This window comes from Macaca mulatta, chromosome 12, assembly GCF_049350105.2.
Source record: "Macaca mulatta isolate MMU2019108-1 chromosome 12, T2T-MMU8v2.0, whole genome shotgun sequence".
NCBI lineage: Eukaryota > Metazoa > Chordata > Mammalia > Primates > Cercopithecidae > Macaca > Macaca mulatta.
This window is the reverse complement of record NC_133417.1, coordinates 140,494,178-140,566,266: the sequence shown is the minus strand read 5'-3', so window position 1 is coordinate 140,566,266 and position 72,089 is coordinate 140,494,178. Positions and strand designations below refer to the sequence as shown.

At 42.5% G+C, this 72,089-nt stretch overlaps 1 long non-coding RNA gene across 1 annotated transcript; it reads left to right on the top strand.

Moving 5' to 3' along the window:
- The first annotated feature begins 12,636 nt into the window (after nt 1-12,636).
- Nucleotides 12,637-60,437, top strand: LOC114671448 (uncharacterized). The gene is made up of 4 exons (XR_013401920.1): nt 12,637-12,919; nt 18,622-19,597; nt 57,548-57,665; nt 60,258-60,437. It is a non-coding gene; the product is annotated as an uncharacterized LOC114671448 (long non-coding RNA).
- Nucleotides 60,438-72,089: the final 11,652 nt, after the last annotated feature.

Here is a 72,089-nt window from a genome sequence, read left to right as displayed (position 1 = left end):
CAAAGGCTAGGACCATGTACGCCTCACCTCTGAGAGCGGCTGAGCTCTCCCTATGTGGGTGTCTACTGGAAGTCTAATCCACAGCTAAGAGAAGAGTGGGCCTTTTACCCCAGCTTTGCCCTGGAGTACAGTTTTATCTTCCTTTGGCTCAGGATCCGAGTGAGTGTGGCCCTGAGCAAAAGAATTGGAGACCTGCAAAGCTGGACAGTGCCTGTGCTCTGAACAGTCCATAATGGGGTTTAATGAACTCTGGGCAAGAAGCCAAGCTTGTTTGCAGGAGAAGCTGAGTCCTTCTCTGACTCTGACCTCAGATGCCTTGCCGAGTAGCTCCTCCATATCCCCTGGGTAGGCCACAGCTTGTGATGATACTGCAACGAGGAAGCGGCAGACAACTGCACAGAGCCAGAAGGAGGGGCCGCTGCAGGCACTGCTTGCTGGTGGGCAGGTGCCAGCAGCGCACAAATGACACTGAGCGATGCTTTGGACACAAGCATTTGGAAGGGGAGGGAATAAGCATGCATGCTCATTTTTGTGTGGGATTTGTGTGATTTAGGCTCTTTTAGAAGGACTGTTCCAGTGACAATGACAACGAACTGAGTTGTGGACTTGCATTGTCCTGTGTTACACCAGGGACACTAACCAAATTCTGCTCACTTGGGGGTTCTGGGTCACTTTAAGTCTCCGGGTCTCCTCCACTGTGATTGTGGAGGGCGTGGTCTGAGTCTCCCTGGGGTCAGGGTTCGGCTGTGGTCAACAATGGGAGTTTTGTGTCCACTGGAGTCCTAGTCCTGCAGGAGGGTTTTGACGCCAGGGCAGGCTGTGTGTAGGAAAGACGGCACTCGATCGGTGCTTCAGCAGAGATGAAGTCTGAGGGAGGGCAGCCACAAAATGCTGACCGGACCCAGGGGCCTCCCCAGGGCTCAGAGTCCGCCCCTCAGTGCAAGGCACAGGTGTGCAGATTCCCTGGCTCTGTGGGGCTCCCTGACTGTAGAATCAGACCCCTGGGCTGTGGGTGGGGGCTGGGGTGAGGGCCTTGCTGGGACCAGTGTGGCTGCAGACAAAGCTATGCTTCCCCATTCTTCTGGACGTTATCCAGCACTAGCAGGCAGGAATCTGTCAGAAAGGGGACGGGACAGGCATCTGGGGCACAGGGTCCTCTGGCCCTCCCTTGGGTAAGTCCCCTAGGCTGAGGGCCAGGGCTGCCTGTAGTCTCCTCTCCTGCCTCAAAGCTACATCCGTTTCCCGTACCTTTTTGGGATCCAAGATTTCCATGACCTTCGTCTTGGGTTGACTCGGTGACGTTTGCACTGTTTTCCTGATAGTTCATAATTTTCATAATATGGTACTGCCTATTTCACCTGACTTCTAATTATTTTTGAATTAGGAAGCTTGAGCTCTTGTTCTTCCCTATTTTAAAGGGAAGGATTCTACTTTAAATTTCTTATCATTTCTTTTATATTTTATCTTGTCATTTTTTTAGTGTCAATTTTTGTGCCTTTTAAGTTTTAAAAATTATCTTTTAGTTTGTTACATTACTCTTTAGAATATTTTCTACTTGATTTTCATCATATCATGATTTATTATTCTTATATTTGCTGGTAAAATACTTAAATTTCATTTTGCTACCTTGTCCTTTACCACTGAACTATAAAACTTCTTTTCTTTTTCTTGAGACAAGGTCTTACTCTGTTGCCCAGGCTGGAGTGCAGTGGTGTGATCTCAGCTTACTGCAACCTCTGTTTCCTAGGCTCAAGTGATCCTTCTGCCTCAGCCTCGTGAGTAGCTGGGAACATAGGCATGCACCACCACAACTGGCTTATTTTTGTATTTTTTTGTAGAGATGGGATCTCACTATGTTGCCCAAACTGGTCTCGAACTCCTGGGTTCAAGCAATTCTCTCATCTTGGCCTTCCAAAGTGCTAGGATTATAGACATGAGCCTCCGTGACTGGCCTTTTTTTTTTTTTTCCTTTTTTATACCTTTATTTATTTATTTATATCAATTCTTATGTTGTTTCTCTGTAGTATCCCTTTACATTTTTTCAAAGTGGCAAATGTTGTAGATAATCCCCTAAAGTTGCACTTTTCTGAACTGAGCAGTTTCATCTCTGCAATAACTCTTTGTCTATAGGTTTGCAGGTACATGTTGAAGGAAAACAGAAAACAGAAACAAATACAACCTCCTTCCCTAAAACAGGATGTTGTATTTGTTTCTATTGAGGCATAACAGCTTACTGCACACTTAGCAGCTTCCAACGGCACTCATTTCTTAATGCACAGTGCTGTAGGTCAGAAGTCAGGGTGGGGCATGACTGGGTTCTCTGCTCAGGGTCTGGCGAGGCTGAAATCAAGGCATCAGTGGCCTGTGTTCCCCTCTGTAGGCTCTGGAGAAGAATCTGCTTCTAGGACCATGGAGGCTGTTGGCTGTTCTTGTGTTTGTAGGACTGAGCCTCCTGTTGCCTGGTGGTCTGCCTTCTGCTGCTAGAGGCTGCCCCCATTCCTTCTCACGTGGCTCCCTGTCTTCAAGCCAGCAACAAACCCCTCTCATGCTTTGAACCTCTTTCCCTGCAAAAAGCCAAGTGCCTTCATTTTCATTTTACTTATTCATTTATTTTAGATATGGAGTCTTACTTTGTTGCCCAGGCTGGAACGCAGTGGCACAATCGTGGCTCACTCCACCCTCAACCTTCTGGGCTGAAGCAGTTCTATTGCCTCAGCCTACCAAGTAGCTGGGACTACTGATGCATGCCACTGTGCCTAGCTAAGTTTTTAGTTTTTTGTAGAGATGGGGTCTTGCTATGTTGCCCAGGTTGGTCTCAAACTCCTGGCCTCAAGCAATCAGCCTTCCCGAATGCTGAGATTACAGGTTTGAGCCACCGTGCCTAGCACCCCTCCACTTTTAATAACAACTTTATTGATCTATAATTCACATACCATATGATTCATCCATTTAAAGCAGGGGTGTCCAATCTTTTGGCTTTTCTCGGCCACATAACAAGAATTGTCTTTGGTCATATATAAAATACACTGATAGTTGATGAGCTAAAAAAAACTCACAAAAAACTCACAATGTTTTAAGAAAGTTTAAAAATGTTGGGCTGCATTCAAAGCCAGCCTGGGCTGCATGTGGCCTGTGGGCTGTGGGTTGGACAAGCTTGATTTAAAGTGTAGCATTTAATTATTTTTAGTATATTCACACAATTGTGTAACCATCACTACAATCTAATTCTGGAACATTTTTGTCACCTGCAAAAGAAACCCCATACCCCTTTATCAGTTCATTTCTCCCCAGTCTCCAACCCTAGGCAGCCACCGATCTACTTTCTCTCTCTATAGATTTGCTTATTATGGACATTTCAATAAATGGAATTATTTAAGATGTGGTCTTTTGTGACTTGCTTCTTTCATTTACCATAATGTTTTCAAGGTTCATCTACCTGGTAGTGTGTCAGCACTTCATTCCTTTTCTTTTTCAAGACGGAGTCTTGCTCTATCACCCAGGCTGGGGTGCAGTGGTGCAATCTCGGCTCACTGCAACCTCTGCCTCCCGGGTTCAAGCAATTTTCCTGCCTCAGCCTCCTGAGTAGCTGGGATTACAGGCATGCATCACCAGTCCTGGCTATTTTTTTTTATTTTTTATTTTTTAATTTTTAGTAGAGATAGGGTTTCACCATGTTGGCTGGGCTGGTCTTGAACTCTTGACCTCATGATCTGCCCACCTCAGTCTCTCAAATTGCTGGGATTACAGACATGAGCCATGGTTCCCGGTCAGCACTTTATTGCCAAATAATATTCCACTGAATGGATATACCACATTTTCTTAATCCGATCATAGGTTGGTGGACATTTGGATTGTTTTCACCTCTTGACTATTATGAGTAATGCTGCTCTGAACATCCATATACTAGTTTTTGTGTGGACATATGTTTGCCCTTCTCTTAGGTATGTTCTCAGGAGGAATTTCTGAGTCAAATAGTAACTCTACGTTTAACTTTGTAAGAAATGTCCAAGCTGTTTTCCACAGCAGTGGCACTACTTTATATTTCCTCCAACAATATATGAGGGCTCCAATGTCTCCACATCTTCACCAAGGGTTGTTACTGTCTTTTTGATTATAACTGTCCAGTGGGTATAAGGTAGTATCTCATATTTGGTATACATTTTCTCAGTGACTAATGATATTGAACACTTTTGCGTATGTTCTTGGTCATTTACACCTCTTTTTAGAAGAATTTTCTATTCAAATCTTTGGCCTATTTTAAAATTGGGTTATTTTCCTTTTTATTGTGGAGTTGTAAAAGTTCTTTATGTATTTTGAATGAAACTCTAATCAGATACTGATTTGCAAATAGTTTCTCCCATTCCATTGTCTTCTCTCTTTCTTGATAGTGTCTTTTAAAAGACACAAGTTTTTCATGTTTGTGAAGTTCAATTTATCTAGCTTTTTGACCAGGCATGGTGGCTAATGCCTGTAATCCCAGCAGTTTGGGAGGCTGAGGTGGGTGGATCGTTCAAAGCCAAGAGTTTGAGACCAGTCTGGCCAATACAGCAAAACCCCATCTCTACTAAAAATATAAAAATTAGCCAGGCATGTTTACACGCACTTATAGTCTTAGCTACCTGGGAAGCTAAGGCATGTGAATCTCTTGAACTGGGGAGGTGGAAGTTGCAGTGAGTGGAGATCGTGCCACTGCATTCCAGCCTGGGTGACAGAATGTGTCTCCATCTCAAAAAAAAAAAAAAAAAAAAAATTACGTAGCTTTTCTTTGGTTGCTTGTGCTTTTGGTGTCTGATCTAGGAATGTTTGCCTAACTGAAGGTCATGAAGATTTACTCCTATTTATTTTATAAATAATTTTAGCTCTTACGTTTAAGTCTATGATTCATGTTGAGTTAATTTTTGTGTATGATGTAAGATAGAGGTCCAACTTCATTCTTTTTCATGTAGATACCCAGTTATCCCTGCACCATTTGTTGAAAAGACAAGTCTTTCCCCATTGAATATCTTGGCATCCTTGTCTAAAATCAATGGACTATAGATGTAAAGGGTTATCTCCAGATACTCAATTCTATTTCACTGATCAGTATGTCTGTCTTCACACTAATAACACACTATTTTGATAACTATCCCTTTGTGATAAGTTTTGAAAATGGGAAGTATGAGTCTTCCAACTTTGTTCTCATTTTTAAAGATAATTTTGGCTACTCTGGATCCTTGCATTTCCACGTGCATTTTAGGATCAGTTTTATTATTTCTGTGAAAAAGGAAGCTGAGATCTTGATAAGATTTGCATTGAATTTATAGATTGTTTTGGAGAGTATTTCCACTTAAACAATAATAAGTTTTCCAATCCATAAACATGGATTGGAAATGGAATTATTTTTCCATTTATTTAGGTCTTCTTTAATTTTTTTGCAATATTTTATAGTTTTTGGTGTTCAAGTCTTTCTCTTGTTTCGCTAAATTTTTTCCTGAACATGTTATTATTTTTATGCTGTTGTAAATGGAATTTTCTTCCAAAATTTCATATTGAGATTGTTCATTGTTTAGTGTAGAGAAATATAATTGATCTTTTCATATTGATCTTGTATCCTGAAACCTTGTTGAATTCATTTATTAATTCCATTCATTTTTGGGGGGTAAATTCCTTAGAATTTTCTGTATACAAGATCATGCCATCTACAAATAGAGATTTTTATGTCTTTCCCAATCTGGATGACTTTTGTTTCCTTCTCTTGCCTAATTGCCCTGGCTACAACCTCCAATACAATGTTGAATAGAAGTGGCAAGAGCAGACGTCTTTGTCTTGTTCCTGATTTTATGGGAATTTTTTCAGTCTTTGACTATAAGTATGATTACTAGTGTGTTTTTGTTTTTTTGTTTTTTTGGTTTTTTTGGTGACATAGTTTTGCTCAGTCGCCCAGGCTGGAGTGCGCTGGCGCAATCTCGGCTCACTGTAAGCTCCGCCTCCCGGGTTCACGCCATTCTCCTGCCTCAGCCTCCCAAGTAGCTGGGACTACAGGCGCCCGTCACCACGCCCAGCTAATTTTTTGTATTTTTAGTAGAGATGGGGTTTCACCCTGTTAGCCAGGATGGTCTCGATCTCCTGACCTCGTGATCTGCCCGCCTCGGCCTCCCAAAGTGCTGGTATTACAGGCATGAGCCGCTGCGCCTGGCCCGATTAGTAGTGTGTTTTAATAAATGCTCTTACATTGTTGTTTTCAGGAGACCTTAGTTTTTGGAGATATCCATTGAAATATTTACAAATTAGATAATGTGCTGTCTTAAATTTACTTTAAAATAATCCAACAAAAGGAAATGGGGGACATAGATAAAAAGGAGTTAGTTATATGTTGATAACTATTAAAGCTGGGAGATGAGAACCTGAGAGTGCATTCTACTCTAATGAACTCTAATTTTGTGTATGCTTGAAAACTTCTATAATAAAACTTAAAAAAATCCCATCAGACACACATTCTCCACTCAGTCCCCAGGCCCCTACAGATAATTGACTAAAGGCTTTAGAATTGAATGGAGCCTCAGTTGGATATGATTACTCATTAAGTGGTGTAACCAATGCCCTGCCCTAAGCTCCCATGGAGGAGGAAATCTGGCTGGAGTATACAGTCACCGTGTCTCAGCGCAGGCCTGGTCCCTTTATGACATCAGGGTGCACAAATGATCAGGCCCTGGATGAGCAAAGTTTCAGTGAAAAAGTAGACAGTCTTAGTCCATCTTCCCTGGATGCAGGCTTTGGGTGGAGAAGAGTTGGGGTGGTCCCAGTATGTCTGGGAGGTAATCCTAGAAAACAGTAGTAAAGAGTGGGGAAGTGAAACGGGGAAGAGAGGAAGGAAATCCAATACAGAATGCATTATCAAACCAGTGACAGTGTGGGACACTGGGCCTTCGATGAGCTGGGGAACTCTCTGCAACGGTGTGGGGTATGCATGCCTCAGAGGTATCCTAGCATAGGGGCTGGGACGTTTACACAGTAAATCCTGCCAGTCTTTGGTGGAGGTTGCTCCCTGGGGGCTTAGATTTTCTAGCAGAAGGCCCTCAGGCAAAGAGATGGAGCTGCTGGGTTGGAAGTCAGGTGGGCATTCATTGCCATGTAAGGCCCATGGTCATATGGGGCTGGAGTGTATCTCTACAGTGAGAGTATGCACCACACAGGATATCTGTCTTTAATGTATTTTCACCATAATCCTATCCTGCAATTAACCTTGGGTGTCGTTTAAACATTCACCCAGAAATTCACTTCTTTCCCAGGAAATGGAATAGAGAGTGACCTGATTAGCTGTTTACTTCAATTGCAGCTTTTCTTTCAAGGCCATTGATATGGTTTGGCTGTGTCCCCACCCAAATCCCATCTTGAATTGCGCTCCCATAATTCCCACGTGTTGTGGGAGGGACCCAGTGGGAGATAATTTGAATCATGGGGGCGGTTTCCCAGACACTGTTCTCATGGTAGTGAATAAGTCTCATGAGATCTGATGGTTTTATCAGGGGCTTCTGCTTTTGCATCTTCCTCATTTTTCCTCTTGCTGCCACCATGTAAGAAGTGCCTTTTGACTCCTGCCATGATTCTGAGGCCTCCCAAACCATGTGGAACTGTCAGTTCAATTCAACCTCTTTTTCTTCCCAGTCTTGGGTATGTTTTTATCAGCAGTGTGTAAACGGACTAATACAGTCATCCTGTAGAATCTCAGAGAAGCAATATTGAAAACTAAAGAAAATGAAGATGCAGTCTTTCAAGCTGTCACAGACATCTGTTATGCCCTCTTACTCTATGAAAGGCAGCAGAAGTGACTCATGTTTCTAGGTGCCAAATGGAAGAATATTTCTGATATAACCTCTGGCTTCAATCATCCTTCCTTCTGGGAAATCTCATCTCCTTCAGTACCATCTTTTTGGGCTTTCCAGTAGCCCGTGAAAGCAATTAGGAAGTCTGTGTCAGGTTCTCCTGCTAGCCAAGATGTGACCCAGCTGCAGTGGTAGGCCGGTAAATGTTTAACAATAGTTCAACAGTGGACCAAAAACCCAAAGGCCCAATTTTAGCATTTGCTGATTTTGGTAGTATAAGTGATTCCACTGTGGCTGATTTCAAGCTACCAGTGGTTTGCCAACTGGCTTGCAAAATTTCTGAAAATGTACTAATTGGCCCTCAGGAGCTGTTATAAGCTGGACCCAACACGCCACACCTCTCCTGGACCCCTGTGGTTTAGAGCCCAGTCTCTGCAAATCCTGCCCATGGCATCCACCGCAGGAACCACCCCAGCCCTGAAGGGACCGCAGGAAGTCAGTGCTGGTCCAGACCCCTGAGGTGAGGAGATCAGCAGCTCACTGAAGCCCTGCACAGACTATTCATAGACCCTCGCTGGTTCTGAAAACCAATCTGGCGTGACAGATGAGGGTTGGAAAGAGGCTTGTTATGGACCAGCAGAGAATGCAAAGTCCCAGCTCTGCAGACAGCCCCTCAGGCTAAAAGGCAGGTTACAGATCATTCAGAATTCACAGTTGGAGTTTAGACTCCCACTGCTCCTTGTCCTGATCAGCACACTCTGTGGGAGGTCACTGAACCTCACCTAACTTCACCTGAGTTTGGTTGTCCTACAGTCACTCTTCATGAATCACTTTTCATTTTCTTTAATAGAGGCCAAATTAACTTCTGGGTACTGAACTAAGCCCAGTGTCTGGTGGGATGGGTAATGGAGCTAAAGAGAAGTGCCCCTTGGCCAGTGAGAGTAGCCCCTTGTGCCCAAGAAAACAAGAAGTTCAAACTCTAGAAAACCTCACGTTCAGCTGAGTTAAATTAGTCGATGATATTTAAATTAGCTAGCTATTTTTCTAAATTGGTGTTTCAGTGGAATTCCAGGAAAATGTAGATGGAAGGGAAAAAACAGAGTTAGGAGAGAGAAATTTAGGATAATTTGAGAATTTATTTTTGGAGAGTCACTAGAAACATTTTATAATTACAGAGCAATGCTCTTTATTTCAGCCTAAGTTTTCCAGGTAACCAACATATTTGCACCACAAGACAGTATCTATTGCCCAGGCTGGAGTGCAGTGGCATGATCTTGGCTCACTGCAACCTCCGCCTCTGAGTTCAAGCGATTCTCCTGCCTCAGCCTCTTGAGTAGCTGGCATTATAGGCACCCACCACCACACCTGGCTAATTTTAGTATTTTTAGTAGAGATGGGGGTTTCACCGTATTCACCCGGCCAGTCTCTAACTCCTGATCTCAAGTGATCCGCCTGCCTCAGCCTCCCAAAGGGCTGTGATTACAGGAATGAGCCACCGCACCTGGCCTAGATCAGAGTATTATGTGCTTCTTTTGAATGCTAAAAGGACTTATTAATATCAGATGTAAAATCTTGGAAAGCTTCATTGTTCCTGGCTGAGGAAAGAGCACCTTGGCTAATCAAGCCACTTTCCCCCATTATGTTTCACTACTGAAGTGGGAGCTTGTCATTTTATTAGCAGGCCTCCTCACCAGGAAGGAACAAGTCGCTCTGTTCATTTTTCATCTGTGATATGGCATTTCAGTGCTTACAGACTGGAACAAAACAATATGCAATAAAAGAGGGAAAGAAATTCTCTCCACTTAGCCTACAAAATTCCCAGAGATGACAGTTGTGCTGTTGATCTCAAATGACACATTATCAGATAAAGATGTGGTGTGTCAATACAGCCTGAAAGGATCATACTTAAATCGATCTACTCGAACATTAACTTTCAATGCATAAAAGATCTTTTAAAAACACGGTCCTTCTTGCATGCGTGTTCTGCCTGCTCAATTTTTGCATTATTGCTAACAAATGAAACCGGTCATCAATGATGAAAGACAATTAAAATCTTCTCATAAACATTAGCTGATGCATCCTCAAGTACATGTATATTGGGAGACTATTGAGAGAGGCAGGAAGACTGTGGAGAGAGACAAAGAGAGTGAGGGAGAGATTGCGTCACTGAAGGTTTGGGAAAGAAAAATGCTGGAAGGGGGTGCTCTTTGGGGACAAGGACTTGGCAGTGGCGCGTGGTGGAATGTGGGTAGCAGTGGGTGCGGGGAAGCCTGGTCTTGTGGAACTGATTTCTTTGAAACTGGATTCTGCTCCCCAAAATGTTCCCTTTTATTTTCAGGTGTCTGGAGCAGGCTGGCAGCTGTGATCTGGGGAGAAGGTGGCATCGAGAGACAGCTTTTGAAGAGGGAGTGTTGAGACGTCAGAGCAGCCAGGGAGGGTGGGCAGTCAGGTTTTCCGCCTCTCCTTCCCCCAGGTCTAGACCCGCCTTCCCCCAGATGTGGTCCGGGGCCACTCTCAAGCCTGTAACTGGTCTCCCTGTGGCTGCTTTTGCCTGTTCCCGTCAGTTCTCACCCAGCCCCCGAGGCAGCCGAGCACCTAAATCTGCCCATGTGCTGCCCTCAGAGCATTCCCTAGATGCAGTCCTGCCTGATGTCCCCTCCCATCTGCCACCTTCAGCTCATAGCCTGGCCCCATAGTCTCTTGTGGTCTTGTGCCTTTTCTGGCCCTTAAACATGCTATTTCTTCCCATCCTCCAGACTTTTTTCATGACGTTTCCTCTGGAATGTTCCTCCTGTGGCTGTCTCTCTCCTTCACATTCAATTTAAACGTTGTTCCTTTACAGAGGCTTCCAGAGAAATGGGTGCTGCCTATAATCCCCCATCTTAGGCCTCATTTTCTTTTTTTTTTTTTTTTTTTTTTTTTGAGACGGAGTCTCGCTCTGTCACCCAGGCTGGAGTGCAGTGGCCGGATCTCAGCTCACTGCAAGCTCCTCCTCTCGGGTTCACGCCATTCTCCTGCCTCAGCCTCCCGAGTAGCTGGGACTACAGGCGCCCGCCACTTCGCCCGGCTAGTTTTTTGTATTTTTTAGTAGAGACGGGGTTTCACCGTATTAGCCAGGATGGTCTCGATCTCCTGACCTCATGATCCGCCCATCTCGGCCTCCCAAAGTGCTGGGATTACAGGCTTGAGCCACCGCGCCCGGCCAAGCCTCATTTTCTTCAAAACTCTGCATCCTTTGTCTGACCCATGGTGTGAGCCTGTTCACCTGCTTAGTTTTTATCTCACATTAGAACTGAAGTTTGGCTGGGGCTGGGCAGTGGCTGTCCTGTCCAATCCATGTCTATGGCACCTCACAAGGATCATTTTGAGACTCTGACAAAAGCTAAGAACTTCCTAGAGAAATGCACACACATTTCTAGATGTAACAGCAGCAGTGCCATGGTTCCCCCGGGCAGCGACCATGTGAAGAACCACCACCACCCTAGAAGGTCTTTTCCAGCAAGACTGAAGACGGGCTGGATACAGAAATCGTTTTGCTCAGAGAAAATGTAAACTGCCTTAAGGTCGAAAGAACTTCTTTTTTCTCCTCCTCCTCCTCCTCCTCCTTCTTTCTTTCTTTTTCTTTTTTTTGATGGAATCTCGCTCTGTTGCCCAGGCTGGAATGCAGTGGCACGATCTCAGCTCACTTCTCCTGCCACAGCCTCCTGAGTAGCTGGGACTACAGGTCCCCGCCACCACGCCTGGCTAATTTTTTGTATTTTTAGTAGAGACGGGGTTTCACTGTGTTAGCCAGGATGGTCTCGATCTCCTGACTTTGTGATCCACCTGCCTCGGCCTCCCAAAGTACTGGGATTACAAGCGTGAGCCACTGCACCCAACCAAGAACTTCATTTTCTAGAGCAGAAGCCAGAGTGGCAGAAAACACATTTTTCCATTTTTAGGGGAGGGCCCTTTGGCTGCTCATGGAGATGGTCAGAGGTACAGGATGGACTTTGGCCAGTGTGCACTGGGGTGGTAACTGGGACAATAAGAACTGTGTGGTCTGCTCAGCATGGAAAGGTGCTAGGAGGGACTTTGGCCGGTGTGCACTGGGGTGGTAACTAGGACAATAAGAACTGTGTGGCCTGCTCAGTGTGGAAAGGTACAAGGAAGCCTCCATGGGCCTCAGCATCTCAGGGTGTCCTTTCATGTTGTTTCCTTCACTGACTTTGTGAATTCCTTCATTTTGATGATCTTTGCTAAAATTCTGCTTCCAGGGGAGAGCTGGGAGCTGGGGGAATAGGAATGGGCCTTGGTGGAGGAGGAGGGAGGAAGAGGAGGGAGGAGGAAGAGGGAGGAGGAGGGAGGAGGGCAGGGAAAGAAGAGGAGGTAGGAGGAGAAGAAGGGGAGGAGGAAGAAGAAGGAAGGGGAGGGGGAGGAGGGAGGAGAAGGGGGCGGAGGGATGAGGAGGGAAGAGGGGTGAGGGAGAGGGGGAAGGAAGGAGGAGGGAAAAGGAGGAGGAGAGAGGAGGAGGAGAGAGGAAGGGGAAGGAGGGAGGAGGAGGAAGTAGTAGGAGGGAACAGTATGAAGAGGGAGAAGGAGGGGAAGGAGGCAGGAGGATGAGGAGGGGAGAAGGAGGGAGGAGGGGAGAGAAAGAGGGAGGAGAAGGGAGAGGAGGGAGAAGGAGGGAGGAGGAAGAAGAGGAGGAGGGAGGAGAGGGAGGGAGGAGGAGGAAGAAGGAGGAGGATGAAGAGAAAAGAGGAGGAGGGAGGAGTGTGAGGAGGGAGGAGAGGAGGTGGGAGGAGGGATAAAGAGGAGGGAGAAGGGGGAGGAGGGATAAAGAGGAGGGAGAAGGAGGGAGGGGGAGAAGGGGGAAGGAGGAGGAGAGAGGAGGGAGAAGGAGGGAGGAGGACAGAAGAGGAGGAGGGAAGAGAAGGAGGGAGGATGAGGAGGAAGGAGGAAGAAGGAGGAGGAGGAGGTCTTCACACCCAGCACCTTTCTACCCGTGTTTGGGAACTTCACTCACTGTCCTCTGTGTCTTTTCTGGCTCCCCAGGACAGCTGCTGTGAGAGGACCCTATGACCCCACTGCCGATGCTGTGGGCTGGATCATCAGTCACCTGGATCACTGGACCCAAGGTGGGCAAGAGTGCTTTGTGGGGCTTTGGAACTTGGAATTGAGAAAGTCAGCCTCCTTTAGGTGTCTGAAGTTTTAACACAAAACTGCGGTTTCCGCCACGTGGGCTAAAGAAGGGAAGGGAGCTGGGTGGGGTGGTGGGAGGGGAGAGAGGCTCCTGAGAGCACCCTGCCTCCAGCTTTCTTGAGATTCATTGATGCCTGAAGCCTAGATGGATTCTTACTGTTGAGTTATTGAGACACTTCATGATTCTTTAAATACGTCCCCCTTTTTGCTTATACTTGAGTTGGGTTTTTGTTATTTGTAACCCAAAGAATTTGCACTGTTGCAACTTCAACGGATTCAGAGTCAGGTCTGCCCAGGGCATGACCCCAGCCCCATCGAGAGGAGCACTGCCCATCAGGGCTCCTGAAAGCAGAGGCACCGTGGGGTGGATCTGTGAGGTCTCTGAACCACCGAGGGCGGGACAAGAAAACTGGAAGCACCAAAGGCCAGGAGTGGGTCAGCCGTCTTGCCTAAAAAGGAGGTCAGGAGAACACATCTCGGGGGACTTCAACCTGGGACACAGCCTTGAGACACTAGTGTTTCTGCTTTGGCACCAGAGTGTCTGATCAGCTACGGTCCCTCTGTGAGTCAAGGAGTCCCTGTGTGAGCTGCATTAAAGGAATTACATTGCTTTACAGGACGAATGGTGTAGAATGATCAGCTAAGACCTACCTCTGATGAGTGTCCTTTGGATTCGTGGAGTTAGTTAAGGACTCAAGAATAGAACCAGGGGTAGTGACTACCAGAAAGCCTTAGCTACGAAATCAAAGTGAATAGAGTGCTAGGTGGGCATAATGTAGAGGGGAAAAAGTCAAGCTCACACCAGGAAAAAGGAATTACAATTTCAAAACATGGGAATACTTGTGGTCTCAGAGAGGAACGCGAAGCATGCCTGGCAGCAGGCCGAGCCCCACAGCCTTTCCCGGCATTGTGCCCTCTTCCCTACAAATCTCACTTGAACGACACCCAGGAGAGGTGTGAGAAGGGTAGGCTGCTCTTTTTTTTTGTTCTTTTTTGGAGATGGAGTCTCCCCCTGTTGCCCAGCCTGGAGTACAGTGGCGGGATCTTGGCTCACTGCAAGCTCCGCCTCCCGGGTTCACACCATTCTCCTGCCTCAGCCTCCCCAGTAGCTGGGACTACAGGCGCCCGCCACCACGCCCGGCTAATTTTTTGTATTTTTAGTAGGGACGGGGTTTCACCGTGTTAGCCAGGATGGTCTCGATCTCCTGACCTTGTGATCCGCCTGCCTCGGCCTCCCAAAGTGCTGGGATTACAGGCGTGAGTCACTGCGCCCGAACGGCAGGCTGCTCTTTAGGGGCAGCTGGTAGCTTGATGCATCCACATTTGATTTCCTCCTCCAAAGAGGCACCTTCATCTTGGATGACTACATTTAAGAGTTGGCAGAGACCTAAGAGGTTACCTGGGGTCCTTTAGCAAGGATTCTAGAGTGGGCTTTCCTTGTTCCACAAGTTCCTGACATTGGACATGAAATGTCTGTGGAGCTCTAATTAGGCAAAAGGAGTCAGACTGCCGGGACCAAGGGAAAGCAAAAAGAGAAAGCAGGTAGGCTGTAAATCTGCCCTTCTTCATGGTCCAGGACACGTGGCCCTATGGCACAAATAACTCAGTTGTTTTCTGCTCCTAACTTATCACCAGACCCTTGGGTGATAGAAAAATGCAAGTTATAAGGCTAGGAGATCAAGACCAGTCTGACCAATATGGCAAAACCCCATCTCTACTAAAAATACAAAAAATTAGCTGGGCGTGTTGGTACATGCCTGTAATCCCAGCTACTTGGGAGGCTGAGGCAGGAGAATCACTTGAACCTGGGAGGTGAAGGTTGCAGTGAGTGGAGATCGCATCACTGCACTCCAGCCTGGATGACAGAGTGCGACTCTATTTAAAAAAAAAAAAAAAGTGCAAGTTAGCTCACCGCAACCCTGATGTTACCAGCACTGGACAAAGCCCTCCCCAGCACACAGCACAAGCACCAGCCTACAAAATCTCCAGCAAGGCTTTGTCTCTTTGCAGTCTGCTCCCCTCTTGCTAATTTGCCCCTTGTACCATTGCAGTGTATTTCTGTACTTACTTTTCCTAGTAAATCTGCGTTTTTTGTTTTTTGTTTTTTAAAGAGTCTTGCTGTGTCACCCAGGCTGGAGTGCAGTGGTGTGATCTCAGCTCACTGCAATCTCCACCTCCTGGGTTCAAGCAGTTCTTGTGCCTCAGCCTCCCAAGTAGTTGGGACTACAGGCGTGCACCACCAGGCCTGACTAATTTATGTATTTTTTAGTAGAGACAGGGTTTCGCCATGTTGACCAGCCTGGTCTTGAACTTTTGGCTTCAACTGATCTGCCCACCTCAAATCTGCCTTTCTTTACCTACAAATGTCTTGGTAAATTTTTACTGCCTACACAATACTGACCTAACATAGTTGCTACCTGTGACAATGTTGTGTGTCACATTACTGGGGAAGAAGGTCTGTGGCTTTCATCAGGTAGTCCCAGGACTTGTCACCTTCAGCTAGTTCAAATCCACTCTCCAACCCAGTCACTGGGGATGAAGAGAGAGAGACCTGAGGAGAGGAGTGTGGGTGAAGGTTCTGTGGGCGGGCAACAGCAAGGCCTGGATGAGGAACAAAATATACTAAGACCTGGATTGCTGTTTCCCCCATTATTGTGTCTTTTGAAGACACTGGAAGGACCCCAAGGAAGCTTAATTTTGGAACTTAGAGAAGTGTGACAGATGTAAACCATGCTTTTCTTAACTGGGAATTAATAAGTAAACAGGAACTCCCCAGCTTCTAGAATGGAAGAGGATATTAGGATACTCCTGGTCATGACTTTGTATTTTAAAATACTACTTGCCAATGTTCTCAAAGTTTTGTATAAATATTAACTCATTAATCTTCATATTTGTTCCATAAGACAGATTTTTGTTTTTTTAGTTTGAGAATTACACTTCTACTTCCACTAGCTTTAAGGCATCTTAAGTGTTAAAACTCATCGTGTAAAACAAGATACCTAAAAATAAATTTAAAAATATATCTAACAGGAGGAAAATAATCTGAGATGCTGAATTTGGCATTCAGATTCCTACTTGCAAAAGAAAAACAAAAGCAAAAGCAAAACCCACAGCTTTCATTTTCCATTTATGTACCCAAGAAAAACTAGCATTGTCCACGTTGCCATAGAAGAAACACAGGAGCTTCTTTAACGTGTGTTCTTAGGTACATAACTTGGCACTTCTCCCTTGGTTTCCCTGGTCATAGAATGAAGGTAGAAATGAGTAATGCCCCTTCCCAGGGAGAGCAGGAAGCGCAGTAATTAGCACAGAAGAGGCTTCACCAGCAGGATACCGCGCAGGCGAGCCCTCCCGAGAGATGAAGCAAAGTGAGGAAATTTTGTTCCAGGGTCATGAGAATTATTTTCAGTAGCTTCTTTCCATCTTCCCAGAGTCTTCTGCAGAGATCAGCCCTCATCTGATCTCAATTTCTCACGAACTGCCCTTTCAGCTCCTCCTCCTATTGTGGTAAATGACTCCTCCTGATATGGTTGGGATACATGTCCTGTCCGAATCTCATGTTGAATTGTTAATCCCCAGTGGTAGAGGTGGGGCCTAGTGGGAAGTGATTGGATTTTGGGGGTGGATTTCTCATGAATGGTTTCTCTTGGTACTGTCCTCATGATAGTGAGTTCTCACAAGATCTGATTGTTTTAAAACGTGTGGCATCTTCCTCCTCTCTCTTGCTCCTACTCCAGCTATGTGATATGCCAGCTCCTCCTTCACCTTCTGCCATGATTGTAAGTTTCCTGAGGCCTCCCCAGAAGCCAAGCAGGTGCCAGCATTATGCTTCTTGACAGCCTGCAGAACTGTGAGCCAATTAAACCTCTTTTCTTCATAAATTACCCAGTCTCAAGTGTTTCTTTATAGCAATGAGAGAAAGACCTAATACACCTCCCCAGTGCCCAAGCCCCCTCCTGTTTTGGTGCCTGAGTGCTGTGACCCCACACTGCAAACCTACCACGTGTCAGTCATGGCCCTGGAAGATAACACAGATGTCTCATGTGGTCAGCATAAAAACTCTTTGAGGAAGTAATGCATAGTTATGTTGCCAATCAGGGAATTGATACCTAGCAACTCCCTTATTTCCTTTAATCTTCCCTCAATTCTTGCAACTCTATCTTCTCTAAGATCACCAATGACTGCAAAGTATGGTAGGAAACATGCCAAACTGATCAGTTAATTTTTATAAAATACATGTTTAGGTTTTCTGAATATACAAGTAATACACATCCTTTGAGAGGACATAAAAACTACAACAAGAATATAGATAATTATGAGAACACCTCTAATCACACCAGAGATGTAGCAACTCTGGAGGTGTGTTGCTTTAGTCTTCCTTCAAGAAAAATCTTGCCATTGAAGTGCAGTTAGCAGATGGACTCCAGCTGTCAGCATCTTCAAGACCCGCCTCAGTGTTGGAGAAGCCATATTCTTCCTGGATGGCCCACAGCCAATGATTGAGTATGCTGGGGATACCATGACTGATCAATTTCTGCCCAGTCTAAGACGATTCTAATGGGCAGTCTTCTCTTCAGAGTTCCCCTTGGGTTGGCAGGGGCCAGAAGACTTCACTGGAGTGTGATGTTCCCTGTTCCATGGGAAGACCTGAGGACACACTGTTTATGAAGGCCATTGGGAATGTGTGGGTGGAGGGGTACCAGCATCACAGAGAATTAACTGATTACTTTTGGTAAAAATGGGAGTAACTCTAAAAAAGATTGCATTTCAGTAGAAAACTATAGTGCACCTGTTATCAAAGTATAGTCCTGCTCATTTTCTTTGAGGTTTTATCTCTCTGTGAATTTAACTAAATCTATTGGAAGCCAAAATAAAATTGTAAGGCCCCCCAATCATCTGAGTGGACCTCTCGCCATGGCCAAGGGCATTCCAAAGTTGGTTCAGGCCATGACACAAAAGGGGTGTTGAACCTGCCTCATTATACTCTCCTCCCTTCTGGAATTCGGGAAAAGCTGATCAGTATTAACATCAACACAGATCCTAAGTCTGATAAGGAACATTCACAATCTATTCTCTCTTAAGCCTGCTATCTGGAGGCTTCATCTGCATGATGAAACTTTGGTCTCCACAGCCCCTTATCATCATAACCCAGATATTCCTTTCTATTGATTCCAGGTCTTTGATAATAACTCTTTCAACCAATTGCCAATCTAACTGCCTTTCCAGATGGAAGCAATGTAAATCTTACAAGTATTTGATTGACGTCTCACATTGCCAATCTAACTGCCTTTCCAGATGGAAGCAATGTAAATCTTACAAGTATTTGATTGACGTCTCACGTCTCCCTAAAATGTATAAAACCAAGCTCTACCCTGACCACCTTGGGCACATGTTCTCAGCATTTTCTGAGGGCTGTGTCACGGGCCGTTAGTCACTCATATTTGGCTCAGAATTTCAATTATTTTACAGAGTTTCACTCTTTTCATCAACATGGGAAACATTCAACTGCCGTCTTTATTCCACTATCTAAAGATGCTTCAATCTCAAATCTAAAATCTTGACTAGCTGCCTTTTGGCAGATAAGAAAGACCGTAATTTGCTTCAAATGTTAACCTTTGTTTTTCTTTTGTTTTCGTAGAACAATACTTTGAATTCCGATCAAGCAATGCCATCTGAAATGAACAATTTAGCCTCAACAGTACTCCAAAACAGAAATTCTTGATACCTTAACAACTTAATAAGCAACAAGTTTGTGCTATGATGAAAAAAGTTGTTGCTATGTTAATAAATTAGAAATTGTTGCCCTATATCTAAAAGATCTTAATGAAAAAATATGAACTTTTTTCTTTTTTTAGATGGAGTCTTGCTCTGTTGCTCAGGCTGGAGTGCAGTGGTGCGATCTCCACTCATTACAAACTCCGCCTTCCTGGTTCAAGGGATTCACCTGCCTCAGCCTCCCGAGTAGCTGGGATTACAGGCGCCCACCACTGCACCCAGCTAATTTTTGTATTTTTAGTAGAGACGGGGTTTCACTATGTTGGCCAGGCTGGTGTCGAACTACTGACCTCGTGATCCACCCGCCTTGGCCTCCCAAAGTGCTAGGATTACAGGCGTGGGCCACTGTGCCTGGCCGAATTTTTTTTCTTAATCAGAAAAGCATTGCCTCTTCTGCTGATTTATTCAACTGGTTAAATCTTGACTCCAGGAAATCTGCTCAGAGGAAGTTTTTCAGTCCTCCGCAATTATTCTCTGTATGGCTATTGGGTTTACCCCTGGTGTATCATATGCTCCCAAGGGTTTTAAATGCTCCCCAGCAGCCATTTGAACATCAAATGATTGCCATCCGGCTCAGACAACTTGAGGAAACCAACACCAATCATGTAATTCCTGGCAGTGAGATGACTTTGAACCCCAGCATATCTTTTGATAACGGTAACATCTTCCTGACTCTTCGTCCCAACAAGTGCATCAATAGTGCTAAGCGAGAGGAAAGCTGTGCCATTTGGTCACACTCTCGGCTTGCTGAAGGAAAGACCGAGGTGAGGAGAAATGTTAAAAGAAAAAAATTAAAATGAAGACTCAGGCCTGAAAAATTTCTGAACAAACAAAATCAGGTAGGTCTTACAAATATCTTCAATTTTGCTTAAATTGCAAGTGTAAGTAAAACAAAACTTGCGTCATTTCTGATAAATGCTTGATTAGAACTAAAACATAACCGCAGCCAACTAATGTATGATAAACATCCAACTAACATATGATTTTGTGATTTTCCATCAAGATACTTAAAAAAAGGCAATTTTGTAATTGCAAACCCATCAAATAATTTCTTTATTTTGCTTCCATATTTACCCCATAAATACTTGCCCCAGGCAATTTGCCACTGGAACACTAAATCTTTTTTAGTCTGGTGTTCTCTAATTCAGGAATTGCTTCTTAAGTAAACTCTTTATGATTTTATTATGCCTCACATTTTTCTCAAATGCTTTCTGAGCTTAAAAATGATATCTAAATAAATAAAAGTAAAAAAAATTGTGACTATAAAAACTGCAAAATTCAAAAGGCAAACAACAGACGGGGGCAAAGTAGTTCTAACAAATACTAAACATTTGTTTTCTGACACTGGGGCTGTGAATAATATTTTCTATTTTCCATGTTTTCTGCAATATGGTTACACAACTCTTCCAAGACATTTATATATTCATTTAGAAAAAAGAGGAAAAAATAGCATTTTTAATTTTTCTGAAAGAAACATAACTTGTAAAACTGGCAGTTTAAGGAAGTATTGAGAGAAAGGACTTCAGAACACTAAATAAAAGAAAATCTATTTGAACACTATGTCTAAACTATATTCAAGTGAAATGAAAAGAACAATTTTAAGTTTTGAATTATTTCTTTTTTTCTTTTCTTTTTTTTTGGTGAGATGGAGTCTTGCTCTATTGCTCAGCCTGGAGTACAGTGGCATGATCTTGGCTCACTGCAACTTCCTACTCCCAGGTTCAAGCAATTCTCCTGCCTCAGCCTCCTGAGTAGCTGGGATTACAGGTGTGCACCACCACACCCAGCTAATTCTTGTATTTTCAGTAGAGATGGGGTTTTGTCATGTTGGCCAGGCTGTTCTCAAACTCCTGATCTCAGATGATCTGCCTGCCTTGGCCTCTCAAAGTGCTGGGATTACAGGCATGAGCCACGGTGGCTGGCCTGAATTACTTTTTTTTCTGTCTAGAAAGAAAGTGCTGCTGTCATGCACGTTGAATATGGGTTTACTTCTCTAAAAATCGTAAGAAGGAAAACTCTTTAAGTAGACACACAAACATTCCAAGAAGCTAAACATAGAAGTAGAGTTTTCATAGTCCTTTTGCTAAACAGATGGTAACCAGTGACTAGACAAGAAAATGGAAATTTTGATTTGACAAATGAACCAAAACAAAACCGCCATCCTTCCTCTAAGAGGCAGTGCTACTGGTTATGAGACACAAAGGGGTTGCATGGTAACTGGCAATGCCCGTTTCTCTCTGCTGCGTCTGCTGCGAATCTCTTTTCCCAGTTGTAACAAATGAGTAAGTATTCCGCTAGGGTGGATCATTAATTGAATTCCCTACTAGGCTGACTTCAGAAACTGGGAAGCCCTGAGCTTGGATTAGCAGCAGGGGTGCTTATGGTTTATGTGATTAAAATGATTTAGCCAGGTCTGGAAGAATGTCATTATGCTTCTTAGTGTCATTCAGGAGGTCTGCCAGGGACAGGGACAGGGACAGGGAGGCTAACCTTGCAGTGATGTTTCATTTGAACAGTGACAAGGAACATGCAATGTAAGAAAAATGCTGTAAGTCACAGCAGATTGTGCACGCAGAGACTCAAAGCCTGTGGTTTGGGAATTAGAATCGCAGGCATTTGAAGAGGCTGGGTTGTTGATGCTAATGAATCCCTCCAACAATTTCCAAGGAGGAGAATCATCTGGGGACTGCTTCAGCTCAACAGACCCACTGGCTTTCAGAAGAACCCTGACTTGCTCTGTGCCAGCTTGCTACCTAGGCTGTCCTTGAAAACAGCAAAACAATTCTACTAGTCTCGTAGCTCGTGGGTATATCCCCTCCCGCAGCTCCATCAGACCCGTGCTGGGCATCTTATCCAATGTGCCTGACAGTGACAGGGCTCAAGGGAAACCAAAGAGGACAGGGAACAAATAAATCTCTTCCCTGATCAGCCCTCAGCCCTCAGCCCTCAGCTGTCTTCCAATTTGGGTTTTCCCAATGGAAGAGCCTTCTTGTTCTGGTGGCTGTTCTATGAGTTATCTTCTCTCTCATTAGGTTAGGCAGTGTATCTGGACCATCGCTACAGTGAGTGACGCACGGTTATTAATTCACTGCTCATGTCCTGAACCAGAGTTTATCATGGTGGTTGCCAAATGGTGGCTTTCTGATTTCATGATTCCATGTACCCGTGTTAGTTGGTATTCCACCGTAAGAAGGAGATGTTTTTCTTTTTCCCTTTGTTTGTTTGTATCAGTATTTTGTCTCTATTTGTTTTGATGCTTACATTGTCCCAGATTTGGCTAGTGGAACAGACAAGATGGCCTCATGTCCTTTGATAGGTTTTCATCGTTCTTAGCACACATTCTTACCTCCAGGCCTCCAGGCACAGCAGGATGTGACAGGCTGTGTTGAAGTTTTCTACCTTCAGATCTGAAACCAGCCATTTCTCTAAGAAGCCCTGTTTTCTCTTCTCCCCTCTATCCTCCCCTCCCTTCCGCTCCTCTCCTCTTTTTCCCTCCCCCCCCTTTCTTTTTCTTTTTTTTTTTTAGTGTCTAGAAACCAAGATCTTGCTGGAAGGCTTGCTTGTTACCACTTGGTATCACTGTTCCTAGGCTCTCAGCAGAAGACAGAACAAAATAAATATTTATATCAATATCTATGTATCATCTATCTATTCAGCCATCTATCTACCTCCCTATTTATCTATTTTAAATATCATGTAACCTGATACGTCCAATACATGACTTCAGAGTTCACTCTAAACTTTCCCAATCTCCTTATTTATAATTTCCTTCTCAGAATTTGAGAAATACGTTTCCCAAGATGCACAATATATTGACTTATTTCCTCAATGCTAATGTATAGAGAGTAGTCTCCAAAGTGCTAACTCATACCACTGAGAAAAACTAACCTTCCAGCTAGAGTTCAGTATCTGTTTACTCTTCTTTCTGTTGCCAGCCTAAGGACAGTTAAAGTACTGTGTTCACATGGTATTTGGGTGTGTCCTTTTTCCTCATCCTTCAGTGTGGTGGTGGTATTCATTTGAAATCACATAATAATGAAGTTGATTTGTTGCTGTTTGTATTTTATTGGTAGTTGTTTTCCCATTTCTAATGATTTTAAGCATATGAAACATTAATATGGTTTTAATAGTCAGAACTAAACTCAGGAAGGCCCACGCCCTTCCCTATCCTTTTCATCCCATTCTCTGGAGGTGACCAATGCCAACAGTTCCTGGTTCCTTCCCGTGTTACTTTACACAAATGATCTAATACATATGTATTTTATTACCCCCTTTCCCTTGGCCTCTTTTAAAGTTCACCTTTTTTTCTTAAACTTAATAATCCTTCTGGAAATCCTTCCAGCTCTTTGTATGGAAATCTTTGATTCTTTTGTACAGTCTCATGGTACTCTGCTATGTGGATGTACCATAGTTTATTAATCCACAGTCTTAGGTGTGGGCATGTAGGCTGTAATATTTGGCTATTACAAGCAGTGCTGTAAAGAATCATCTTGGCTTAGATTTATAGTTCAAAAGGTAAACACATTTGTAGTTTTGTTGGATATTGCCAACTTCCCTTCCATAAAGGTTGTACCAATTTTCATTCTGATTACCAATATCAGAGAGAGCCTGTTTCCTCACAGTTTTGCCAATATAATGTGTTGTCATACTTGTAAATCTTTGCCACTCTGATGTATGAGGAATGGAAATCTTATGTAGTCTTCTTTATTTTTATTTTGGGGGCTGTATATATCTTCATTTATTTAGATCTTCAATTTCTTACAGCAACATTTTGTAGCTTGAAGCTACGTAGAGGCTTTGCACATAATTTGTTAAACTTATTACTAAGCATTTATCTCTTCCTCTTTATGTCTGGCAAGATTTCCACTTTTCTATTGATGAGCTGCAGGGTGTTAGCCACGTGCTTTGAAGAAAGTGGTTTGACAATTTTCTTTTTAGCCTTTGCATAGGTAATCAATTTGTTTTACTCCCCAATAAAAAAGTGGTTCCCACCCCTGCCCCCGGCAAATATTCATTCTAGTGATGCATTTAGGATTACGGGATACCACTTCTAATTCTCTAACTGGCTACCTATCTCTTTCTAATTTAACCTTAGTTCTCACTGTATGAATATTGCTGTTTTACCAAAATGTTGGATTTCTCCCTTTTCAGTCCCTTTAGACAACATAAAAAATCTCTAAATTTATCAGAAAAATCATTCCATGGGGCCCAGTGTCAATTCATGCTAGATTTTTATTGCTGCATTTCACTTACTGTTGTGTTGAATCTACAGATCAGCAGAGGAATAGTGGACATATTTATAACATAAAATCTTTAAATCTCTAAATGGTATTTCTCCTTTTTCTTAGGTATTCCTAAATATCTTTCTGTAGAGTTGTGACATTTTATGGCTGAATTTGGAGGTCATTAGGAACGTTTCCATGTTGAGCTTCCAATGCGTGATTGTGATTATTTTTCCATTAGTTAAGGAGTTTTAATTACTTTTTATTTTCGAGGAAAATTTTGCTTTCTTTTATAAGCTCTATTGAGGTATGTTTGACATAAAAATGCATGTATTTAATGTAAACATTTTGATGAGTTTGGACATATGCATACACTTGCGATGCTGTATCAGTGTAGTTTTTTTTTTTTCAGATGGAGTCTCACTCTGTTGCCCAGGCTGGAGGGCAATGGTGTGATCTCTGCTCACTGCAGCCTCTGCCTTCCTAGTTCAAGCGATTCTCCTGCCTCAGCCTCCCAAGTAACTGGGATTACAAGTGACCGCCACCACACCTGGCTAATTTTTGTATTTTTAGTAGAGACGGGGTTTCACCGTGTTGGCCAGGCTGGTCTCAAACTCCTGACCTCGTGATTTGCTCGCCTCAGCCTCCCAAAGTGTCAGTGTGGTTTTAATTTGCATTTCTCTTTTATAAGAATGAAAGCATTCTCATTTCTGTGGGTCATTTTTGTATCTTTTTGTAAATTGTATCTTTTGCCCATTTATCTATCAGGCTTTTGGTCACTTTCCTCTTAATTTTAAAGAATTATTTATATTAGGACTATTATACTTTGTCTTGATATACATTATGAATATTTCCTACTAATTATCATTTATGTTTTGACTTTATTTATGATGATTTTGCTGTGCAAAAGATTTTTTTATATTTATGGAGTCAAACACAACAATCTTTACTGTGATTGCTTTTACAATTTGTGTCATAGTTAGAAAGCCTTTCCCTATACTAAAGTTGAAGAATTCCCCATGTTTATATGTAATATGTGTGTAGCTTCAAGATTTGCACTGAGATCTCTGATCCATTTAGAGTTTCTTCTTGCATATGGTGTGAGGTATGGATCTAATTTGAACTTTTCCCAAGTGTCTCCCTCATTGCCGTAGTGCTGTTTATTTAAAAGTTCATTTTTACTCTGGTTTTTCCAAATACTATCTAACATACACTACATTTTCACATACACTTGGGTCTACTTCTGGACTTTTAGTTTGATTCCACCTGTCTGGCTGTTTATTCATGCCCCAGTCCTCCACTGTTTCACTTATGGAGGCCTTCTAGCATGTATTCACACCTGGAAGGGCAAGATCTCATCATGGTATTTTTCTTTATCCTTAGTTTCCTAGCTATTCTTGCATGTTTAATTTGCCACATGAACTTCAGTATCAACTTTCGTAGCTTCATAAAACCACCTATTGATATTTTAATTGGAAGTTTGTTAAATTTACCAGTTTAACTTGTGGGAGGACTGAGATCTTTATGCTTTGAATGATCTTACACAAAGCTCATCTTACCACCTGCTTCCTCAGATCCTCCTGGTAGCAGTGTGCTAGCTGGGAAGCAGAAGCTGAGACAGAATTAGGAGATTGAATTAGGGATAGAAGAGGTTATTGGGAGGTTCATGCTTGTGAAAGGGACCAAAAGTAATAATTTGACACTGTTGGATGAAGGGAAGTGGATGGCAATGATATTCTGAGCTACATTATAGCAGAAAGCCACCAGCAAATAAAAAGTTGATAAATCAGAGCTGAGTGGTATATGCATAATATTTAGACATAAGGGATAATCATCAGGGAGAAAACATTAAACAGTGCTGCCTCTGGAGCAAAGGTTGAGGAGGAAGGAATGAAGCAGGAATTTATTGCCTTTATTAAAACTCTTGCAGAAGTTTTTGATTTGTTTAAACCAATGTGCTGGTTTTATTTTGTTAAACAATAAATCAGTTAAAGACATAAACTTGTATGCAGATTTATAATGATCATAAATTATCTCTTCATAGATAGATAACCCATTAAGGCCCAAGTGATAGCACTGCTGGGAGTAACCTCTAAAAATACAAGCAAAAATGCACCAACACTGACAAAGAGGGGAAGTGAAGGAAATGGTTAATTTGGAAGCTGGTTAAGAATACAATTTATTCCATGCATCAGTGTTCCAAAGTGAGAGGGGGATTTGTTAACCCCATCAGCTGGCTTCTTAATTAAATCCTTGCCTATCCAAGACCCATGGAGGCGTCAATTACCCTTATCCATGAAGTCATTCTCAGCACAAAAAAGATCCATTATTTAAATAACTCGCATCCTTCTTTGTGAAGGCGCTTTCTAGGCTGTCAGTGGATAAAACAACCAGTTAAAGGATAAAAAACCACACTTGCTCAAACAGCTGCTTTGTTTTTAATTGTTTTGCTGATTATTTTTGAATGGGATGGGTTATTTTGATGTCAGGTAGCTGTGGCCTCAGAATCCTTAAGTGGCTGGAGTCGAGTGATGTCAGTGGAGCTTGGCAGCTGCAGCTGATGCTGTGGGAGTCAGATGCTCCCAGTTGGGGTGGCAACAGTCAAGGAGGCTCAGATTTAACCCAGAAAGACACTGTGTAGTGGTGACAAGGGCCAGCTAATTACTGTCTTCTTTCCTGGAAGTGTCAATCTTATAATTTACTCTAAGAACAATCTTCATATAGAGATGAGTTGGACATACTCATTTATATATTCAAAATATGTCTGGTAGATTTCATTTCAAGTTCCAGCATCATTCAATTTGCAGTGACCCCTGCAGTGCACATTGAAAAGGATCTGCCATTGGTGTGTGGTAGGCAGGATAATGGCTCCCAGCTGTCCACAAGCTGGACCTTGTGACTACGTTACCTGACATAGCAAAAAGGACTTTGCAGACGTTCTTAAGGATAAGGACTTGGAGATGGGGAGAGCTTTCTTGGATTATTCAGGTAGACCAATGTAATCACATGAGTCCTTAAAAGTGGGAGAGGAGGTAAAAGAGGAGGTCAGAGAGATGGCAGCATGAGACAGACTCCACCCTCCGATGCTGAGCTGTAGGGGGTTATGTGCAGGGACCAGAGAGAGACCTCTGGGTGAGAAAGGCAGCCACCAGCTAAGAACCAACAAGGAAATGGTGACTTCAGACTTACAACAGCATGGAATTCAATTCTGCCAATAGCTAGAGTAAGCAGGGAATTTCCCCTGGAGTCTCTAGATGGGAGCACAGCCCTGTCAACACCTAGATTTTAACCAGATGAGATCTGTATTAGACTTTAAACTCACAGAGCTGTAGCTAATACATTTATGTGGTTTACATTAGGTTTGTGGTAGTTATCTCAGTAATAGAAAATGAATACAGTCTAATAAAAAATAAAAAAGAAAAAAAAAAAGAAAACGAATATAGCCAAGGCTGCGTTTTGAGTCAGATCAAATAAACCACGATTGATTAGTGATGTCTGCCAGGGGTACGGAACTGGAGTACTGCAGCACATGCCCTGGCCATTTGTCATCTGATGGAAAGTGTCCATCACTTGCTCAATGAAGAAATGAATGATGTAAAACAGTAAATGTGTTCCATAAATAAAAGAGGTGCCTAAGAGATAAGAGCTTAGCCCCCAAGACAACCTCCAGTCCAGGAGAACCAAGCCTTTTACCAAGGTTGGGGCAGTGGAGGGGGCAATGGAGGAGAGGGAGAGGTTCAGTTTGAGAACAGTCTCCATGTCCCATACTAGAGACTAACAATCTTGATGTTAATGCCCAGAGTTTTTGCTAAGTAAAAGAAGGGGGGTAGGGCTTTGTCATAGCAGTCCATTGCGAGGATTTGTTAAGGGGGTCAGAAGGAAAAGAAGGGCAGTTGCTTCCACTAACCATAGTTTCAGTGAGCAAATACATGGAAGAGCAAAGGGACAATACGGCATAGCCCTAGCGCAACGTCTTCACGCTGTCCTCTCACGATTCCAGCTCTAGGTGGTCCCAGGCACCTAAACCTCTTCACTGGAAGCCGGAGGAATGGCTGGGATGGTTGTGGTTGGCAATAGGAAAAAAGCCTCCAGAATTCTATGAAACACCTACATAAAAACTGCAGATGAAAACATTTACCCCATCTACTTTCTTAACTTAGGATAGGTAGCAAACCAGGTGGAGCTGAGACTTTGATTACACAACTGCCTCAAACACACTTATTATTGTTCCCTAGCAAAAGATCCTGATGCCCTCTTCCCAGCCCACCTACACATCAGAAAGGCAAGCTTTCTCCTGGCCTATCTCTCCCAACTCCCCAAGTTCAGTATAGAAGTTCTGAGTGGAGGGTGGCCTCACAGATGAACCCTGTAGCCACCCGCCTCACTGCCAGGCAAGACTGCCCCTTGATTTACAAAATTGCAGATGAAGTCTACATTGGTGCCTATAGGGATCAGTTCAGTTGCCCACTGAGGCAAGTGAGGAAACTGATTAATCATGTGTACAAGCTTCTTGGTCACCAAAACACACCCATGAACGGGACCTAGTACAAGTAGGATAAAGTCTCAATAGAGCGAGTGTAGGGCAGGGTAGGCAGTGTTCAAAACCAAACTAAGGATATAGAAGAGTAAGTGGAGAAATTCTCTTACCACGTAAAATATGAAAGATAAAAGGCCATGAAAATGTATCAAAGAAAAGATTGTAATAATATAAGGGAGAGACCCAGGAGCTGCAATGTCCATGAAAAAAAGTCTCCAGTGAGAATTATTGAAAGAAACATCCCACCTGGTCATAGCCTGCATTTCCAGTGTAGAGAGACAATCCTACTTGATTTCAGTTAGTAGAAAAGAGATAGTTTAGAAGGAAAGAAATCAAATTTTCATTAAGCTTCTCAGTTGCAACACAAAATGAAAGGCCAGTGATTTTTACAAGGTTCTAAGGAAAAAATGGCAACCTTGGAATTTTATTCCCAGTCTAATTATTCTTTACGTGGAAGGCCCAGTTATTTTCAAATATTTAAGAGCTCAGAAAGTATTCCACAGTTATTCTCATAAGAAAAGATTATTCAAGGAGGTAGTAGAGCAGAATGAAAAATAAATCAGAATGAAAACCTCACAAAAGGGGAGATGGAATATAAAAGAAACAGGATAAACGAAGAAACCCATCTAATTGTTAAATAAGTAACTTTCGATAATGTAGTGATACCATTAATACAGTTTTTAAGGAGGGGTTCTCAATAAAGAAAGGTCAGTCTTGAAGGAAAAATCAGAGCATTTCCATGGAACCTGGGCAGGCAAGGAGTATGGTAGGTGGAGAAAATAAGAAAATAAAAGAGTGACAAAGACCTTGTCTGGAAAAAAGAGGAGGCTATTGCTATTTGGTTCTTTATATCAAAAGAGAAAGATGGAATTTGTATACATACTTGTAAAAAAATTAAGTTATGAAAATAGATAGAGGACCTAGCACTTTCATAAAGCTGTAGATAAAACTGGTCAAGTTCCATATCAAAACACTTTAGCAATTCAACAGTTAGAAAAGGAAAATAAGGCAATTTTTCAAAACCCAGAAAATAGGAAGCACACAAAAATACATCCATAGTAAATGCAAACTGGATAAATTGCCTTGTTGGAAGATAGAATTTCACACTGGGTTAAAAAAAATAAAAATTCAGCTCTATTTCATTCATAAGAGACCCACCAAAAGCACAAAGAAGTTACCAGTAAAGATGGGCAAAGATATATGAGCCAAAATGTACACATGGGTGTGCATATATACATACATATATATATGCACTCTACTTTGATACAGTCTACTTTGAATTTTAAGTATTGTGCAATACTGGCATCAAAATAAATTTAAGGCAAAAGTCATTAAAAGGATGGAAAGGGCTGGGCGCAGTGGCTCACGCCTGTAATACCAGCACTTTGAGAGGCTGAGGTGGGTGAATTACGAGGTCAAGAGATCGAGACCATCCTGGCCAACAGGGTGAAACCCCGTCTCTACTAAAAAATACAAAAATTAGCTGGGTGTGGTGGAGCACGCCTGTGGTTCCGGCTACTCGGGAGGCTGAGACAGAAGAATCGCTTGAACCTGGGAGGCAGAGGTTGCAGTGAGCTGAGACTGTGCCACTGCACTCCAGCCTGGCAACAGAGTGAGACTTTGTCTCATAAAAAGAGAAAAAAAAAAAAGGATGGAAAGGGATTTTTATGTTAATAAAAGATGCAATTCAAAAACACTTTGCATATAAACTTTTATACTGATCATAGCTGTCTAATATAGAAAGTATAATGAGAATTAAAAGGAGAACCTGATGAAAGCTTATCATGTTAAAAGATAACACCACAGTCTCATGATCAGACACATCCAATAGAAAAAATGGTACAAGCTCTTGAATAATACAGTTAGCAAGCACACAAATATATAACATGTACAACTTAGTTAATTCATTCTACCAAATTTTACTGAACATCTGCTCTTTGTTCTACAGTAGAAAATCAGCAATGAGTAAGACATGAACATTCCTAGCTCTTCAGGAGCAACATTTGGCAGCTTGGCTCTGCGGGCCACATGGAGCTCACAGAGCCACCTCTAAGTTGTGAGGGAGGCTGGGATTTAGAATTTCAGTGCTGATGGCCAGGGTTGATCACATAATTTGTAGGACCCAATGCCAAATGAAAATCCAGGGCCTCTTATTCAAAAAGCAAAGGAGGCCAGGCGCAATGGCTCCTGACGGTAATCCCAGAACTTTGGGAGGCTGAGGTGGGAGAACTGCTGGAGCCCAGGAATCTGAGACCAGCCTGGGCAACATAGTGAAACCCCATTTCTATAAAATAAATAAATATTAGTTGAGCTTGGTGGCATGCACCTGGAGTCCCAGCTACTTGGGAGGCTGAGGTGGGAGGATTGCTTGAGGCCAAAAATTTGAGGCTGCCGTGAGCCATGATCATGCCACTGTACTCCTGCCTGGGCAACAGCATGACACCTGTCTCTCCCTCTTTTTTTTTTTTTTTTTTTTTAAGGCAAAAGAAATGTTTTGTTTCTTCGGTGGTCTTTCTCCATCTGTAATGGTGTTTTAATTTGCTATTTAATGTCATGCCCCCTTGGAGATAGGGACACTCACGAAGGAAGTACAGACACTCCACGTGCCCCCTGACTCAGTGTGGGAAGTGCACCTGCCCAGTCCTTCCTGTGCCTGTGCCCAGGTGCTTGGTTGCAGTTGCTGGGTGGAGGTAGGAGAGAAAATGCTGAGAATTGGTGACGGGGGGACGTAGGGAGGTGGCAGGAGGCAGGGCAGTCTGTGGGCCCAGGCTCTTAAGCTGTGGTCACACCTTCCATTGTCCTCGGACTTCACTCATAAAACACAAATTAAAAGAGAACATTATTAAGAATTTTAAGATGATGACCACAGAGGATTAAACCCCAGGGTGGGATCCCCTTCTGAGGGCATGACTCTGTGATGTACCGGTTTGGTGCCCATGAAGGCAGACCTGCTTATGGCCTCCATAGTGGAGGCTGGCAAGAGCAAAAGACGTGGGGAACAGAGGGGAGCTCTGCCAGCCCACAGTTTCTGCCAATGTGTCAGATGGATGAAACGCATTTTATCACTCTGGGTTTTCAGCAGGAACCACAGTTGCCAAACGGGGCAGCGCAGCAAGCTCCTGAGTTTGTTGACTCTGGTGCTAACTCAGAGAGCTTAAAGATCTGAGGCATCTGGGCCATGTCTGCAAAGATGGTGTTAGCAACGCCTTAACACTATCCTGATATTTTCAGCCTTACTTGTTTTACTTGGAAATAAAATGGAGAGGTAGGTGGAAAGTTAATTTTGCATAGAATATTTAACAGGAAATAAGAATATGAGCATAGTAAACCTATATTAGTCCATGTTCACACTGCTATAAAGAACTACTCAAGACTGGGTAATTTATGAAGGAAAGAGGTGTAATTGACTTACAGTTCAGCATGGATGGGGAGGCCTCAGGAAACTTACGAACATGGCAGAAGGCAAAAGGGAAACAAGGCATGTCTTACATGTTGGCAGAAGAGTGAGGGGGAGGGGAAACTGCCAAATATGTTTACACCATCAGGTCTTGTGAGAACTCACTCATCATCACAAGAACAGCATGGGGGAAACTGCCGCCCTGATCCAGTCACCTCCCGCCAAATCTCTCCCTGGAGAAATGAGATTTACAATTCGAGATGAGATTTGGGTGGGGACACAGAGCCAAACCACATCAAGACCCTTCCTAGTGTACGTGATCTTTAGAAGTCTCTTGAATTATCAAAAATATAATTACTGCAATCTAAAAAGTATCTTAAGGAAATGTTAATATATATTAGCAAGTCCTTTTGACATCTCCAAATATAACTTTAGGTTTATAATTGAGTCCACACCAAATTTTCATTTCTGTGATTTTTGGATTTTATGATTTTGCTGCCTTTTTTCCTTTTCCTGCCACTGTATCCCCAGTGCCTAGAACAGAGCCTGGTACAGGTTAATAAATATTTGCTGAATGAATGCACAAGTTTTTTCGGAATCATTACTCAGGTTTTATAAGATAAGTTATATTCCTTATAAGTGAAGCCAAAATAGAAGAGCTGACATCTTGTTAGTCAATTTCTTTAAAATTCTTAGAATGTTTTTCCCCCTTTTGTTTTATAATAAATGAATGTAATTTGTTTTTCAAGTTATTCAAGTATGGAATTTGTTAGAAATCCTTAATTATTTCAATTCTGAGTTGAGCTAAAAAAATTACTTTTGACAGTGAAATTATAAAAAGAGGCCAAGTCAGACATATTAGACTCTTGGTCTGAAAGCCTTGGTTTGGATTAAAGCTGTGTGCTAGAGGTTGGAATTGGAGCCTGTAACATAAGTACATCTGCTGCAGCCCCTAAATAGTCCTTTTTCTGGAGGATGGCTAGCAGACAGCATGGAAGAGCATGGGCCATATGTTCCAGCATGTTATCCGAGATCATGAGTAAGAGAATCAGTTGCATTGTTGAACCTGGAGATCTAGTTATATTAACCCAAAGCTGAAGAATGCGATTGTAACCAATTCCTCCAGTTTGCACAATCTTGGGATGCAAGAAAGGATGACAAACAAAGTCACCCTTACAGTGAAACCCTACATACCATGCCTATGCCAAGGCTCTCTTGTCCCTTATGTTAGTTACTAAAGAGACCCTTTCATCCTGAGGTCAGGCCTGGTGGTTCCGGACCTGTGTCAATGGAACAGGAATTTGGATATGCCTGTTAGGCTAGGGTATGCCCCCTGCTACAGGCCAGGATGCCAATGATTCCAGGCTGGCCCTGTATTTTGACGACCCACTGAAGATTATGCACTTGAAAATGAGCAAGCCTGGTGTGGAGTCATTGCACCCGAGGAAGAGAGATACCCGTGGTCACCATAGAGAGAGGATATGCTCAGCCTGGTACTAGCTGCTTAAGGCTATGTTGACAGAGGATGGGGGTGGGTCTTGGGGAAGTTACTGAATATGAGAAACTGGAGAGGAGCCAGAAGCAAGATTGTCCTGATACTTTAAAGTTTGCAGCCCCATGGTAAGGCATTTTCCCTTCCCACTTGGCTTATGAACAAAACTGTACAGGTAACCCCACAGAGAAGAGCTTCTGCCATAGCCTCTCAGCTTTCCCCAGGCCCCAGTTGCTAGGGTCAATGAAGACACAATCCAAGAGTTACTCCTTTCAGAAATTTGCAATGCCAGCAGAGACACAGCCTGGGCTACAGTCACTGAATGACAGGAATGGGCTTTCATTAGTACACCCACAGTGCTCAGGCCTGGACTGAATGACAGGAATGGGCTTTCATTAGTATGCCCACAGTGCTCAGGCACAGACTGGGAGCAGCCCACAGGAAGTGTAGCCTCTATGAGAATACAGTGGTGGATCCAGAGAGGTAGCATCTGGGGCTGCAAGTCAACCATGCTCCTACAGCAGGAGAGCTCAGTGGCTCATTTTTGTGATTGCTGCAACCCTTGTTGCTATTTCTTGCATCCTGACCCTGGACAGAGCTATCCTGGTCCATAGGCAAGTTTTAAGAACTTGGAACTTTGCAGGTTCTTTGTAAAGAAACTACAAATAGATATGACTTTGGAGGGTGTGGCAGGCAGACTCTAAGATGGACCATAATGATCCTCTCCTCTTGATTGTCACACCTCGGAGTAAGCCCCTTCTCTTGAGTGTGGGCTGGACTTTGTGACTTGCTTCTAGCCAATAGAATATAGCTAAAATGAGAGGATGTCACTTCTGTGACTAGGTTATGAGAGATTATAACCTTGGTCTTGCTAGTACTTCTGCTCTATATAAATTCTTCTTTGCTGGCTTTGATGAAGAACCATCTGGAGAAGCCCATGTGGTAAGACTGTGAGAGCAGCTTCCAGGCAACAGCCAGCAAGAAACTGAGGCCCTCAGTCCAACAACCTGTAAGAAATTGATTCCTGCCAATAACATGCCAGGCCCCCATTGAGCGTTCAGGTGAGACCTCAGCTGTGGATGACTCTTTGATTGCAGCCTTGTAAGTCCTTGAGCAGAGGACCAAGCTAAGCCATTCCAGGACTCCTGCCCAGACTCCTGACCCACAGAAACTGTGAGATAAATGTGTGTTGTTTTAAGCTACTAAATTTGTGATAATTTGTTACACAGCCATGGATAACAAATTGAGGAGCTTGCTCAGCCTTTGAGCAATATCATCCAAACCCTGAATTCCCTGGATATGTTGAAGGAAGGTTATCAAGCTCTTCCCACTTTAAGAGCATGAGACCCAGCCCTGATTCTAACACACACTTGTATACAACACAGAGTTAATCATTGGCTACACAAATTAGTATGCAAAGCAAATATCCTTGTTATCATACTGGAGTTCCAGGAGCAAATGTGAAATATGATCAGCAGTAAATCCTGCTGAGACTCTTAATTAGTCATGCTTGGCACAAGATCAACTGGGAAAGAAAGCCTGCTCCACAAGGTGAGTGAATAGAGACACAACAAAGTTGAGTTTTGTCAGCAAACCTGAAGAAATAAAATGGGCCAGGCTCCTTAAGATCTGTGAGCAAGGGAAAGTGACTCACGTGTCTAGACAATGCTTTGCCATGGTTTTATCCCAAGTGTATCTTGCCTAGAAAATGCTTAATCCTTTTTCTGAAATGTATACCTGTCTCAGAAAAGAGTGGCCTCCCAAAGATGTTCTAGAGTTAAAAGCACTGCAATGTTCACAAAACATCGCAGATTTAAAAAAAATCTATAACACAGGATGGGTGCAATGGCTCATACCTGTAATCCCAGCACTTTGGGAGGCTGAGGTGGGCAGATGATTTGAGCTTTGGAGTTTGAGACCAGCCTGGCCAACATGGCGAAACCCCATCTCTACTAAAAAATACTAAAATTAGTCGGGTGTGGTGGTGCACATCTATAATCCCAGCTATTCAGGAGGCTGAGGCATGAGAATCACTTGAGCCTGGGAGATGGGGGTTGCAGTGAGTCGAGATCACACCACTGCACTCCAACCTGGGTGACAAAGCGAGACCCTGTCTCAAAAAAAATCTTAGCAGGAATTAACAGTAAGAAAAGCTGAGTTCAGAATACTAAAACTCAATTCTCAGTTCTAGAAAAAGGTGCTCATGATGGAGTAAGGACATAGCAAATCCTGTGTACAAGGTGAGTGGGGAGAGTTGTGTGATACGCTGAGGCTTCTTTTTAGTATCTGCATCCACAAACCAACCACGCTGTCTTTACTCAAGAATTATGTACATAGTTCCACATCACTTTTCTGCATTCAGGAAAAGGCCCAGAAAGAACTTATGGGCCTTTCCTGCTTTCCCGTGCTTCCATTGAGTGCTCTTGCTCACCTGTACACAGTTTTCATGGTTGTTGTCGTTACAGAATGGATCTATGAGTAAGGGATTTGGTTGTTTTCTACCAGTCTAGGAACAAAGCAGGGGTAAGTGTGGGGATGTTAAAAACCCCCATGAAAATCTGAAGGGAGCTGTAGAACTCTCTCCAGACATAGGCACATTCACTCAGGCATGCTTTTTATAATGAATATTTCTAAACACATTCTTGGTCTCTGTGAAGTTAAGGTCTGCGGACCTCGGGGTAGGAAAATCCCAAATTAAAAAACATCTTGTCCCTGGCCCATACCCACCTTGTAGGGTGGCTCTTTTGGCCTTTGGGTTTATCACAGTGGTGCATGAAGACCCTGGAAATTTGCATCCTCTTCATCCCACTAGGCTTGGTTTTGTGGAGTGTCTTCTGGCTGAATGACCACAGAATGGCATGAGCATAGCTTGCCAAGGGAGCAGCAGGAGGAGGCCCCAGACTCCCAGGGACCAGACTCTCCTTCCTTCCTTCCTTCCTTCCTTCCTTCCTTCCTTCCTTCCTTCCTTCTTTCCTTCTTTCTCTCCTTCCTTCCTTCTTTCCTTCCCTTCCTTCCTTCCTTCCTTCTTTCCTTCCTTCCTTCCTTCCTTCTTTCCTTCCCTTCCTTCCCTTCCTTCCTTCCTTCCTTCCTTCCTTCCTTCCTTCCTTCCTTCCTTCCTTCCTTCTTTCCTTCCTTCTTTCCTTCTTTCTCTCTTTCCTTTCTTCCTTCCTTCCTTTCCTTCCTTCCCTTCCTTCCCTTCCTTTCCTTCCTTCCTTCCTTCTTTCCTTCCTTCTTTCCTTCTTTCTCTCTTTCCTTCCTTCCTTCCTTCTTTCCTTCCCTTCCTTTCCTTCCTTCCTTCTTTCCTTCTTTCTCTCTTTCCTTCCTTCCTTCCTTCTTTCCTTCCCTTCCTTTCCTTCCCTTCCTTCCTTCCTTCCTTCTTTCCTTCCTTCTTTCCTTCCTTCCTCCCTCCCTCCCTCCTCCCTCCCTCCCTCCCTCCTCCCTCCCTTTCTATTTTAGTCGACTTATCATGAAGTTCTCCCTAGAGAGAGAATGCTCCTGATAGTTATTTTATGATTCATTATAGTGTTCAATGTAACAACTATTCACTATTATAAATTAATAAGTTGACACTATGGCCACACACATTACTTACGGTCAGCCTGATTTCTTAAACCTTTTTAAAAATCAATAGACTTTATGTTTCAGAACAACTTTAGATTTACAGAACACTCAGCAGACAGTATAGCAAGTAGCGAGTTCTCATATACCCCTTCTCCCTCTCACACGGTTTCCCATATTATTAACATCTTGCATTAGTGTAGTATATTGGCTGCAATTAAAGAATCTGTATTGATGCATTATTATTAATTAGTGTCCATAGTTTATATTAAGCTTCACTGTTTGTATTGTACAGTTTTATGGGGTTTGACAAATGCATCATGTTATGTATCCACCAACACAGTGTGACTCAGGTAGTTCTGCCACCCTAAAAACAGCCTGCACTTCATCTATTTATTCTTCCACTGCCCAGCCCCTAGCAACTGCTGACCTTTTTACTGTCTCTATAGTTTTGCCTTTTCCAGAATGTCATTTAGTTGATATCATACAGTATGTAGACTTTTCAGACTGGCTTCTTTTACTTAGCAGTGTGTATTTAAGTTTCCTTCATCTCTTTCCGTGACTTGTTAGCACATTTCTTTTTATGCTGAATAATATTCCATTGTATGAATGTATTGCAGTTTGTTTAGCTCTTCACCTAATAAAGGACATTTACATTGCTTCTCGTTTTTTGAAGATTATGATTAACGCTGCTATGAATGTTTGTGTGCAGGTTGTTGTGGAGACATAAGTTTTCAAGTTACTTGTGTAAATACTTAGGAATGCGATTGCTGGATGAGATGATATGACTATGTTTAGCTTTGTTAGAAACTGCCAAGCTGTCTTCTAAAGTGGCTGTACCACTTTGCATTCCATGAACAATGAATGAGAGTTCCTATTGCTCCACATTCTCACCAGCATTTGATATCATTGGTATTTTGAATTTTAGGCGTTCTAATAGGTGTGTAGTGGTGTCTCGTTGTTTTAATTTGCAATTCTCTAATGACATATGATTTTGAGTCTCTTTTCATATGCATCTTTGCCATCTGTATATCTTTTTGTGAGGTGTTTGTTCACTTTTTTTTTTTTTTTTTTTTTTGAGATGAAGTCTCCCTCTGTCACCCAGGCTGGAGTGCAGTGGCCGGATCTCAGCTCACTGCAAGCTCCGCCTCCCGGGTTCACGCCATTCTCCTGCCTCAGCCTCCCGAGTAGTTGGGACTACAGGCGCCCGCCACTGCGCCCGGCTAATTTTTTGTATTTTTAGTAGAGACGGCGTTTCACCGTGTTAGCCAGGATGGTCTCGATCTCCTGACCTCGTGATCCACCCGTCTCGGCCTCCCAAAGTGCTGGGATTACAGGCGTGAGCCACCGCGCCCGGCCTTGTTCACTTTTTAAACATATGGATATCCAATTATTCCAGCTTCGTTAATGAAAAGACTGTTCCTTCTCTACTGAATTGCCTTTGCACATATTACAAAAATCACCGCCCACATATATGTGTGGATCTATTTCTGTACTTCCCATTCCTTCCCATTGATCTATTTTTTTATCTTTATGCTAATACTGCACTGTCTTGATTTCTGTAGATCTATAATCAGTCTTGAAACCAGAAAGTGTTAGTCTTCCAATTTTGCTCTTCTTTTTAAAGTTGTTTTGGATATTCTAGGTCCTCTTCTTTTCATTTACATCCAAATTTTAGAATTAACTTGACAGTTTCTACTGTAAATCCTGCTAGGATTTGGATTGGGATAGCATCGATTCTATAGAATAGAGGGAAATTGTCATCATACAATATGAAGCCTTCCAACCCATAGGTGAGGTATATCTCTCTATTTATTTGGGTTTTCTTTAATTGTTTCAGCAATGTTTGTGTACTTTAGTACATACAGGTCTTGTACATCTTTTGACTAATGTATCCCAGAGTATTTTATATTTTTGATGCTAATGTAATTGGTAGTTTTATAATTTCATATCATTTGGTCCTAGACATACAACTACTTTTTTCACATATTGATCTTGTATACATCTGAAACTAAATTACTTATTAGTTTTAGTAGCTTTTCTGTAGATTCCATTTGCTTTTATATATATAGATAATCATATCATAGGGGAATAAAGACAATATTAATTCTCCCTTTTCCATCAGGATAACTTTTATTTCTTTTTATTGTGTTATTGCTCTGGCTAGAATTTTCAGAAATAGAGGTGATAAGAATAGACATCCCTTACTTTTTTCCTGATCTTAGAGAGAAAACAGTCAGCCCTTTACTGCTTAGTGTGGTGTTAACATGGATTTTTCATAGATGTTCTTTGTCAGATTGAGGAAATTCCCCTCTAGTGCTGCTTTACTGAGAGTTGGATTTTTCTGTGTCTGTTGAGATGATGATATGGATTTTTCTTTTTTAATCTGTTAATATGGTGAACACATTGATAGATTTTCTTTTCTTTTTTTTTTTTTTTTTTTGAGACAGAGTCTCGCTCTGTCACCCAGGCTGGAGCGCAGTGGCCAGATCTCAGCTCACTGCAAGCTCCACCTCCCGGGTTCACACCATTCTCCTGCCTCAGCCTCCCGAGTAGCTGGGACTACAGGCGCCCGCCACCTCGCCCGGCTAGTTTTTTGTATTTTTTTAGTAGAGACGGGGTTTCACCGTGTTAGCCAGGATGGTCTCGATCTCCTGACCTCGTGATCCACCCGTCTCGGCCTCCCAAAGTGCTGGGATTACAGGCTTGAGCCACCGTGCCCGGCCTGATAGATTTTCAAATGTTGAATAACCTTGCCTCCCCAGGAAGTGCACTGGTTATAATGTATTATTGTTTTTTGTATTGTTGGATTCTGTTTGCTAAAATTTTGTTTCAAATTTTTACATTTATGTTCATGAGACATAATGATACGTAGTTTTCTTCTCTTGTAATATCTTTGACTAACTTTGGCATCAGGGCAATGCTTGCTTCATATAATGAGTTCAGAAGTGTTCTTTCCTTTTCAGTTTTCTGGAAGAGTTTGTTTGGAGTTAGTATTATTTCTTTCTTAAATATTTGGTATAATCCACCAGTAAAGCTATCAGGCCTGGGGATTTTTTTTTTTGGAGGGGGGATTTTAAACTACAAATTCATTTTTGAAGATTGGTATAGGGCTATTCAGGTTATTTCTTTCTTCTTGAGTGAACTTCCATAGCCTGTATCTTTCAAGGAATTTGTCCACTTTGTTTAAGTTGTCAGTATCATAGGTGTAGAGTTGTTAATGATATTCAATGATTATCCTCTTCATTTCTATAGAATATGTAGTGGTGTCATCTTGTTCATTACTAATGTCAGGAGATTATGGCTTCTCTCTCTTTTTTTCCTGAGTACTCTGCCCAGAGGTTTACCAATGTTATTGATATTCTTCAACAAGTAGCTTTGGCTGTATTTTCTTAATTTTTATTTTCATTTAAAACTTTGAAAAATTTCTTTGATTCCTTTCTGACCTTTATTTTTTTTGGGTTTAATTTGTTATTTTTTCTAGTTTCTTGAGGTGGAAACTGACATCATTGATTTGAGACTTTTCTCTTTATCTAATATTGGCATTGTGCTATAAATTCCCCCCTAAATGGCCGGGCGTGGTGGCTCATGCCTGTAATCCCAGCACTTTGGGAGACCGAGGTGGGCAGATCACGAGGTCAGGAGATCGAGACCATCTGGGCTAACACAGTGAAACCCCATCTCTACTAAAAAATAGAAAAAATTAACCGGGCGTGGTGGCGGGCGCCTGTAGTCCCAGCTACTCAGGTGGCTGAGGCAGGAGAATGGCATGAACCCGGGAGGCAGAGCTTGCAGTGAGCCGAGATCGCGCTGTTGCACTCCAGCCTGGGCGACAGAGTGAGATTCCATCTAAAAAAAAAAAAAAAAAAAAAAATTCTCCCTAGATGCTATTTTTCTTCCCCATTTAATAATGTCTTCTAGAACTACTTCCATATTAATTTATAGAGAACTTCCTAATTCTTTTGTTTTTAAATTTATTTTTTTGGGCTTTAAAAAAATGTTTACATTTTAAAATAGTTTAAATTTATAGAAAACTTACAAAGACAATACAGAGAGTTCCTATACACCTACACCCAGTTTTCCCTATTGTAATACTCAGGGTTCTCCAGAGAAACAGAACTAATAGTATGTACATGTCTAGAAAGAGATTTATTATAAGGAAATTGGCTCACACTTACAGAGGCTGAAAAGTCCCCAAATCTGCAGGGTGGGACAGGAGGAAGCTGGAGACTCAAGAGAACCAATGGTGTAGTTCTACTCCAAAGGGCCAGCAGGCTCAAGACCCAGGAAGAGTCAATGTTTCAGTTTGAGCCCAAAGGTTCGAGTCCAAAGACCTCTCCTGGAGAAAACTTCTCTTGCTTAGGGGAGCATTTTTTAAATTTTATTCAGGCTTTCCATTGATTAAATGAGGCCCATCTGCATTACGGAGAGCAGTCTGCTCTACTCAATGGCTGCTGATTTAAATATTCGTCTTACTTAAAGAGATCCCTGCAGGGATGCTCCAAATAATGCTTGATCAAGTATCTGGACACCCTGTGTGGTCCAGGCAAGTTGACACAGAAAATTAATTATCACAGCTATTATTAACATCTTACATTAGGATGGTACATTTGTCACAATGAATGAACCCATATCAACACTTTGTTATTTACTAAGGTACATACCTTAGTCATATCTCTTTAGTTTTCACTCAAGGTCCTTTTTCTCATCTGGGATCTCATCTAGGACATCATATTACATTTACTCATCAGACCTCTGTATATTCATCTTGGCTGGGACTTTGACTGATGAGTACTGGTTAGGTTATTTTATAAAATGCCCCTCAATTGGTGGTATTATTCTTATTCTTATTCTTATTATTTATTTTATTTTAGAGATAGAGTTTCCCTCTGTCTCCCAGGCTAGAGTGCAGTGGCCTGATCTTGGCTCACTGCAACCTCCGCCTCCTGGGTTCAAGTTGCCTCAGCCTCCAAGCTGGGATTACAGGCACCACCACCACGCCTGGTTAATTTTTGTAGTTTTTGTACTGACGGGGTTTCACCATGTTGGCCAGGCTGGTCTTGAACTCCTGACCTCAAGTGATTCACCCGCCTCGGCCTCCTAAAGTGCTGAGATTATAGGCATGGGCCACCATGCCCGACCTCAGTTGGTATCATCCTGATGTTTTTCTCATGATTAGACTGGGGTTATGAGTTTCCAGGAGGACACTACATAGATAAGCGATATTCTCTTCACATCAAATCAAGGGTACACTGGATCAACATAACTTATCATTGATGATGCTAACCTTGATCACGTGGCTTGAGGTAGTATTTGCCAGGTTTCTCCACTGTCAAGTTACTCTCCACCTCTCGTTTTAATACTGGACTCTTTAGAAGGAAATCACCAGGTGTGTCTCATACTTAAGAAGTGGGGAGTTCTGCTTCTCCCACTTGAGGGCAGAATATTTATACAAATCATTTGGAATTCATCTCAGATGATTTGTCTATACTCCTTTATTATTTATTTATTTATTTAGCCAGAGTTTCACTCTTGTTGCCCAGGCTGGAGTGCAATGGCACAATCCCGGCTCACTGCAACCTCCACCTTCCAGGTTCAAGCAATTCTCCTGCCCCAGGCTCCCAAGTAGCTGGGATTACAAGTGTGTGCCACCATGCCCAGGTAATGTAATTTTGTAGTTTTAGTAGAGACAGGGTTTCTCCATGTTGGTCAGGCTGGTCTTGAAGTCCTGGCCTCAAGTGATCCAACCACCTCGGCCTCCCAAAGTTCTGGGATTAGAGGCGTGGGCCACCGTGCCCGGCACTTTATTTATCCATTCAATCTTTTATTTGTACCTTTATGAATTCATGGACATTTCTTTTATACTTGGGTTATAGTCCAATATCACTGTATTTTCTTCTCAAATTATCCCAGCTTGGGTCATTGGGAGCTCTTTCCGTTGGCTCCTGGGTCCCTTTGATGTGTTCTGTTGTTGTAGTGTGTGTGTGTGTGCATGCATGTGCGTGTGTGTGCATGTGTGTGTTGTTTTTGAGTTTCTTTACCTTCTGGTACTATAAGAAGTTCCAGGCTTGTCTTGTGTATTTCCTGTCCCAGCCCTAGAATCAGCCATTTCTCCAAGGAGCCCTGATTCCTTTCATTGAATAGTGGGATTGGAAACTAAGATCTGGCCGTAGGGAGTGCTCATTGCTCCTGGAGTGTCATTGTTTCTAGGCTCTCTCAGATGAAAGAATGAGGAAATACATGCATGTGCCTCATTCTTTGTACAACTGCTTATTATTCCATTGTATGTACGTGCCAGAGTTTACTGAGCCAATTTCCTGGGTTCAATAGATTTGTTTTTGCTTGGACATTTTGGTAGTTTCCAGTGTCTTGCCATTACAAACAATGCTTCAGTGAATAACCTTGTGCATCCGTATTTCCATATTGTTGGAGGTAAATCTTGGGGTAAATTCCTAGGACTTGCTGAGTCAAAGCCCAGATGCATTAGGTAGATCTTTTGGATATTGCCAAATTTTTTTTCACAGGGGTCACAACAATCATTAATCAGCTATGATTAAGTGTCATAGTTGTGATAATTAATTTTCTGCGTTAACTTGGCTGCACCACACAGGGTGCCCAAATACTTCATGAAACATTATTTGGGGCATTTCTGCAGGGATCTCTTTGAATAAGATGAATATTTATATTTGCCTTCCCACTAGCAATGCATGGTAGGAATGTTTGTTTCTCCACAACTTTGTCAACAGAGTGTATTGTCAAGCTTGTAAATTTTTGCCAATCTGATGGGTGAGAAATGGGTTCAGGGGCTACACAATTCTCATGGAATTCCAAACTAGTAGTTGGCAGCAATGAGCTAAGACAAAGGAATCTGAAAGCTTAGGAATGAAGTAAAGAAAATTCCTCTCATGGGCTCCGTTCTTACAGAGGTTTAAGAATAATACAAATAAAATAAATTTAAAAATTAAATGAAGATAGAAAAGAGAAAAAAAGAACAATACAGAAATAGATCATTTCAGTTCACACGTTCTCAAGCAGAACTAAGATTCTGAACAATGACTCACAAACCCCAAAGAAAATCTTCTTCTTAATAGATGTGTTACAACCCATGTGGCAATGTGTGACAACTAATTCTTTGTGGTTACCTGTAACCAAAATCTAACTTCCTCCAAGGCTCTTTCTCTTTCTGTGGCTGGCCACTGAGGTTGTGGCAGTGTCGCAGACACCCACGGCTTTTGTTTTACAATTTCTCTGGCATTCCACGTTATGGTATAACATCTCTAGAAGTTAATCCTCACTGGCCAAGCTATATTCTTTCCAGTGCTCAGGTTTTTCAACATGAAACAAAGAATTCAGAGGAATTCTTTCTTCTCCCAGGAGGAAGTGCTCCTAATAAAGACCCAGTTGTATCAAAAGTAGGAAGGAAATATCACTTTAAGTAGCTTTAAGTTGGCACAAAAGAAGAAGCTGCTGGTAAAATAATAGCAGCAGCTGGCATTAAATGTTGGTTTACTTTTTCAAATTCTCCCTGCTGTCTCATTAGAGGATCCCCCTCCTCTATCTCTAGTGAGGTAGGGGGAAGGGCACATTATCCCATCGTACAGATGAAGAAAGGGTTGATGTGGGTGGAATAGGAGCTTCTGCTCCAGCGAGAGAACCGGGATCCGTGTTCTCATCTGCACTCCGTTTGACTCAGAAATGGAATACCGTTGTTGAAAAAAAAAAAAAAGCCCAGGGGTTGGAAAACCGTGTGTGACATCAGCAAGTTGTAGAACTGTTTCAGTCTCAGTTTCTTTGTCCCCCACAGTGGGAGAAAATATAGACTCTAGGACTCTGTAATGGAAGTCAAGGCCCACATGATACAGTTTATGCATCATAAACTGTAGCAACTTCCCTTTGAGAGTCTCCAATTCCCTTTGAGAGTCTCCAATTCTGGACCCAAACCTCATAGAGACATGTGAGTCTTGTTCTATCAGGCTATTATTCATTTAATCATCCATTCACTTAAACCTTTTGACTGTCAAAACCAGATTACAAGTTTCTGGACTTGGAGTTGTGGAGAGCCCCCCGTTGGCTGTTGTGAAGGCATATCCCCACCCCCCCATCATGCCGAGACCAGCCACACACGAACTTGGTACCACACCCTCCAAATTCCACTCTGGCAGACAGAGAATTGCTCAAGTCATGGGCAAAACTCCCAAATGTCCTACTTTTCAATTCTCTGATTTACCTTGCTAGATTAACCCAGGACTAGGAAGATATTTCTCCATTTCTAAGCTGAGTTTTCATGTTTTTAGTTGAATATTATCTTCTCACTCTTTCTGGAGAAAAAGTAAGGTGCTATATACCTTAAAAAGTTTACAATATTTGACCGTGAATGAATGGATTGTTGACATACTCTGTGGCAAAGAAAAATGTTTAATTTGGATAGTAAGGCATTTTGTAGACTACTGGAACCCTAGTAATACCAAGTTCCGCAGGATGCATCTTTTACAAGATCTTAAGATGAGTCTTTGGTGGGTGCCATTGGAAAGATCGAGTGGTTATTAAGCAGGTGTATCCACTTAGCAATGACCAAAACTGGACTCACCCATGCAAGGAGAAAACTACTACGGTGCTTCCAAGGTGGGGCATTGAAAAAGAAATGTAGGCAGGGCGCAGTGGCTCACACCTGTAATCCCAGCACTTTGGGAGGCCAAGGCAGGTGGATCACTTGAGGCCAGGAGTTCAAGACCAACCTGGCTAACTGGCAGAACCCCATCTATACTAAAAATACAAAAATTAGCCAGGTACACTGGTGCGTGCCTGCAGTCCTAGCTACTTGGGAGGCTGGGGCATGAGAATCACTTGAGCCTGCGAAGTGGAGGTTGCAGTGACCCGAGATCATGCCAGTGCACTTCAGCCTGGGAGACAGAGCGAGATTCTGTATTGGAAAACAACAACAAGATAAAAAGAAACGTATTGAACTAATGAAGTTTTTATGAGCCTGGAAAGAATGGATTATTAAAAGTCAGAAATAAGATTAAACACATCAGATAGAGAAATTAGCTTCTGAGAAGCAGACAAACTATACTACGTAGTTCCTTCCATTCATTGGTTAAGGGTGGAGGAGAAACTGAGTTATTTATAAAACGATATTTTGGTTTTCACAAAGTCCTCTGTCCATTTAAAGAAAACTAAAAACAAAGCAGGAGAATTGGAGAAAATAGGGTAAAAAATTTCAAAAGTTAAATGATGGTTGAAATAAAGTTTTAAAGTAGTTTTTAAGCAGTGGAAAAAAAATTGTCATATCTTAGTTTATAAAAGCAGAAGAGGAATGAACATAAATAATGATGATAAATATAAATCTTCTAAGTGACAATCTGTTAATTATGGATATATATTTAGCCAAGAGGAGAAGAAAAAAACCTGAAAACATAGAAAAGCCATCTTTAAAAGAGTAGCCGAGCAGTGGAAAAGCAGAGGAACAACTAGGAGACCTCTCTGTAACCCTTCGGTGACTTCAGAGGGGGCAAGAAGTTTTGGTATGAAGCATTGTGTAACAGGAAGTTGAAAGAATGCCTACGTTTTCCTCTTTAGACTCAGAATGTAAACAGATTTCTTGCCATCATAAACTGTAGCAACTTCCCTTTGAGAGTCTCCAATTCTGGACCCAAACCTCAAGGAGGCTGACGGGGTCATCCGTTAGGTTAAAGATCGGAGGACAGTGTGTGTGTCTTAGTAACCTGCCATCGTCATTACAATGAACACCGCTCTTGTGCAAACTCAAAGCAGGGGCTCACGTCTGCAGACACAGAGAGGGGAAGAGAGGATCAGAGAGAAGGGAACTTACATGAACCCTGTGGGGCGTTTCACCTGGATCACCTCACTTAATCCTTGCCTGTGCCCGGTCGGGTGGCTGTCATTACCTACATCTGGAAGATGTGAGATTCGAGGTTCAGGAGGTTAAAAGATTTGCCCAGGGATGAACAATTAGAAAGTGGCACAACCGGTATTTGAAGCCACAGGAAAGAAAGACAGGATGTCTGTCGTAGGCTGAATTGCATCCCCCGAAATTCACATGTTGAAATGCTATCCTCCAATACCTCAGAAGGTGCCTGTCTTTGAACAAGGAAGGGTGAAAATCACCTGCATTTGAGGAGATCGGGGTTCGCAGGCAGGAGGGGTGACTCCAGGATGGGAGGAGAGGAGGGATGGGGAAAGAGGTGTCCCTAAAGCAGAGCTGGATGTGGGCATGAGGAATTTCCTCTGGTGAAGAAGGAAGGCATTTTGGAATGCTGGGATCTGCTGTCCAATTTGAAGAGTTTCTCATCTGTCTTCAACACCTCTGAGCCTCGTGTTGCTTCAGGGGCCTGGAGGCAGGCTGGCGGGGGAAAGTCTCCAAATCTCAGACAATGCCCAGCAGTGAGACCACAGCAGAAAGCAGCCTGGAGGGCTTAGGACACGTGAGGGCCTCGGGCAATACCCTACAGTCAGGTGACCCTCCACGGCTTCCTATGGGATGGCCTGGGCTTGAGCCACTTCGGATATTAAAGGGACAGATGAGGCCTGGGAGACTGGGGGACTTGGGTCCAGCAGAGCGGAACATTCAGGCTCCACACTGTTTTGATGACAGACACAGGGGAACCCTGGCTTGGGCTGGGAGGAGGCGGAGGCATTCATGGGAGAACACGCCAAGGAGGGCACTAACTACAGGAGGAGCAGGGAGGGCATTTCAGGAAGAGGGAAGAAAAAATGTGAAAGGAGTGAGCTGGAAAACTTGGTGAATTTGGGGGACTATGAGAGGGGAGTTGATGGCGGGGAGAGGCCTTGGATGTGGCAGGAGAGGTTGGAAGGGAAGACACAGGAAATACAGCCAGGGCTGGAGCAGGAACTGGGTCCATGGCCAACTTTGTTTCAAGATCAGAGACATTTGAGCAGAATATGCTGATGAAAGCAATGGAGGAGAGAGTGCAGTGAGAAAGGCTGGAGACACAGGAGAAAGGAGACTGGGTGCATGAGCTCAGGAAGGTGGAGGGCTGGTGGGAAGGCCAGTCCCAGAGCACAGACGCCTCCTCTACTGTGACAGGAAAGAAGGGGAAGCAGCAGAGGGGAGATGCAGCGGAGTCTGTGGGTTTGCAGCAGGAAGGTGAAGGAGGTCCCAGCTCCTAGTTTCTGTCTTCTCTGTGAAGTAGGAGTTGAGGTCATCTGTTGAAAGTGAGAGATGAGGTAGGGAAGATCATCAGAGGTGAGAGGCTCAGGGAAACCGGGAGACTGGGGGTTGTTGGCGGGGTTGCAGTCAAAGTCCACCAAGCTGATGGCAGCAGTGTGGGAAGGGAGTCATCGAGTCTTTGCTGCTTTCAATCAAATGCCCGGTGGTGCCACTTCCCATCCTCATCTGGCCATGAGCAAGTGGGAGGAAGAGGCTGGAGGAGTATTGGGATGGATGTGTCAAGGCAGAGGGGGTGCAAACCCCAGGTCTCAACCCTGAGAGAAGGGGCCTCTGAGACATTAAGCGGCAGCCATGTAGCATGGCTTCAGGGAAACGGTGAGCTCAGGGAGTGACGCCTGCCAGTAAGGGACGTGTTACAGAGGATGTTCTGATGGGAAGTGGAGACCTGGGTCATTCGTTCAGCAGGAGTGCAGGATGCAGAGGGCATGGGAGGCTGAGGAGGGAGGACAGATGCAGGTGCCCAACAAGGGACAAGGAGTCACAGGACACAATAGGATCAGGCTTGGGATGAGGACGATGGGGCTGGGAAGTGGGGGACTCCAGGCTGCTGGAGAAGAGGCAGTACCCTGCGAGGAGCGAGCTGGCTGACGGTACCCTGCTTGGCAGTGGGGGCCAGCAAGGTGCCAGTGAGCACCTGTCCCAGTAGTTGCAGCATCCCTGAGCTCAGATGGCCAATGTGCATGCCTGACACTCGATATTCATCTTTCCCTTTCACCCCAGGAGCTGGTGGAGGAGAGCAAGGGAGGATACCCAGCGGTTCGCCCGTGCTCGAGTGCTGGGTGGGGAGGGAGGCTGGCTGCGGATGAGGGAGCAGGTCCCATCTGCTTCTCCTGACTCCTAGGACTGGGCACCAAGGAGCACCAGGGCTGATGTTCCCCAGGGTTATCTTATCTGCCCATTGGCATCAATGAGCCATAAAGTGGATCTCAGCAATCTCTCTGCTCTGGGCCAGGTATGCATTGGCCACCTCTCCCAAAAGTGTCAGGTGACACTGTCCATCCTACAAATGAGGAAAATGAGGTCTGGGCAGGTGGGTCACATGCAAATGGTCCCACAGATAGCCAGAGCTGGTTCAGTTGAGACCCAAGTGTGCTAGGCTGAGAAGCACCCTCCCTCTTCTTCCCACACTCACCCTCCTGGGCTCTGCACGGGACTCTCTCTGGCTGCTCCGAAGTCCATGCTTGCTGGGTTCTTGGTTTGCCTTTACTTTTTCTCTGGCTTGTTTGGGGCATGGTTTAATTTACCCCACAGGCAACATGTGTACTTTCACCTTAGGCTTCGGGTCCACTGGGGGTGATGCTGGGGATAGGCTGGGACTGGCTGGCTCGCTCAACCTTTTGAGATCAGTGGTGAGAGAACAGTGGGCTGGATTCAGGAAGGCAGCAAGCTGTGATGAAGCTCCCTGGGCTGAATGGAGGAGTTGGTTTGGAGAGCCAGCTGTGGCTCTAGGAGAGACCATCTGACAGTGGATGGGGACGGGAGGCAGCCACGCCAAACCCTGGCCCAGCAACGCAGGGCCAAGCGAGTTGACACCCTGGCACCTCTCCCTTCCTGCCCTTTGATCTCCTGCCAGGGCCTCCAGCTGGCCAAGCCCACGCTGCCTGCTGGAGCAGACTCAGGGTGGAGACGGGGAGGCTGGATCTGCAGGGGCTACTGGAGAATACCAGCACAGGCTTCCAGGCCACGCCATCGATTCCATTATTTTACAGCCTTAATTAGGCTCTGACGTTAAGCATGTATTTCATTCTAGCTTGCTACAGATTCTTCATCACAGCAGCATTATGAGTATTATAAATTTAGTACCCATCTGGGTAGTTAAGGATTTCATAAAAATCACCCTGTTCTATCCCGAGGGTTCTTTCTTCTGAATTTTTCCCTTCCCACAGCTTGTAACCCTCTAAGCCAGCAGTCCCCAGCCTTTTTGGCACCAGGGACAGGTTTCACGGAAGATGGTTTTTCCATGGATTGTAGGGGGACAAGGATGGTTTTGGGAGGAAACCGTTCCACCTCAGATCATCAGGCATCAGTTAGATTCTCCTAAAGAGCGTGCAGCCTAGGTCCTCATGTGTGCCGTTCACAGAGGGTTTGCGCTCCCATGAGAATCTAATGGCACTACTGATCTGACAGGAGGCGGAGCTCAGGTGGTCTTGCTCGATGACTGCCACTCACCTCCTGCTGTGCAGGTGAAATTAATTTTAATGCTATTTTTATTTAGCTTGATATATTCAACATATCATTTCAACATAAAATCAATATAAAGAATTTATTGAGGAGAGAGTTTGCATTGTCTTTTTCATACGAAATCCTTGGGATCTGGTGGGTACGTTACCCTGGCAACACAGCTTGGCTTGAATATGCCCCCTTCCCAGTGGCCAGCGGCCCCACGGGGCGAGTGGCTGCTGTGTTGGGCAGCACAGGTTTGGACTCTGTTGCTACCACTCCAATACCCAGGCTACTGTCACAGTGGGGCTCCTTGCCAAGAGTTCGCCTCCCTGACTGCTGCACAAAATAAAAACAAGAGACCCATTTGAGAATGTGCACACTCAATTTGGTATCTCTGGAAGCCAAGTAGCTGAGCCAGGCTGACAACGAGGACAATTTTGGTTAAGGAATCTCCCTCTTTGAGGGGGAAATGTAGATTAATTCTTTGCAAGCCTACAAGAATTTTCCTTCCTCTTTCTTCAAAGCAAAGGAGCAATTGTTCTCCCTGTGGTCCACCGCAGAGGGCACCTGTGGAGTAGTGATAACCTGTGTGCTTTGGAGTCATACAGGTCTGGGTTCCAATTCCAGCTCTGTCATCTCTAGCTGTGTGACCCTGGGCAAGTCATCTGACCTCTCTGAGTTTCAGTACCTTAATCTATAAACCGTGAAAAAATACCTACATTTTATGTGGTTTGTGATAATTTACTGAATTGACATATCTAACTTGCCACACACACACAGTACAAGCTCAGCAGATGGTAGCCACCGTTCTACATCTATGCAGACGTTCTATGTTCTACGGATCTACGTTCTACATTCTATAGTGAGAAGAACGTAGACGAAGAACAGTGAGAAGCATGTCAGAGAATAAAAAGGAGAAAGTGAATGTTAGACCCAGTACTCGTATCTTCTGAGGATGAGCACAGATCTTCCAGGTCCGAAGGTCAAAAAGATGATGTCAAACAGTGCTGGTGGATGGGGAAAAGTCTTTGGCTGAGAAATGCTGGAGTGATTTGAGAGGGACGGCTCTCCACTCAATAAATCATGTCTCGTGACGGCTCCAGGGAATTCTATGGGAACAGTAGCTGCTGAGCTCTGTGCCAGATCCGGCGGCTTCTGTATCAGAAAGACATAGTCCGGAGGATGCCACGCGGGAATCAAAAGAGCGAGAGTTACAGGAAGGATGAGTCAGAAGCCAGCCGGGGCGAACAACAGTCGTCTGTTCCTTGAGACATGCCGAGGCACTGGAATCACGCTGTCCCACCACGCGGCCCCTGCTCCTTTCCTGAGCCCACCCTGACTGCACTGCAGAGCTACCGAATTGTTTTTCTTTTTCAATCACGAGTAAATAGATGCTGTGTGTCTGTTTAAAAAGTAAAGGACAATCAATTGCCTATGGCGGTGGTGGTGTGGGGGAAAATCAAACATGACTTTCAAGGATAAATTAGTTTCCTATGGTTTTAATACAAGAGGTAAAGAAAACATTTATCCCTCTGCTTTTCAAAATAAGAAAAATAGGGATGAAACTTGGTTACCAAAAAATGACAAATAATGGACTAACTTCTGCAATCCCACCTTATGGGCGAGTAAAGGAGAACAGGAGGACTATGGGGAGAAAAAAGGCAAAATGTAAAAATATGAAGAGAAATCATACAGATCACCTACAAGAATTCCAACTTGTCCAGCCTCTGTGAGAAAATAGGGTGTTTTGCTTTCCCCGTGTGGTGGAAATCCATCTCAGAGTAATTGAATATTCTTTTTTTTGAGGTACGGTCTTGTTCTGTTGCCCAGGCTGGAATGCAGTGGCGCAATCATGGCTCTCTGTATCCTTGACCTCCCGGACTCAAGGAATCCTCCCACCCCAGCCTCCCAAGTAGCTAGGGCTATAGGCACACAGGCCCAGCTAATTTTTGCAGAGACAGGGTTTCACCATGTTGCTCAAACTGGTCTCTAACTTCTGGGCTCAAGCAGTCTTCCCACCTTGGCTTCCCAAAATGCTGGGATTACAGGTGTGAGCCACCACACCCAGCCCAGCATATTCTTTTAAATGGATTCATTGAGCAGACTGAAGAGTTAACTGACCCTGTTGTCAGCCTGCACCGCTTCCTCTTTCCTCCTCCCTCACCCGATCTCTTGGCTCTGTTTTCCTCCATGATGGCGTCATTCCCAGGCAGGAGACAGCAGTGCAAGGCTCACAGTGTCCTTGCACTACCCCCAGACAAAACAACAGCGGCTTTCCTTCCCAGGGTCCCTCTTGGTTCCTGTGCAGCCGTTTCTGCCCCTGTGGGCTAGCGTCAAGGTGGGAGAGGGAGAGACAAGATTCATAGATTGGCTCCAATTGAGCAAATGCCCAGCTCTGGCTGGTGACGTGTGCAGCAGATCCATGTTCAGCAGCAACATGCACCTCAAGTGGGGGAAAGCAGCTCTGCAACAGAAGGAGAGGCTGCCGTGGGAAGAAAGGAAGGAGTGGGCATCCCAGCTCCTGGGAACTCATCTCTAGGGTCCCTGGAACATGGTTTAAGGGACCCTGCTCCCTCCTCTTCTAATATATTTTGCAAATAAGGATGCTGAGGCCAAAGAGGAGAAACAAAATATAGCTGTAGATCCTCATTATTTGCCAATTCTGTATTTGTGAATTGGCCTTACTTACTGACATTTATGTGTGACTCGAAAGTGAACACTCGGCACTCTTGTGATCACCAGTAGACATGGACAGGGGGATGACCAATTTGAATCTTCCCGTGCACATTTTCCAGCTAAGGTCAGACAAGGCAACACTGTTTTCTTGCTTCAGCTCTCCTACGGGAAACAAGTGTCCTTTTCAGTCTATCAAGTGCCCTGTTTTTAACATTTTTGTCCTTTTGGTTGGTGATATTGCTCTTTAAAATGACCCCCAAGGGTAGTGCTGGAGAGCTTTCCATGTTCATAGCACAAGAAGGCTGTTACATGTCTTGGGGAAAAAACATGTGTGTTAGGTAAACCCTGCTCAGGCATTCGTTAAAACTCTGTTGGCTGTGAGTTCAGCGTTAATGAATCAACAATCTATATTTAAAAAGGTGTCTTTACACAGAAACACACACTAAACAAGATTGTGTATTGATTGGTTGAGGAAAGTGTTATAACCAGAGATTCACAGGAACCTAACTTTGTGTTTTCCTTAGGAGCAATGGTTCAGTATGCACGAGTTCAGTGTTCGCAGTGACTTTATAGACCGGAACTACAGCAAATAATGAGATTCAAACCAAAGGTCCTCGAGGCCTCCCAGAGAGTCATTGACTAAGCCAGGACTCTGAGAGTTTGGAGTCCACTGCTTTTGCATTCTGCCATATGTAATGTGTGGTAGAGATAAGGAAGACAAAAACAAAGCAAGATGTGAGAAGATTGAGGGGAAGGAAGGCGGAAACAGTAGTTGAGCAAGCAGAGAAGTGAATGTCTATGAGGCACAGCTGTAGATTCAATGGCTCTCAGGCAGGCCAGGCTCATCACACCAAACTATTCCAATGGCTTGGACGCCCGCATCATAAGATTGTATAGGGAATAAGACTTATCAGCCTCGAATGTCATAATTGAGCCTTCGTCTAGAAATTGTATAAACGTAGGCCATAAGTTTCAACACAACTCAAAAAGAAGCCCCTCAGGACATTCACAAATGCTTTCGAGAATGTGAAGCCTTTGGTTAACAACATCCCCTGGTTTAGGAAAATAAGAGAGGTGAGAGAATATTTATAAATAGAAACCATAAAATTTAAATTAAGTATGTACGTGTTCTCTATGTTGCCATCAAAGTTCTGAGTCTTTTTAACAAAAGGGGTGGGGAAATTTCCTGCAGGATTTTGGCATTTGCATGAATACTGATCTTCAAAGGAGAGCTGGTTAGTAAACTCCAGGCTGTATAGGAATATCATAGAAATTGCTTGTTGTTAGAAATTGTTGTTAAAGTGCTTGATGCGGAGAACTGCAGTTATTAAACTTGCAGTTGTAAATTATGCATGTCATAGGAGAGTGAATTTACTCACCAAGCTGTGGCATGATTAAATCATGTACTTTACCTTTGCTGATTCTGTCGTATTGATTCCACCAATACATCAAATCAGACATCGTTGTAAGTCACAATCCGGCATGAAAGTCTCCTGACTGGAAAAGTTGTTCTGATAAGTAAATAAGTGAGTGATACTAGCAAATTAATATTGGAATATAATTTGCATTTCAAAGTGCTTTTCTTTCACACATATTTTGTTTGATTCTCTGCTCTTTAAAACTATGATTCCAAAGTTTACATTTCAATGTCTTAGAAACTGTCGTTCTTTACCCAAAGAAAATGATCTGCTTTTATTTTCAAACTTCAGAATTTATTTTTAAAAGAGCATGTTTACTTCATTTTCTCAGGAGTTCTAAAAGATTAAAATATGTATGAATAGAAAACTCATGGATCTGAAATTGAATATGTGCTTATATCTTAAAGCTTACTGTGTAGCCTTAGCATTGTTTAGCAATTTAATAGATACATTTGTAATTTCTTACATAGTCACATAGACTGTCAAAGGATCTTCATTTTGGCTTTTGTTGGGCTTATTCTCTGAGATTTCACATCTCTTTCCATTGGCGATAGCTGCAGGTTATATCTGGAATTAGCATGTCTTTCAATTCATCAACCTTTTTTTCCAAAGCAAATCTTGGTTTTCTCATACATTGGCCTTAGAATGGTAAGCATTTGGAAAGTGCTTATATTGATGTTTTAAGACTCAAGACCTTCAGTGTGGGGGCTCAAGGAAGGACGCTGCCTCAGACTGAGCTGCTTTCAAACCAGGCATATTTTCTTTAGATCCTGTGTCATGGATTCATGCAATTTTGTACAACTATCTTCTAAGCTGCCTTTTCTTCTCTAATCATGCTCTTTATAAACTGCCTGCATGTAAAGCAATGAGAAGGAACAGTGACTTGTATAGGCGTCATGCTTTATAGTTTACAGAATGTTTTCATATCCTTGAAAGGATCCCAACACCTTAAAACGGCTTTTTGTCACATCAGTATATTGAATGAGTAAATGACTGAATGAATGAATGAATGGACCCAGGATCTTATATGAGTTTGACAACATCCCTGGGAGGTATCTTCATTTTACAGAGAAGGAAATGGATATGTATCTTATAAAAGTCAACACCGACCTCTATTTACTTTCTATTCAGATAATTTCTCTAACCTGGGATTGTATAGTTCCCTTTAGTTAAATTAGTACAAAGAAAGCAGTTTCAGGAAGCAAATACACAAAGACGTTCACCTCTTTTTGGTTTGCACAAAACTAACTCTAGATTTATTCATTCAGTCAAATGACACCACGGTCAAATATCCTCTCTCCATCAGGGCTGGAATTGGCATGATGTACACTTTCTGCTACAGAACAAAAGAAACATGTGGGCTACCTGAAATTAACCTGGATCACATTTTCAGCAATTGAATGAATCTTTGTGGGCCTGCTTTTCCTGATATTATCACTAGCGTTTCATTGAAGGCTCTTTGCGGGGGCATGGTCTCGTTGACTCCTCACTGACCCTATCCTTGAGCTGCATGTATTTCAGTCGCTGCTAAGTGTGTACAATCACTCTCTGTGTATGATCCTTAGAATAAGACACAGGACCCATATGTCAATCAAACTGACCATCGTTTCCATCAGGACCGTGCCATGGGCAATCCTCAAGGAGGGTGGAAGCATCTTGCTCTTGTCCACAATTGTGTACAGGCAATATCAGGTTAGTCGAAATGAATGGTATGGCTATTTACTCTAAGCTGTGGTTATCTTTGCTGTTTTAGACCTCAGCAAAGATCATCTGTGACACTTCTTTCTAGGGCTGGCATTTCATCATCGACAAACTCAGTTTCATTCCAGGTGTCTCTTTGCTCTTCTGCTACCTGCTGGCCACTTTCTCTGCATCTTCATTCTAATCCAGAGGAACAGAGACTCTGATTCAGTCTGTCTATGGACGAGTCCTCTTAGATCATGTGTATTCTACCTGATCCAATCAGTTCTGGATGGAGCATTGCAAGGCCTCAGTATGCCCTCAGGCCCTGTTGGTAGCAGGGCTGTGGACAGGACCAGGGCCTGGAGAAGGGGCATAGGAAGGGCTGCACACCGGCGTGCATCTCATTCAGGCCCTTCATCCAGTGGTGGTGGATCTGGTTTGCATCAGCTCATGAGAGTCAACTGTGAAAATTTCAGGAATATTGTGAGCCAGTTGTTAAGTATAGCCAGAATTAAAAATTAAATTATGTAAATTTACAATAAAACAAATTATATTAAAAGCAGAGGTGATAAATGCACAAAACTCATTTTCTAATTATTTCACCACATTTTATTATTATTGATGCCTAATGATGGATGTTGCCTAGCCCCATGGTAGCAATCCTACATAATGGTGTGTGACCATGCTTCTCTTCTCAGCTACACATTTACTGCTGTCAGGTTGCTACCCTGATACCGGCCATGGTGGGAGCATTTAAACCATGGCAATTGTCAAATGCTACAAACCAAGGCTTAATTTACTGTTTTGTTGATTATCTAGACCAGGGGTCCCCAATCCCTGGGCCACAGACTGGTACCTATCTGTGTGGATGGGGGAGTCAGCGAAGCTTCATCTCTATTTACAGCAGCTCCCCATTGCTCTCATTACTGCCTGAGCTCCGCCTTCTGTCAGATCAGCAGTGACATTAGATTCTCATAGGAGCGGGAACCCTATTGTGAACTGCATTTTCGAAGGATCTAGGTTATGTGCTCCTTATGAGAATCTAATGCCCAATGATCTGAGGTAGAACAGTTTCATCCTGAAACCATTTCCCCCACTGCTGGGCTGTGGAAAAATTGTCTTCCATGAAATTGGTCCCTGGTGCCAAAAAGGTTGGGGACTGCTGGTCTAGACTTAATAAATTAATGGAGTTAATGCTAATAGTGAAGATTAAATGAGAAAGTGTGGCGTGTCTATAGTCATTATAAGTAGCACAAACAATTGAGGAAATATTTTTGCAGTGTTTAAAAGTATTATCTGACCCAGCAGAAAGGGTGCTCAGACTATTGACAAATAAGTTCGGTTTCAGAACACAGCTTCATTGCTTTCTTTTTGTCTGATGCTTTAACATGAGGAAAAATATCAACCAACATTTTGCTTTTCTTTTTGAGATAGAGTCTCACTCTGTCACCCAGGCTAGAGTGCACTGGTGTGATCTCGGCTCACTGCAACCTCTACCTCCTGGGTTCAAGCAAGTCTCGTGCCTCGGCTTCCTGAGTAGCTGAGATTACAGGTATGTGCCACCATGCCTGGTTAATTATTATTATTATTTTTTGTATTTTTTTTAGTAGAGATGGGATCTCACCAGGTTGGTCAGGCTGGTCTTGAACTCCTGGCCTCAAGTGATCCACCTGCCTCGGCCTCCCAAATTGCTGGGATTACAGGTGTGAGCCACCATGCCCAGCCAACCAACATTTGTCTGAAAACTACACTTGTTTGTGAATTGAACCCTAGGTTGGCTATGGATACAAGAGTTCCCCAGAAATTGAGGCAGCATCTTGTCAATCAATTGGCTTTTATTTAATACTCTTTATTATAAATTCTATATTATATATTCTATAACATATATTCTAAATTCTGTATTATATATAGAATTCTAATATAAATTCTAAATTCTATGTTATAAATTCTGTAATAAAGAGTATCATATATTTGATGATTTGTAAACTGTGTGACACATTTCTTGTATTAGTAAAGTTTATAATAACTATATGCGTGCTATAATAACTATATGCATGTGTGTATATATGCATACTGTTTTGGGAGACTGATTGTTAAATGTTTACCGCACCTCAGTGCTCTTGCCCACCCATGGGACAGCCCATGGGCTGAGGGGAACCCAGCAGGGGCTGTGGGGAGATAGCAGGGAGTGTGGAAGGTGCTGAATGGGGCCAGCTCTCCTGCAAGGGGGGTTGATGTGCAGGGAAGCCTTGGAACCCTAAGAGAGTGAGACTCATGTTCCCGCCCCTAGGAAGTGTAAAAGAAAAATAAATGCCTGGATCCCCAAATCACTAAACCAAAGGGAAAAGTCAAGCTGGGAGCTGCATCAGGCAAACCTGTCTCCCATTCTGTTCCTAAAGAAGGTAGCTACAAAGGTCAAGAAGCTACAATCTCCCTCACAATTTGCCTACAAGGAAATTCCTTGTGGAAAAAGGACTGACGGAACTCAAAGTCGTCCCTCTGCTCATGGGAGACAAAGACGTATCTGGATTGCTTCCTCGGCCCTGTTGCTTGACTAAGCCAGACTGGAGCATAAGTGACTATTCCTATAAATTGGGTATTCATTTTGGGAAGCTGAGGCAGGCGAATCACAATGTCAGGAGATCAAGATCAGCCTGGCCAACATGGTGAAACCCTGTCTCTACTAAAATACAAAAAATTAGCCAGGCGTGATGGTGTGCACCTATAGCCCCAGCTACTTGAGGCTGAGGCAGGAGAATCACTTGAACCCAGGAGGTGGAGGTTGCAGTAAGCCAAGATCGTGCCACTGTACTCCAGCCTGGTGACAGAGCAACTCTCTGTCTCTAAATAAATAAATAGAAAAAGAAAAAAGAAAAAAATTGGGTATTCAGTGAGAGGCTAATCAGAACCTCAAAAGAATGCAACCATTTGTCCCATTTGTCTCTTATCTACCTATGACCTGGAAGCCCATTCCCCGCTTTAAGTAGTCCTGCCTTTCCAGACCAAACCAATGTACATCTTACATATATCGATTGATGTCTCATGTCTCCCTAAAATGTATAAAATCAAGCTGTGCCCCGATCGCCTTGGGCACATGTCATCAAGAAGGACTTCCTGAGGCTGTGCCCTGGGCACGTCCTTTACCTTGGCAAAATAAACTTTCTAAATTGATTGAGACCTGTTTCAGATAAACGTTTAGGTTTATGGAAGGTCCTGACAGTTATGGTGACAGGCAGAGCTGCAGAGATAGAGACAGTCATCCACGGGACGCCAGCCCTGCAGCTGGGTGGAGAGTGCCGCTTCCTCCTCCCCACAGCAGCACTTCTGAGAAAGGAGAGAAGGCCTGTCATCCTCTCCTCCAATCCAAACAGAGCCTGAGCTCAAACATTTGCTCCAGGGAGAAGAGGAGATGTAAATCATGCTGGAAATGAGGCTTTAAACTGGATTGAGTTTTTATACTCAAAGCAACTGGAAAGTTTTGGATGCTATTCAAGATATCATCAAGGAATGAAAAGGAAGATTCAACAATATATAGTTCCAAGTGGTGATTTTTAAAAATTCCGTATTTCCCTCTCACAGTTAGAACTAACTACTGAAAAGCATGGTTGGACTGGCCTTGAATAACTGTTAGTTTTTTGTTTTGTTTTGTTTTTTCGCTCTTTTTGCCCGGGCTGGAGTGCAATGGCGTGATCTCGGCTCACTGCAACCTCTGCCTCCCAGGTTCAAACAATTCTCCTGCCTCAGCTTCCCAAGTAGCTGAGATTACAGGCATGCACCAACATGCCCAGCTAATGTTGTATTTTTAGTAGGTTTCTCCATGTTGGTCAGGCTGCTCTTGAACTCCTGACCTCAGGTGATCCACTCTCCTCGGCCTCCCAAAGTGCTGGAATTACAGTCGTGAGCCACTGAGCCCGGTCACAACTGTTAGATTTTTATTGTGGGTGAAGTGACAGCTTTTCCTCTTTTCTTTGCCCAAACCTCAGAGTCAAATTAGTGACCAACTTCATCAACTCACTATGTGGTATTTTGGGGCAATCTGTATTCTCTTCCTGTACATATTTTACAATCACTCTAACTTCCTCAAGTACTTTTTCTTATCTTTTGTATCATGAGTAGTTTGTAAATCATGTCATGTCGTTTTTAGGAAGAGGAGAATTGGAAATAAATGAAGAATTGCACTCACTAAAGTAAGACGTAACTTTTTGGGAATCGAGAGGACAGAACAAAAGTTCATGAGCATGAGACGTGGTAGATGTGAAAACTGAGTGATTGACGTTTGAAGAATCTGTTACCGCTAGATGCTCAGACTGTGCAGATAAGATGAGTCTTTGGTTTATCATTTCATTTCTTTTTAACTTCAAAGAAGGAGCACTGAGTTAATAACACTTCTCTGGTCATGACCCATTTTTGTTAGGGATTCATGAAAAGTGCCTGTTTTACTATACTTTTATCCCCATTTCAAATTCCCCATTCCTCTCCTTTAATAGGTAATGATTTAAATGAATTTAACATTTCTTTTCTTATTTATATGCATTTCTGAAAAAATGTCCCATTTTGTTTCGTGTGCATTTTTAAAGTTGGACATCGCTTCACATTTTTATATTCTTTTATTTTATTGCATTTTCTCTCCTGAAATGTCTGTTTCTTTTTTCTTTTTGCACTTTAGTTGTTGATATTTTTTCAAATTGATTTTTTAGGGTTATTTTAAATGTATATTCTAGATACTACTCCATCGTCTACATGTGGAATGCAAGTATCTTGCTCCAGTCTGTTGTTATAAAAATCTTAAGTGTAGTTTAATAAATTTTTATGGAGTGATAAGCACCAGGTTGAGAAGTAGAACGTTACCCACCCCAGCAGCCCCCTCGTGGATCCCCCCAATTGCTCTGTCCTGCTTTGTTCCCAAATGTAACTGCAATCCTGATCTCCAATATCAAAAGGTCAATTTGCCTGTTTTGACATTTCATGTAACTGAAATAATACAATACACATTATTTGGTGGCTGGCTTCTTTTGGTCAACAATGTATTTCTGAGAGTCATGCATCTTGATGCATGTAGGTTAGTTTTCATTGTTGTATACAAACAAAAAACAACCCCTTTAAAAAGTGGGCAAAGGACATGACTGGACACTTCTCAAAAGAAGACATTTATGTGGCCAAGAAACATATGAAAAAAGCTCAGCATCACTGATTTGCAGAAATGCAAATCAAAACCACAAAAAGATACCATCTCACGCCAGTCAGAATGGCAATTACTAAAAGGTCAAGAAACAACAGATGCTGGTGAGGCTGTGGAGAAATAGGAACGCTTTTATACAGTTGGTAGGAATGTAAATTAGTAAATTAGTTCAACCATTGTGGAAGACAGTGTGGCGATTCCTCAAAGATCTAGAACCAGAAATACCGTTTGACCCAGCAATCCCATTACTGGATATATACCCAAAGGAATATAAATCATTCTATTACAAAGATACATGCTTCCATATGTTCACTGCAGCACTATTCACAATAGCAAAGACATGAAATCAACCCAAATGACTATCAATGATAGACTGGATAAAGAAATACGGTACGTATACACCATGAAGTACTATGCAGCCATAGAAAGGAACAGGATCATGTCCTTTGCAGAGACATGGATGGAGCTGGAAGCCATCCATGTTCCTCAGCAACTAACACAGGAAGAGAAAACTGAACACTGCATGTTCTCACTTATAAATGGGGGCTGAACAGTGAGGCTTTTCAAAGTGCTGGGATTACGGGCGTGAGCCACCATGCCTGACCTCTGCTAAATTTTTAAATACATTCCTGGAATAAACACGACTGGGCCATGATACATTATCCTTCTGAAAACTACTAGATTTGATCTGAACACATTTTTTAAAACATTTGTACATCTATATACTTGAGTGAGATGGATCTGTAATATTCCTTCTTTGTTATGCCCTTGTCAGATTTTGGTATCAAAGTTATGCTGGATTTGTCTATGAATTAAAAAGTGTTTCCCTTTTTCTGTTTTCTGGAAGAATTTGTAGACGAACAGTACTATTTCTTCCTTAAATAATTTGGAAGAATTCACCAGTGAACCCATGTGGGAATACAGTTTCCTTTGTAGATAATTTTAAAATTATGGATTAAATTTTTTAGGTAAATAGAAAGTTTATATTTTTCTACCTTGTATGGATTTGGGTGGTTTTAAGTATTTTTCCCCTGGAAGTTTTTCATTATTTTTTCTAAATTTTTAAATGTATTGGCGTAAAGTTCTTTTACAATATTCTTTAAAGATATTTTAAATGTCTGAAGAACCTGTAGTGATGTCCTCCACTTTATGACGTGTGCGTGTGTGCGCATGTGTGTGTGAATGTGTGTTTGTGCCCTTTCTCCCTTCCTCTCTCCCCTCTCTCTCTCCTTTCTGAAATAGTATTGGTCAAGGTTTATCAGTTTTATCAGTAAACTAACTTTGGTTTTATCAATTCTCTATTGCCCATTTAATTTTCTATTTGGCTGTTTACACTTTTAAAAATTACTTCCTTCTTTCTACTTTCTTGGGACTTAGTTTGTTCTTAAAACTTTTCCAGGTGTGTTTTCAGCACTGATTTTGACCCTTACTTTTGTTTTTAAAGTTTTTTGAAAATTTCAATAGTTTTGAGGGTACAAGTGGTTTTTGTTTGCATGGATAAGTTCTTTAGATTTCTGAGATTTTGGTACACCCATCACCCAAGCAGTGTACACTGTTCCCGATACGTAGTCTTTTATCTCTCACCCTTCTCCTGTCCCTTTCCCCTGGGTCCCCAAAGTCCATTATATCATTCTTCTGCCTTTGCGTCCTCATATGAAACCTTATTTTCCAATACACGCAATTAAGGCTATTAATTTCCTGCTGAGCACATCTTCAGTTGTATCCCATAAGTTCCGTCTGTAGTGTTTTCATCTCCATTCAATTTAAAATATTTTCTGATTTCAATTTTAATTTCTTTTTTTTTAACTGGTGGGTTATTTAGAATTCTATGGCTTATTTAACAAAATTAGAATAACTTAGTTTTATTTTCATAACTGTTTTCTAGACTAAATTCACTGTGGACAGAAAACTCATTAATTTATGTGTTATATGAGTTAATTCATTTAAAAATTTGAACTTGGACCAGCTAATTGTCAATTTTGGAAAATGTTCTACATGAACTCAAAAAGAATATATATTCTACAGTTGCTGGGAGGAATTAGATACAATTTGTTATGAATACTGTTCAAATCAATATCTATAGATTAAGGAAGGATGTGTCTGATTGTTCTGTTAGGTACCAAGCAATGCGTTTTAGTGTTCCAATCTGATTGTCTACATCTCCTTTTAGTCTGTCAATTTTTTCTTTTAATATTTGGAATCTATGCTATTTAGTAATGCAAATTTAGAATTCTTACATCTTCCTAATGGACCACACTTTCCTCATTATGAAATATCCCCACATTTCTCAAGTAACGTTTCTTGTATTATGGTTTATTTTGTCTGACATTAGGGTAGCTATGCCAGCTTGCTTATTTATTTACTTATTTATTTATTTATTTTGAGAGACAGAGTCTCACTCTGTGGCCAAGGCTAGAATGCAGTGGCACCTCAGCCTCCTAAGTGGCTGGCATTACAGTTGTGTGCCACCACACCCAACTAATGTTTTGAAAATATTTTTTGTAGAGACAGAGTCTCGCTATGTTGCCCAGGCTGATCTCAAACTCCTGGCCTCAAGCAATCCTCCTGCTTTAGCCTCCCAAAGTGTTGGGATTATAGGCATGAGCCACTGCACTTGCCCCAGCTTACTTTTGATTGGTGCTTGGATGGTGTATCTTTTCCCATCCTTTTAATTTAAATATTTCTCTATTTTTTTTTTATTAAATGTGTTTCCTGTAAGAAACATATAGTTTGGATTTGCTATTTTATCCTGTTTGACAGTACTGTCTTTAAAAAAATCAGTAAATTTTATTCTTTGGGGAAGTTTTAGGTTTATGGAAGAATTGAGTGAGAAGTACATAGAGTTCTTCTGTACCCCCTCAGTGCCCCCATCCTCTCTCGTTAACATCTTGCATTAGTGTAGTGTATTTGTTATAATCGATGAGCTAATATAAATACATTATTATTAACTAATGTCTATAGGCTACAATAGAGCTCACTCTTTGTGTGGTAAATTCCATGAGTTTTGACAAACGCATAATGACATGTATCCCCTATTACAGTATCATACAGAATAGTTTCACTGCCTTAAAAATCCTGCATGCTCTGCCTATTCACCCCTCCCTTTCTCTTCAACATCTTTGTACTATCTAATTTTTTAATTGTAGTTTTTAGTTTGACTACAGGCAGTAAATTACTAATATGTTTTATTTTAACTCTACCTCTTACTATTGGATTTCTATTTGTTCCACATGTTCCATGATCCTTTTTCTTTCCTTTTTTTGATTATTTAAGTATTTTTAAAATTTTCTTTCTCTCCTCTATTAGTTTGTGACTTACACACTCTTGTACTGCAAAGTTACCCTAGAGATTTCTACACACATCCTTAACTTTTTAGTGTCTAATATAAATGAATATTTTTAATGCTTCTGAAACAATGTAAGGACCATGGAATACTCCAACTTTATTTACTACTTTCACCACTACGTCCTACTGTTGTCCTATATTTTATTCTATACCTATTTCAAAACCACAAGACATTGTTTTTTCTTATGTAGTCAACATTCATTTGTATTTACCCACCTATTCACCCTTTTTATTGCTCTATATTCCCTCCTGCACTTATGAATTCTGTATGACAGCATTACTTCTGCCTTAAGAATGAAGGCAGCCAGATATTAAGACAAACTTCCTTCAAATAAGCAAAAATAAGACTGCTAACTTCTCAACAGAAAACAAGACTGCTTCTAACATGTCCAAAAAAGCCAGAAGACAATGGAACACCTTGAAAGTCTGAATAACTGCCAACTAGAATTCTGTACACACAGCTGAAGGGCAGATTAGATACTGTGAAGAGAGAATGAGCAAATTGGAAGACAGATCAGAAGAAAATATCCAGACTAAGCTTGTAGATGTTAAAGGGTCAAAAATATGAAAAAAAGTTTAAGAGACAGAAGGGATAGGTATAAAGGTCCATGTGGAAGTGGAGCCTCTTGAAATAGAATAAATATCTCTTAAAAGTGAAAAGACAAATAAGATTTGTCTTCCAGATTAACAAAATCTGACAGAAAAGATCATAGGTAGACCTGCACTAAGGGAAAGCCAAATGGTATCCTTAAGCTTTTAATAATGTTATCTCCTAACAACGAGATGTATTTATTTATTTGCTTCTGGAAAGCAGCATATCACATCAACGGGTCAAGGTGTTCAGATGGCTGAATGCTGGATAGCAGTCCTTTTGTGAGCTAGCCTATTGTCTCTTCACTTTTCTTGCTAGGGAGCAGTCTTCAGGGTCCCATTTGAGAGCCTGGTGTGTTCACAAGGGCCCCTTCCCATGGCTGGGCCCAGAACCCAATTTTGGTACCCCCACACAGCAGGGACACTGAAAAGAAGGGCCTTCGGTCTTTCCTTTTGGAAAAGGACAAATGCAACACAAATGCTGGGCTCACCTCTCTTGGCTTTATTCATCTTCTAGATCCTTCTTCATACAAATGTTGTCTGTATGTTTTTCAACTTTTAAAGTTTTTCTTAGTGGAAATGTTGGGCCTGAAATGACCTAATCAGAATATGTTGGAAAGTGAATTCTCTGAATACATTTTTAATACAGTTGTCCCTCAGTATCCTCAGGGGATTGGTTCCAGGACCCCCTGCACACACCAAAATCTGAGAATGCTCAAGTCCTTGATATAAAATCATGAGGTATTTGCATACAAGCTACACACAGCCTTCTATGTACTTTAAATCAAGCTTGTTCAACTCGCAGCTCACAGTCTGAATGCAGCCCAGGACAGCTTTTAATGAGACCCAGCACAAATTTGTAAACTTTCTTAAAACATTATGAGATTTTTGGGCCTGGCACGGTGGCTCACGCCTGTAATTTCAGCACTTTGGGAGGCTGAGGCGGGCGGATCACAAGGTCAGGAGTTTGAGACCAGACTGACCAACATAGTGAAACCCTTCTCTACAAAAAATACAAAAATTAGCTAGGCGTGGTGGCACGTGCCTGTAATCCCAGCTATTCAGGAGGCTAAGGCAGGAGAGTTGCTTGAACCTGGGATGCGGTGGTTGCAGTGAGCCGAGATTGCTCCACTGCACTCCAGCCTGGGCGACAGAGCGAGACTCCATCTCAAAAAAAAAAAAAAAAAAAAAAAAGAATTTTTGCGATTTTTATTTTGTTTGGCTCATCTGCTATCATTAGTATATTTTATGCAAGGCACAAGACAGTTCTTCCAGTGTGACCCAGGGAATCCAAAAGATTAGACTCCCCTGCTTTAAATCATCTCTAGATTCCTTATAATGCCTAACACAATATAAATGGTATGTAAATGGTTGTTATATTTTACTGTTTACAGAATAATGACAAGAAAAAAAAACTGAATATGTTCAATGCAGTCACCTTTTTTTACTGAATATTTTCAATCTGCAGTTATTTGAATCCACAGATGTGGAATCCATGGATACGGAAGGCCGACTTTATATGAATGGTATCATGATGTATATTCATATACGTCTCATTTGGTTTCTCATTTTTCACTAGCATCCATGTTTATTTGTAAGATTCATTCATATTAGTCAATATTCTTGTAATTCTTTTTCTTTTTGTCCCCCTTCATTGATGCATGATATGTCAGGAAACACACACACACACACACACACACACAGGTGCTTCCGGCAGCCTGCCCCCAAAAATAGTGCCATAATGAATATCTTTATGCATGCTTCCTTATACATCTGTGCTAGATCTCTTTGTGATCTCCACCCAGGAACAGAATTTTTCTGCCTCAGGTGGTGTGCTATTATGTAATTTGTCAGTAATGCCAGATCATTCGAAATGGCTGGTGTACTCTGTCCTCTCTCCAGGACATCAGAGGGCCTGTGACCACATATTTTCGGCTTTTCGTTTATGCTCATCTTCAGTTGTAGAGTGATTTCTTGTAGTTGTTTGGATTTGCATTTTCCTGATGCAAACTGATGAATTTGAATAATCATCATATGTTTTAGCTTTTTGAGTTTTCTCGTTGTCATGTCCTTGTTGATATTTTGCCATTTTGTTGTTTATTGATACATTTTCCTAGAAGGTCTGTAAGGATCCCTTGCATATTACACAGGTGTATCCCTTGTCAGTTTTTGACATTGTAATTTTTATCTAATAACTTTGTCCATCGTGCTCTTCCTTGAATACCAATCTTGAATTTTAATGTGTTCAAATTGATCAATTTTGCCATACAACGTGTGCTCTTAGAGTTTTGTTCCAGAAGCATTTTTCCAACCCAAATCACAAAAATATCATGCTACATTTTCTTCTATTAACTTTATAATTTTACCTGTCCCATTTGGTTTTTAATCTAAATACAGTCCACTCTCAAAGGTGGTTTGGTATAGGCACCCAATGTAACTTTGCTTTAGATAGTGAGCCAGTTTTCCCAAGATCATCTGATGAATTTGTCCATTGTCCATAGATATGTGTCATTCACATGCACTAAATTCTCCTAGCATTTCCTCTTCCTGAGCTGTTTATCTGTCTCCCTCATCCAGATGTCCATTCTGCAGCAAATGCCACATTCCTGTGATCTTGAAATATGTCTTAATATCTGTTGAGGCAAATCCCCTGATTCTTCTTTGTGAGATTGACTTAAATGTTGGACTTTTATTTCTCTATGTAATTTTAAAGTAAGTTAATGAGTTTCTTAAAAAAGATCTGAAATTTTGATTGGAATTGCATTGAATTTATATATAGTTTGGTGATAAAAGACATCTTTATAACATTACATCATCTCAGCCAAAAGTAGAACATCTCTCCATTTATTTATATCCTCTTCTGTTTCCTTCACCATAATTTTGACGTTTCACAAGACAAACATTGTATATTATTGGTTAAGCTAATTTTATAATACTTATGAATGCATTGCTCCTATGAATGGACTACTGCTTTTAAAAAAACATTTTTTGTTCTTGTTGCTGAATAACAGATAGAGAAATGCTATTGGTTTTTGAAGGTTAATCAAGTAATCAGAAATCGAATGGCCAATCTTTTTAACTCTAATACTTTGTGGAGCCAAGTTTTCTAGGTAGATAATCATTCAGTGATGATGGTTTTATCTATTCCTCTTTCATTCTCATACTCTTTGTTTGTTTTCTTTCTTTGTACTTTTGACCACAGCCTCTGACAACATCTTCAGCCGAACCAGTAAAAATTAGCACTCTTGTCTTATTATCTTAGCAAAAAATGTTTCCAAAGTTTCTTCATCAGGAATAAGATTGGCTGCAAGTGTTTAGGCATAAAGTATGATCGAATTAAGGGAGTTCAGTTCTTCTCCCAGTTTGTTAAGAATTTTTTCATTAGTACTGTTGAGCATTACTCAATTGAGATAATCACATGCTTTTTTCTTCTGTAATCTATCATTGCTCAGGGTTATTGTCAGAAGTTAATTCCCTGACTATGTGGAGTGGCTGAGTATGGGAGAATTTTTCTTCAGGAAAGATTTAGAAAAAGAATTTTGTTAACTGTCCCAAACTTTTAATTTTTACCACCAAGTTTGCAACTTTAAACTGGCGCTTAGAAGAGGACTCTTCAACAGGGGTCCCCAGCTTCCGGGCCATGGACTGGTTCTGGTCAATGGCCTGTTAGGAACGACTACACAGCAGGAGGTGAGCAGTGGGAGATCCAGCAAATCTTCATCTGTATTTACAGCAGCTCCCCATTGCTCACATTACTGCCTGAGCTCTGCCTTCATTCTGATCAGCGGCGACATTAGATTCTCATAGGAGCAAGAACCCTATTGTGAACTGCACATGCAAGGGGTCTAGGTTGCATGCTCCTTATGAGAATCTAATGCCTCATGATCTATCTCCCATCACCCCCAGAGGGGACCATCTAGCTGCAGGAAAACAAGCTCAGGGCTCCCACTGATTCTACATTACGGTGAGTTGTATAATTATTTCACTATATATTACAATGTAATAATAACAGAAATAAAGTGCACAATAACTGTAATGTACCTGAATCATTCTGGAACCATCTCCCCCTCCTCCACACCAGGTCCATGGAAAATTTGTCTTCCATGAAACTGGTCCTTGGTTCCTAAAAGGTTAGAGACCTTGCTCTTCAAGATTAGTTTATAGTCCAACCTGAATAAAATGCTCTTGGAGTCCCTTTGTCATTAAAAAAAAAAAAAAAAAAGCTGCATTGGCCAGCAAGGTGGTTCATGCCTGTAATCCCTGAGCTTCGGGAGGCTGAGGCAGGAGGATCGCTTGAGCCCAGGAGTTCAAAGTTACAGTGAACCCATGATTGCACCACTGCACTCCAGCCTGAGCAACAGAGCAAAACCTTATCTCAAAAAAAAAAAAAAAAAAAATGCAGTATTCTATCTGAGAGCAGTTCAGCAATTATACTTACTGTTGGTATGAAAAAAGAGGTGCAGAGAAAAACACGATGTGAGATATAATTAGAAGTGCCTGTGCAAAATGTCAGCTCAGCTTCCCCTCCTCCTGCTAGTGCTTCCGAAAATGGAAACTTTGAGTTTATTTCTAGTTTATCCGAATGCGTTTTATGAGCCGTTTCCCAAAATATCCATTGGATCTCCTTTGGCCATCGTAATCAGCTCATAAATTGAGCTCATCATCTGTAGGGCTGGAAGACGTTGGTGCTTCTCAGCCACGAGGGCCATCATGTGGGATTCCTCTCTTCCAGCCACTGAAACCACAGCTGAGACGCTGGCTGGGACAACTCAGCTGCAACCAAAACCATCCCAGTAGGAGGTTGAAGTAAGTCTGTGGCTCCTGAGATATTTTCCATCTCTTACAAGGCTGGATTTAATCTAAAGCTTAATAAACAAGACAAAACAAACTCTCCACTTAGCTTTTAGTAAATAGATGCCATTTCTTGTTGTCACTTGTCTATTGTCACAGCTAAGCGAGTAGTTCTTGGGATGACATCATACTTAACTGTACTCTCATTTTAAATTACCCTTTGTTGCAAAGCCTCATCAACACTGAGCTGCATTATTACATAAACCGAAGGCTGATGGTCGCCCCATTTGTCTTGTGGAAAATGAGTGTGTTCTGTGACCGTGGGAACAGCCCGTTCTTGGGAGAGGTATCTTTCACTTCTGGTGAGGATTGGTCTCTGTCTTGGTTATAAAGGGAAGGGTCTCCCCCTCCACCCTGTTTGGCGGAGAGCCTTTTTCTGTCACATTTGTTGCTACTGTGGGTTCTGTGGTTTTTAAGAGAGCAGAAATATTCAGCTATTCTGGTTTCCTCTTTTTCTGAAAACCCAGTATTAACTTCTCACGGACTGGCATTTTGTAAAATTTGCCTTTGAAAAGCAGTCCGTGTTGTGAAATGCTCATATACACGGCTGGAAATATCCTTCTTTAACGGATGCTGTCAGGCGGCAGGAGAGGCTGCTGTTTGTTCTGTGGACAGCATCATTTCTTTGCTGCCTCCTTCTCCCCAGTGGGTGTGCAGATGGCGTATCTGGGGACCTGAGGGAGCTTCTCCCTGAGGCCTGGGCTTTAAAGGCCCAGTGGGCAGGCGTGGGGTCTGCACAGCTCCAACTAGCTGGCAGCTTGGACAAATCGTCTCATTTTTCAGGACCTTGACTTCATCCGTGACAAGAATTTCGGGCTAGGTGATCTCCAAGGTGCCTTTCTGCTCTCAATTTTTTATTTCATTTCCTTCTCATCACCATTGCTTTTATTTATGGAGGGGTACACTGAGCTCCGAGGAAGTGTGCTGTCTCTAAGTTTCTCTTGTCATTTCCAAAGCACAACGTCAATGCTTTAGGAAGTGGAGTTTAAGTCAGAGCAGTGTGTCCTGTCTAAAACCTTCTCTCTGGAGCCTACATTGAGAAGATTCCTGAAAATTCCATATGATCATTCTTTTTATTTATTTATTTTTTTTTGAGACAGGATCTGGCTCTGTCACCCAGGCGGGAGTGCAGTGGCGTGATCACAGCTTACTGCAGCCTCGATCTCCTGGGCTCAAGCGATCCTCCCACCTCAGCCTCTCAAGTAGCTGGGACTACAGGTGTGCACCACCACACCCAGCTAATTTTTGTATTTTTTGTAGAGCTGGGGTTTGCCATGTTGCCCACGCTGGTCTCGAATGAGACTGCCTGCCCGGGCCTCCCAAAGTGTTGGGATTACAGGCATGAGCCACCATACGCAGCCCATAAAATCATTCTCCAGTGTGGCAGAATAACATTTGAGATTTGAATTGCTGTTTTTCCTCCCCTGTATTTCCTTAATCCTTCTGCCTGTTCAAGCCGAGAGCCACCAGTGTGGAATGTTTAGGCCTTCTAGAAGGTTCAGAGGGGGGTTTCCTAATGCAGGTTTCCAAACACACAATTGGTTATGGAAATTGGATGTAGGCGTTGAAGGGCATGAAATGACACTATGTGCCTCTGGGGAAAGAAGGAGAGAGAACTGGTCAGACCGAAGGCAATCCCAATAGACTGGGGAGGAGGGAATGAGTTTTACTGGGGAGGAGGGAATGAGTTTCACTGGGGAGGAGGGAATGAGTTTCACTGGGGAGGAGGGAATGAGTTTCACTGGGGAGGAGGGAATGAGTTTCACTGGGGAGGAGGGAATGAGTTTCACTGGGGAGGAGGGAATGAGTTTCACTGGGGAGGAGGGAATGAGTTTTACTGGGGAGGAGGGAATGAGTTTTCTGGGCTCTGCCAGCCGTGAGGTCTTGACTGGGCTCCTTGTCAGTGACCTCAATGTGGCTGATTTCAGAGGGCATGTGATTAGGAGACCCCAGGGTTGAGGGTGCCCAGCCAGAGTCTGGCAGGGAAGAGACCATGGGCCTGGGACAAGG